General features: G+C 47.7%; 9 protein-coding genes; 7 read left to right on the top strand and 2 right to left on the bottom strand.

Moving 5' to 3' along the window:
• The first annotated feature begins 8,189 nt into the window (after positions 1 to 8,189).
• GSTUM_00005815001 (uncharacterized protein) lies at positions 8,190 to 11,819 on the top strand. XM_002837930.2 has 9 exons: positions 8,190 to 8,477; positions 8,607 to 8,679; positions 8,722 to 8,785; positions 8,988 to 9,325; positions 9,381 to 9,890; positions 9,943 to 10,135; positions 10,403 to 10,872; positions 10,925 to 11,140; positions 11,195 to 11,819. Exons 1-9 carry the CDS (start codon positions 8,280 to 8,282, stop codon positions 11,515 to 11,517), a joined length of 2,385 nt encoding a protein of 794 aa, XP_002837976.1. The 5' UTR covers positions 8,190 to 8,279; the 3' UTR covers positions 11,518 to 11,819.
• A 7,598-nt stretch (positions 11,820 to 19,417) lies between these two features.
• On the bottom strand, positions 19,418 to 20,931 carry GSTUM_00005813001 (uncharacterized protein). XM_002837929.2 has 5 exons: positions 20,835 to 20,931; positions 20,553 to 20,729; positions 19,966 to 20,369; positions 19,696 to 19,760; positions 19,418 to 19,484 (listed from the first exon to the last, which is right to left on the bottom strand). Exons 3-5 carry the CDS (start codon positions 20,125 to 20,127, stop codon positions 19,460 to 19,462), a joined length of 252 nt encoding a protein of 83 aa, XP_002837975.1. The 5' UTR covers positions 20,128 to 20,369; positions 20,553 to 20,729; positions 20,835 to 20,931; the 3' UTR covers positions 19,418 to 19,459.
• Positions 20,932 to 23,232: 2,301 nt separating this feature from the next.
• GSTUM_00005812001 (uncharacterized protein) lies at positions 23,233 to 24,483 on the top strand (the record flags this gene model as incomplete). XM_002837928.2 has 8 exons in its annotated part: positions 23,233 to 23,290; positions 23,352 to 23,382; positions 23,442 to 23,462; positions 23,536 to 23,551; positions 23,574 to 23,603; positions 23,659 to 23,730; positions 23,786 to 23,887; positions 23,953 to 24,483. 8 exons carry the CDS (start codon positions 23,233 to 23,235, stop codon positions 24,058 to 24,060), a joined length of 438 nt encoding a protein of 145 aa, XP_002837974.1. The 3' UTR covers positions 24,061 to 24,483.
• Positions 24,484 to 25,466: 983 nt separating this feature from the next.
• On the top strand, positions 25,467 to 26,892 carry GSTUM_00005811001 (uncharacterized protein). XM_002837927.2 has 4 exons: positions 25,467 to 25,647; positions 25,756 to 25,771; positions 25,835 to 25,927; positions 25,998 to 26,892. Exons 1-4 carry the CDS (start codon positions 25,599 to 25,601, stop codon positions 26,296 to 26,298), a joined length of 459 nt encoding a protein of 152 aa, XP_002837973.1. The 5' UTR covers positions 25,467 to 25,598; the 3' UTR covers positions 26,299 to 26,892.
• Positions 26,893 to 29,558: 2,666 nt separating this feature from the next.
• On the top strand, positions 29,559 to 32,943 carry GSTUM_00005810001 (uncharacterized protein; the record flags this gene model as incomplete). XM_002837926.2 has 4 exons in its annotated part: positions 29,559 to 29,967; positions 30,346 to 31,257; positions 31,360 to 31,740; positions 31,966 to 32,943. 4 exons carry the CDS (start codon positions 29,559 to 29,561, stop codon positions 32,685 to 32,687), a joined length of 2,424 nt encoding a protein of 807 aa, XP_002837972.1. The 3' UTR covers positions 32,688 to 32,943.
• A 23-nt stretch (positions 32,944 to 32,966) lies between these two features.
• GSTUM_00005809001 (uncharacterized protein) lies at positions 32,967 to 35,014 on the top strand (the record flags this gene model as incomplete). XM_002837925.2 has 6 exons in its annotated part: positions 32,967 to 33,844; positions 33,917 to 33,998; positions 34,072 to 34,144; positions 34,202 to 34,435; positions 34,497 to 34,778; positions 34,835 to 35,014. The coding sequence occupies exons 1-6, from the start codon at positions 33,778 to 33,780 to the stop codon at positions 35,012 to 35,014; spliced, it is 918 nt and encodes a 305-aa protein (XP_002837971.1). The 5' UTR covers positions 32,967 to 33,777.
• Positions 35,015 to 43,918: 8,904 nt separating this feature from the next.
• On the bottom strand, positions 43,919 to 44,512 carry GSTUM_00005808001 (uncharacterized protein). XM_002837924.2 has 1 exon: positions 43,919 to 44,512. Exon 1 carries the CDS (start codon positions 44,308 to 44,310, stop codon positions 44,038 to 44,040), a length of 273 nt encoding a protein of 90 aa, XP_002837970.1. The 5' UTR covers positions 44,311 to 44,512; the 3' UTR covers positions 43,919 to 44,037.
• Positions 44,513 to 44,534: 22 nt separating this feature from the next.
• GSTUM_00005807001 (uncharacterized protein) lies at positions 44,535 to 46,358 on the top strand (the record flags this gene model as incomplete). XM_002837923.2 has 1 exon in its annotated part: positions 44,535 to 46,358. One exon carries the CDS (start codon positions 44,535 to 44,537, stop codon positions 44,856 to 44,858), a length of 324 nt encoding a protein of 107 aa, XP_002837969.1. The 3' UTR covers positions 44,859 to 46,358.
• Positions 46,359 to 47,831: 1,473 nt separating this feature from the next.
• GSTUM_00005806001 (uncharacterized protein) lies at positions 47,832 to 51,250 on the top strand. XM_002837922.2 has 1 exon: positions 47,832 to 51,250. The coding sequence occupies exon 1, from the start codon at positions 48,232 to 48,234 to the stop codon at positions 50,833 to 50,835; it is 2,604 nt and encodes an 867-aa protein (XP_002837968.1). The 5' UTR covers positions 47,832 to 48,231; the 3' UTR covers positions 50,836 to 51,250.
• Positions 51,251 to 69,171: the final 17,921 nt, after the last annotated feature.

The following is a 69,171-nucleotide window of genomic DNA, read 5'->3' as shown; positions in this document are numbered from 1 at the left end:
GTGCAGACGAAGACTAATTGACCCCTGGCCATCCCCTCATGATCGACCTGCAAGGGACCAAGCTAACCAACGCAAATCAACGGGGGCAAGAAAAGAAAGTGAGAGGCCATCAACCACTCAAGCATGCAGTACAGGTATTCGAGTACGCGCAGAACGAGGCTGGGCAGTCATTCACGGTACCCCTGAATGAGAAGAAACGATCCTGATGGCCCACTACAAGTATAGTAGCGATAACGGCTCGTTAGGCGAGAAGCCACACAGAGGCGCTGAACGGACAAACTTCTACTCGTAGTGTGACAGACTGCCGCTGCTGCCTCTTCTCCAGATGAAGCTGTTGTTGCAGCCGAAGATTCGCACTTTCTGGCACTCGCTTATGATTCGTTCGAGTGAATACTGTACCTTTGTTCCTCCCCTCCCCTCCCCCCCCTATGGGACTATTAAAAAATTCCCCGCTCTGCTGCCCCTGACCTACTTTTGGAAGATTTTAGTCCGATGTGCTCGCGCACTGTATGGGAGTGGTAGTGGCATTGGTGCTCCGCGAAGAGTGAAATGTTCATCTCATTGAGCCAAATTTTCGGTTTCGGTTTTGCATGATTGTAAAAACTGTGCTCATCCCTCTCACTACGTAATGGTATATAGTAGAGAGGGTCGAGAGTTGATGAGAGGAGGCAGAGTAATCTCGCTAGATAGACAGACTCCCAATGCCATTAGCAAGGTAAGGAAGTCTAATTGCACTGCACTTTGCTCCTACTCGCACGATCCAAGACGTAAGGTGTACTGTACTCTAGTCGCATTCGACTTGCTCCACCGATAATTTAATTGTTTCAAGCTCGCTGTAAATTCAAAGGATGGGTGATAAAGCTCGCCAGCCAGAGCTAGTCTATTCCAATGGTGAGGGGAACTGCGGTAGACCTTCTTTCCGTCTCATCCGACGAACGAACCAAACTCTCCTCCTCCTCCTCACCCTACCGCGCGGTGGAAGAATGTGAAAAAATAAAACATAGAGCAATAGATAAATTTAAAAAATCCCGGTCCAGATCGCCCATCCGTTTCAAAAAAAATCGCCCACGAGAACGAACCTTGAATAGGTACGGTACGGTGCGAGTATCATACTGTACGAGTACCGGTAATAGCATCTATCCTGCCTACCGCTGTCTATCCCTTTGGTACCAACAGTGAACATGCCCTCACCTTGTCCTGTCTCGTTTCTGCTCGTACATCTCCGTACATAATTATACATTCCTTCTTGCCCAATTGCTCGCTCGCTGGCAGGGCGCATCCTAGAGCCGGCTCCCACAGTGCCGGGGTAGGAACTTACTGTATTGGGCCGTCTACAGTGGTTGAGTGGCACACTGATCAGGCGTGGGGAAAAATAGACAGTGAGAGAGCCGCCTTCTTGGCGGCTGCTGTGGGTTGTGGGAACCTTGCTGGTATGATACTCGAGTACACGAGTACAGTACACGATTTACACGCTGCAGCCAGTGTTCCGGCAGTGCAATTTTAGACAAGCATGCAGACAGAGAGGGAAAGAGGATACAAGTATCATACTGTAGAGAGGTACGGCCACGAGCAGAGTACAGTACAGCGCAGCGAATGCGATACTATACGAGCACCGCATCGATATCATAGTGTGGCAGTGCAGTGCAGTGCTATGCTACATCTCACCCCTCCACTTCCGGACGGCACCGAAGCCACCCACTTACGAAGCTTCCCGGGCGGTTAGGCACTATTGCTACACAACGCAGATCACTACTCCAAGTTGACTAACCACACTCAGCAGCCTGTTCTCCTCTTCCACTCCCACCTCTTTCGAAAGCGTGTATCACCATCACCCTCGACATCTTGAGACGGATGACTAAAGTACCGGTACTGTACCTGCTCACTCTACTCGCGATACGCGCCGGCAGCAGAACAGCGGGTTTTGACAGGAAGAACGAGATTACAGTACAGCAGCTCAGGTGCTCTGCCGCAGGGCATAGCATAACGTAGTCTACCCTCCTGGCATGACATGAGAGCCATGTAAACCTCTGCCTCTATGATAGCTTTACTAATAATTCCTTGCCGGTACGCTAGTTAAACGCTATTACATATGGTAGGTAATGGGGCAAGTTGCCCAGGAGAGGAAGTTGGATAAAAGAGCCTACCAGTAATGGTACTCGATGGATCGTTGGCTCCAGTTTACAATTCTCGGTACAATACTTGTCCCAGGCTAGGAGTATCCGAGAGCCGGGATTAAAGGAATGTATAGCAAAAAACCTGGGAGTATCTGAGCCCCAATGCAAATATACCGGTATCCCTCCCCTGTTTTTGGGTGGTCGTGTACTCGAGTACAGTACTTGAATCTGGGACAAGCACTTGCGCTTACAGGGTGGGGTGGGGCGCCGTAGTAAAGATTGTAGGGGCTCGAGGAGGAAGAGGTTAGAAAAGCTCTGCGCGATGGGGGGGGGGGGTATGAAATGATCGATAGAACATCTGCTTGAATAAAGATACCCACATCCCTCTTGTGTGATCCTGGGAGCAAAAGAAACGTGCCCCTCCCCCCCACCAGGTTTTCCATACAAAATTCCGATTTCCAATTCGCTACTAAAATAAACTACATTAAATACTCCTCCTCCAAACCTTGGTAATAGGAAGGGAATCAATGGGGAGTTTGGCATTATGAATTTTTCATCTTTGTTGACGGTCCTGAACACTAACACAGAGTCATGATGAAGTTGGCATGCCTTGTTGCTATGCAAAATTTCATACAAATTGGCTATGTTTTATATGGAAAGCCGGGAGACACGTTTCTTTTGTTGCCCAGTCCTTACGAGTACTTGTACAGCATCATACCGGTATTCTCCCTCCACAATCATTGCCTCCGGAATAACCCACACCCGCCCAGTACAGGCACAGCGTCATTCTCGCACACACTTCACTCCACTTTACGGTCATGTAGCGTAATACCGTGTAAATTTAAAACGCCACAGCAATCCAGCCTTTTCCTTCGCCGCTCATGAGATGGAGGCATATAACACAACCCTTCCTACCCCCATTACAACATCAAAGCCCCCCCCCCTTCGAACCTAAAATTCCCAGCTTAACGCCAATTATCACCTGCAGTACCACACAAGCTATGCCGCCGTAATCAAACCCAACCTAACCATACCCAATCATCACCCTCCTTCTCCACTTCCCCCCGCGAAAATCCGAAACGCGGACGTAAGGACCGTAGCACAAGCAGCTCGGGGTGTAGGGCGCGACTCGGTAGGGCATGTACTAGTACGAGTACTCATACCTTTGGCCCATCCCCCGATTGGTGTAGCTAATGTAACACCGCCCTGCTCTCGTAGACTTTCTCCGGACAATCGTGCTGTGGCGGGTAAGTTCCGACGCCCCTCGGTCGGCGGTCGTCATGCTTTCTCACTCTCATTTGACCCAACCTGGGGAAGTGGGGAGGTTGGTGCTCGCTCTTGCGGAGGTTGTTAAACCTCACCCTGGATGTACCGATCGGCAAGTCGGAGAAGAGCAGTGAGGCAAGCCTCACCTGGCCCTAGTAGGATACGGTGATGTACGGGTACTTGTGCTAGGTGGGAGCCGAGGGTCATCTGCCGGTGGAATAGCATGCGTGCCGGTGCGGTGGCCTGGGAGGATGGGTTTGACTTGGCATTTCATGCTTTCTCACTCGGATCGCAATCCGGATTTCGAGGTTGGTATTGGTGAAATTGAAGGAATACCGGTAGCATTGTGCCATAATATTATGATATTGTGGTGGTTTGGGGGGTAATGAGGAAGGATCGCATAAACTCATAGCACGCCATCTAGGTTTTCATGCCTTGCATTGATTAGACAGTCGGATGACAAATCTGTTGCATATATTACCCCCACTTTCGCAAAAATCTCTAAGTTAGTCAAAATCCGAATAACAAACTCCGACCGGAAATATATCTCTCTATCCACCCGCCTGAAGTCGCTTGCATCGATGGGAAAACTTGAAATCCGATCTCTTGTTCCCCTCGCCTTAGCCCGTCGCCAGGTAGTTTGCGCTTTCTGCACTTTCCATTTGTCCCCATATCTCCTCTGGATTGGTTCCTCCACCTATAATGTTTCTTAACACCCCGGAAGAGCAGGGTGTCGAGGATGGTAGTGAGTATAAAGGTTGTATTCCCCCTGCGATCTATTCGGTTCGTCAGCTTGGCCGTTTATCGGGGTAGCAGGGGCCAAAGGTAAGACATAAGTTACAGTTGAGCCTATCGTCCTCCCTGTATATAGACGGGGAGATGATAGATGACGACTATACCGCCATGTTTTATATGGCAGCACCTACGCTGCGGGTTCGGACTGAGCCTGGGTTGGTAGAATTCCGGGCGACGGGGGTGGCATCTGCTGACGAAAATATATCCTCGGACCGGTGCCGTCCAAATAGGAATACTGCCTACGTATGGGGCACCACTTAACAATACTGTGGTTGAATATTTCTACCAAGCGTTTGTGCTATCCAGTGAAAATGGTAGAATTAGGAGCATTGGGAAGCACTATAGGGCACTGGAAGATGGACTGAATGTTTTTTTCCGAGCGCTTTCCGGAAAGCTTGGTTAGAGCCGGGAGCCAGAATACTGTTCCAAATGTGCCAGCAATGCATAAGGCCTCAGTTCAGTGGTGGATATACAATTGTGAGGATATTGCTTTGGTCAATAGTGAAACCTCAGATCTCGGGATATCAAGGTGAGATAACTGGTCGGAGGATTCATCGGGATATAAGATATCACTCTGACCTATGCTAAAAGGTTATACCCAATACATTTGTTGTCCAAGATTATGTATGGCCAACTTACCACATGGAGCAGCCATAAATTATATTCCACAAGCCTTTTAATAAAACCATCCATTTCAATAACTGGGCGGGTATGCATGCAACCTGATATTCGGCGTACACATTAGTCGTTCTCATTTACTTTCTCGATGTACTATATCACCCGAGCTCTTGTAGGGTCGTCCCTCAAAGACCGATTGACGATGGTGGTTTTTTTCTTAGGAGTAAACCTGTACGATGCGTCTAGAATGTCACTCGTTAGGACGAGCATGGAGTCGAATTTCAGGTGATTTCATACCGGTCACCCAGTCCTCGAAACCAAGTTTTAGTTTGTGTTGGCGATGGTGACATATAAATCCAACCTATCAAACCAATAATATAGAGGTAGTGGTTTATTTTGTTACTCGAATTTTGGCCCTCAAATCGGGATTCACCATCAATCGCGAATCTAGTGGCACCATTAGCTCCTCCCCCCACACCACTGAGATATGGACAAGTTCTACAGATATCACCGCCCGCCCCACAACCCAAAGCTGTAGCGGAGGTAAAGGGTTCCAACAGCCAGAAGAGATTCCGCTACTCCAGTGGGTGCAGTTTCTGCCTGGAGATAGGAAAGTTGGACCGCAAGTTCCTCGAGTGATAATCCTAACCCTGGGGTTTCGTTTCCACTTGTGATGGAAAAATTACTCTCTCAGTGTAGCTAGTACAGACCAACTTCCTTGGATACAGTGGGGGTACAAATACAGTGAGTAAAAAAATCGTTGTTGGGGTGACTGGAAGCATCAGTACGATTATATTCCCAATTCAGAAATTCGTACGGTTGATACTGACATCCACCTTCAATCGCACTAGCTAGCCTACGTGTGATATAGAAAGATATTCCGCCGGTCAAGAGACTATTTATGGTAGTCTTCAAGTTAGGGAAGTCTACAACTACACCTAAGCCTGTGACCGCCTACCTAGGCGGAGACTGTGATGCCACAAGACCGTTTATATCGGCATCCATGAATGCGGCCCTATCATCTCGTTCGCCATCTACAAAGGCATTCCTGCGAACAAAAACTGGCATAAAATATAGCTTGTCAGATATTGTAATCTTTGTATCACATAATCAATTAGCTCAAAATACAATTTAGGAATCTCCAGTAAGGACAGGCTAACTGTTCGTATTTGGCCCAAGTCACCTGGGAAATTATCTATAAAGGTCTACTATTCAGAGTTTTAGCTTTGCGTTTCTTCGATTTCGGAAGTGCTTACTGATACTTTGTCTGTCAAGTTGTAGCACAATAAACATAATACAACACCAGATGGCAATTTTTTTTGTCAATCTTCCTAACCACTCTCCATCACCCTCCGACTACTCTGCCCTGTGGGCCAAACTAATGTAGTCTTTCGCAAAGGTAATGTGGCTGATAAAAGGGTGCAAGCATCGAGTCATCAAAAACCTGCTCCCAAACTCTGGATATTTCTTCGACAGGGGTCCCTTTATCGGACCGACTGCCAGTGCTTTCTACGAAACTTTTTGTTCCAGGCCCTGCAAGAGTGGGGCTTGCGGCCCCGACAAGGTATGAGTACGCACGTCGCTGCTCTTAAGTGGGAATGGCTTAGGTCTCTAGATCAGCTGGTGTGGTAAGGCTATCAAGATGCGAAGGGCACAACAAGACGTATCCGGTGGCTGAAGGGTGAGTCCGTGCCGGGAAAACTTACAGCAGAAGTTATTAGCATGGTATCACTTTGAGGCCTGAAAGTGGGACTCAAACGCTCGGGTCATCAGATAGGGGTATCGGTCGTATCATACAATCTGTGGGTCATGCAATGGTGTCATGTAAGTTAAGCATGGAGCTGCTCAAGAGCTTTTGTTTCAACTACTCTCATAAATATACCCGCGGAAATGTGGGGTCTATCTCGGGACTTCAGAAACCATTCATTCTCTTAAACGAGCTACTGGTTTACTACATTTGGAGCCTGATCGGCTCTCACTACAAGCCAATTGCAACTTTCGGGAGCATTTAAAAAGGAGATTAGCCCGAGTGCAAAGTAGCACCCAAGTTCTTACTGATTTTGAAAACATAAAAGTTACTGAACTTGCTCATTCAGCATAATAAAAGTGGACTTTACAGTCAATCCAGAAGGGCTCTCCATCTTATATGCCCAGGAAGTCGGAGCAAAGGCGCAGTAAAAGGGGTCGGAGGGCATTGACAAGGTCAGTGAAAAGACCCAACAAATATTTCAAAACAGGTCACTTATGGAAGACTGTAAAGAATACGACCAAGAGGCACAACCAGCAGAAACTCCTCGTATTGTGAGATTGGGCCTTTATCATAAACAGTTCTCATCAGATATAATAGGTCTTCTTGTATTGAACTGTTACTTGTGTTGAACCTTTAGGAACCCCCCCTTGTGAGTCGACTTCTTCGAAGGTGGCTCAGGATCTTTCCAAGTGGCGGGAGGCTGGGCACTGCTACTAGGATAATACAGTAAATTCCATTAAAGGTTACTTTCGATTCACCCCTTGTACGCCGAGGAGACGGCAACAATACCGGCATCACACAGTGTCATATCGACTTATCTGGCCAATTCGAGAAGCGGTCTCTACAGTACTCGTAAGAGCTTGTTCTCTGCAACTGGCTAGGCCTATCGGACCTTCCAACGGGACTGCATATCCACACACAGGTATCTATCCCAAGTTAGACACCGAATCTCCAGTTATTTCTCGCGGCACCCTACTTTTGCTCCGTTACGAATATTCAAGCTTTCCGTAGTCCCGGGTCCAGGGTTCCTATCTTAGGGACCAATACTCGAGCACGGTATGATAGTTATCCACTTGATATACCTGTATTGTGTGGTATATGTACCCCATATCGGAGTATTTGGTAGGCGGGTTTAGGTTGAATTGTGAGCGAGTGGAGGAGAAAACCATAGCCATTGGTATCTCATCGACAGTAAAGAGGGAGCTTTCTCTCCAGAACCGACTATCAATACGTGAGCACTCATCAGCTCACTGCCCCTTACAAGCGATTACCATTGCACAATTGCCTCTCTTGGGGTATCTATCGTCAATTCGCGGTCACTGCTCGCGTGAACAAGTTGAAGTTGAATATAGTACCAGACAGAAATCGATTAGTTATGGTAGTCAATTAGGGAACGGAAATAATACTCAATATCTCATAAGTCTAGGGTCGCCACAGTACCCAACTTCAGCCCGACCGCGCGAGTAAGTTAGCGTGTGCCGTAGTTTACCAAATGGTCAACAAGAATTGAGGCGAATCACAGGACTATTCGAAGGTGCGTGGGCGGTCTCGACTACCCTCGCACGGTTCCACCACCAAGCTTAGTAACCAGAGATCAACGCCCTGCGAACTTTTGAGGATCGAGCCTTCTTCCGCCGACCTTTCCCCAAGCACTAAAATCGCATCTGCAAGAACCCGACCTTGCCCCGTCGGATCCTCTCCAGCCCGTTTCCATTTGGCCTATCGCTCCAACAACAATGAATCAGGACAAAGACTCTCAAGATAATTCCACCGATACCGGGCATCATCAACTACAGCATCAGATTCAATTTAGTCCGCCCCCCTCGCAGCTAGGCGGAGGCGAATCAAATGGTGGAGGTGGGGGCTCAGGTAGTGGTTCCAAGAGGAAAAGGGTTTCTTTGGCTTGCAATGCCTGTAGAACGAGGAAGTCCAAGGTGTGAAAAATATTTGTTTTGGTTTCTGACATAGGATGGTTCCGTTTTTCTTGTGGGAGAGCCGGTTAATGTGAATCGCAATCCGGGAGGTTTGAATGAGAAGCTTACGCACAAGACTGCTTTACCTAGTGCGATGGAGTTCGACCAAAATGTTCAATGTGTAGAGGCAAGTTGATCACTTTTATCTGCCTTTTTATCGGGGGTGGTTGCTCAGGAAAGTTATATTAACAATCACGATATTTAGACCTGGATTTCGATTGTGTTTATCAGCAGAGCGCTTCTTCTTCGAATACAATCATCGGAAAAGAGTATAAATGCCCTTTTGGTGATGCGAAATCTTGTTCCAGCCTGCGGTAAAAAGAGGAATTGGAAAATTGGGGTTGGGAACATGGAAATTGATTGGCTTGAGCCACTCAGCGCTCCAATCGGAACTCCAGAATTCCATGTCTCGTTTTCCGATTTTCTTTCACCGCAGGCTGTGGTTTGCGAGTTCTAATTTAAATCCCATAGTTACATTGGCCGCCTCGAGACTCGGTTGCTCGCCGTCGAAAACCTCCTAGCAGCGCAAGCCTCCGAGTCTCGACTTCGCAACTCACCTACACTCACGGCCCCGAACCACGACCTTAATGACGACGCACAGAACCGGCGCAGTGCTAGCGCTGACGGTCCACCTTCAAAGCGCACCCGTATTGAGGGGTCGAACACACCGAACCTAGACGCAAATAACGGGGAAACTTTCGTGAACCTTAAACTAGGACAGTTGGAAGATGAATCCAGTGCCCAAGATACGGTTCTTGACGGGATGGGTGCCCTGAACCTGGGGGATGAAGAGGATTATGGTTATTTTGGTAACCGCAACTACCCGATACACCTTTCAGTTGTTCTAAACATTTCGTTATTCAGGTCCGTCGTCAAATATAGCTTTTATCGGGCATGTCACCCGCGCCCTAGCAACATCCGTGAGCGTGACTACAACTTTCACGAAAGAGTTTCGCCGCACAGATCCTACTCTAGACTCATCCTCTCGTTTCATCTCTCCTCGTAACTCGCCGGCCCCATCGACTGGGGGTGAACTCGATATTCGGGCAGGGAATGTCAAGATATATGTCCTGCCGCCTCAAAAGCGTGTATTACACTATGTAACATTGTATTTCCAAAACACTAATATCCTATTTCCATATTTGCATCAGCCCAGCTTCCTAGAAACCTACGAGGAGGCTTTAAGGGATGGATTTTCGAAGGTTCGGCGAACATGGCTAGCCTTGTTGAACTTAGTTATGGCGATGGGCAGTAGAGCTAGCACAGAGACGGACATTAGCGCTGAAGAGAAATATAAGACTGCCGAGGTGTTTTATCAAAGAGGGTTCGGTTTATGTGATGGTCATTTTCTTAGACTTGCAAGTTTAGATTCGGGTGAGGCGTCAGAAATAGTCTCTGGTTGGCCAACGGAACTGATAGTGAATAGTGCACTTGCTGCTGATGATGAGCCATTATCTTCAGAGCACACGGAAGCCGAATCAGTGTTGGACTACACACGGGTTGGCTGTACGAATAGCATTACAACTAGGGTTGCATTCAAATCAGGCCTTGCAACGGTTCCCGCCCCTGGAGAGGGAGCTGAGAAAAAGAGCCTGGTATGGTTGTGTTTTGCTAGATAGGTAAGCAGGCTGAATGGTAAGATTTCGGCTCGATACCACCACTGACTGGCTCACAGAACCTTATGCATGACTTTTGGCCGGCCTTCCGCAATAGCAACGTACGCAGAGAAGCTGGACCTACCATTGGACGTTGAAGATGATGTGTTCAAGACAAACATGTCACCTGTTCCAGTTCAGCCGTCTACTCCTACATCAGTCACCTTCTTTATTCTCTCTATGTGAGGACACCTCTTCATTCGACCCCGCATTGGCTAATTAGAAGCTTAGAAAGCTATATACCCTCCTAGGTATGATAATTGACACGCTATACGGGGGAAATCTCGGTGGCGGAGATCAAGTAGAACCGACGTTTGCCTATGTAGCTCGTGTTGCAGAGATAGAAGAAAAGCTCTCTACCTGGCGACAACAACTCCCAGCAGCACTCGGTATCGTATCTTCCTCAGATATCCCAAGTGGCGGCGGTCCACCGAGCAAGTTTTGGCGACAGAGTATCATACTGTCGCTTCGTTACTACAACACCCGAGCGCTGCTCCATAGGCAATTTGTTGTCAAAGGACTGAGTGAGATTTGGGGAGGCGGGCCAAGCACTAACAAGTTCGAGGGTGATTTCTTTTGGAACTTTGGATGGGCTAGCATCAAGGTGTGTGCAGAGAGCGCGATTGAGACGGTAGAAATCATACACAAAGTGAAGTATCGCAGCGATCTTCTTGGTTTTTGGTGGTTTACGCTTTACTACAGTACTTCTATCACAACCGTTCGTTTAGGGAAGAGTCTGACATCATGAAACAGCATTCAATGCGAGCTTGGTTCTTGTATCAAAAGTCCTTATTGTCGGTCAAGTACGCCAATTAGCGCTCCGACCGGACTTCGTTCCAGAAACCGCCAGTCTGCTCAAGCATCTAGAGATGGCCATGGAAACTATTGAGGTGCTAGCAGCTGGCAATAGAATTGCAAACCGCTGCCGCCTTTTCCTCAAGAACCTCATGCGCTACGTTGCGCCCCTTGGTTTGTCCTGCTCTCCTGCTCGCTCCGACAAACCGCTAATCTTCACCACTGAAGCGACCTCCTCCCCCCGCATAGTAACATCAATACCTCAGCCCGCCCAACTCCCCGATCGTCCTAGCACTGACACGCCAGAATCCTCCACCGTGCAGAATGAGCCACCGCAGGACCCGTACCAGGGTTCGATTGAGGATCTGCAGAAATCGCCATTTCGCACACAGTTAGGGGAGTTTATGCTAGAGAGTGATTTCACATATTTGAATTCCATCCTGCCGCCGCTGGCCATGGGCGACATGAGCGGCATGGAGAACGGCCAGTCATCTTCTAGCGGATACGTTCCTAACGGCAGCGACTACGCGCACATGAGTTTTGGGGCTTGAACGGGGTTCCTCAATACCGCTCCTTTCCCTCCCACCTTGTACCTTCTCCACTCTCCTTATATTTTCGAGCCTTGCTAGTTTCTGCTGCCGCCGAGTTTAAGGGCGTTCCCAGACAGGATACCCATAACGTGTATTGTAGCTATCATGAGGGAATCAAGATTGAGCTTTGGATGCTTTGGCGTGTACATGTGCCAAAGTTTTCAACGTTAGAGTTGGACATCAGCGAGCTCTGCTGGTCTAGTTGTATGATATGATATGATATGATATGATTATCGCTTAGGGAAATACCCTGAGTGCCTTAACTGGCTTGCGAGAGGTCCCCGGCCCAAACCCGGGGTCGAGCCCTATGCTTTCTGCGGGTGGGTGGTTGGGACAGGCAATCCGTGCCGGTCGGAAGGACGCCTGTTCGTCGTTGACTCGTTGTGCGATTTGAACATCTATTATTCCCGCATACGGAGAACGAAGAAATGTAAACATTATCTAGAGAAGGGGGGGGGGTGAGGGAGTGTTATAATTGAGGGATATGGCAAAGTTCCGTAGAAAGTCAATCTCCCCCTCCGGATTAAACTACTCAGCCTCGAGAATTGGCGAGTGATACGGTATGCAGTTGATATCCCTCCTCCTTCCCCACCTATGTAGGCCTTCGCGAACGTTCATGGAACAGCTTCTGATCCGAAGTTATCGTATTCTACCCTGTTGTTATCAACACCCCATTCCCCTTGGCCGTAATGCTTCCTTCAACCCTAGGATAGACCCCACTCCTCTCCCTGAGCATGTGATACCCAATCCCACATCATACCCCAAAAACATCTAGAACGTAACTAGTCACTACTCATCACTCGTTGACCAATGGCCACCGGATATGATACCCTCCCGGGTCCTCTGACCATCTTGCGGCTGCGCCGATATCATATATAATCACTCGACAAGCGAGGGCCAGATGTTTGAGCACCAGGAGCAAGCCATCATCACTGTCACCACAATCGTAACCATCAGTAGCAACAACAGCAGCACACAGTACCGGTATGTGAATCGCGATAAGCCGGATTCGAAAGGAATATGTAACTCATATATATTGCGCTCAAAGGAATAACTAGATTACTGATTCGTATGTGCTTCCTTCACCCCTTCCTTCCTCCCCGAAAAGAGAAAGAGAAAGAAAAAAACAGCCATATATACCCACCACATTCCTTCATCGGTTCACCCAGTCAAACAAAAGCCCAACCCAAGCCTAGCAAAAAAAAAGGGACAAAGGAAGAGAAAATCGTACACCCCGCCGTCCAATCCGACATAACGCCAAACATACAACCTCCGACCCCCCCCCCAAGTTTATCCACAGTATTATGGAAGGCGAAAAAAGGAGAAGAAAAAAAAGGTGGCTTATATCGACCTCCGAATAGACCTCCTCTCGCCTTTTCCGTCTGTGCCACGAAGTTTTTTGGTTCCGGCGGCCTAGTGCTTGTTAAGTTAGCGTTACGCCCAAATAACCTCGCCCCCGCGCGAGGAAGTGAGAATACCTTAACCCCTCTCCTCCCAGTTAGCGTTCCTTCGACCTTCAATAGCGCGCCCTCAAGTTTATCTGAAAGACGTGGCTTGCGCTTGTGGTGGCGGGGCTTCTTGGCCACGCCAGCGCCCGTGCGGTGGCTTGGAGTTTTTTTCGTGGTCGGCGCGGACTTGGGGGCCTTCATTCGGCTTGTCTTCAGGGTTGTTGGGGTGGTGGTAGTTTTGTGGGGAGTTTTGGTTTTGGAGCGGGTGGTGTGGGCACTCGAGCGGGTGTTGTAGGCCATTTCTTTTTTTTTTCTTCTTTTTTTTTTCTTTTTCTCTTTTTTTTTCTTTTTTCCCGGCTTGGTCTTGGTAGTTTTATCGCTGGCGAGAGGTTTTTGTGGTATGGTAGTTTTAGTTAAGGCGGTATTTGGGTGGGGTATGGAGGAGGGGTGTGGCGATGGGACAAAATGAGTGGGAAGGGGAGAAGTTTTCGAGAAAGTGTGTGTGTGGAGGGGAGAGGGATTTGGAGCCCTTTTATATCTGAATTTCGGGACTTTTCGCAAGGGATAGGGTAGTGTAGTGGAGTAAGTGGTGGAGATATATCGCGATGCGTTAACTTAGTGGACAGTGTAGGGTAACTTACTTGTACCACTTGTGACTATCAAACGGATATTTTAGGAAGAAAGTGCGGGCGGTTTTGGTGGAAATGGCCCCGGTCGCAAATCGCCTCGACATCGGGAACTGCGATCGAAATGCTGCCTTCAAACGTCATCCCTGTTGACTGACCAAGCAGCCAAGTCATGCTCGAGAATGTGTAAGTTAAGACTCCTCCCCCTACAAAGTGACTAGACTACTCGAGTACTGTACTCGTACTGGTATATCGCAACTCAGACGAGAGAACCTTCTCAAAAGGAATGATGGGAAGAAAAATGGCATTTACTGAATACCGGTAGGGTTGTCCCCCAGAAGAAATGATTGGTTGTTTTTTTTCTTCTTCCCCTTCAACACCTTGCAGTGTGTGACGGTGTTCCAGAGGCAAGGATGAAGACAAAATCATGTGTGTCTGCTATGATACATTGCTTGTTTGTACTGAGCTTGTTTTTCTTTGTTATCCTCTTGAGCCCCAGACAGACAGCTGAGTGTGATGCCCCCCCGTCTCATGAGGAGTTGGTGGATCGCTTTTCCAGTTGCAGATAGGACGGCAATCTCTACCGTCCTCAACTTACATTATTACCGTAGAATACGGTGCACTACCTAACTTATCATATTATCATATCGCTCAGTCCTCGAGCGAGTTTGCCGGTGCCGCACTTTATCTCTAATCCCCCCCCCGTATCCATCTCGCCCGTCTTGAGCCCAACGTGGAGAGATCAATACTGACACATCACTGTTCTCCCCCCGCCATTCACTTTGCCAACTTGCCCATGTATGCATGATACGGTACCTACCCGGCCAGGAATCCGGATTCACGGCTGAGAAGGCGCCGGAAGGACCCCGCCAACTTGGTCAAGCTTGGAATTCTCCAACGCTCTACGTTTGATCATTTCTACTTTTTCCCTGTGCACAATACTGTACGAGTACTAGTACGAGTACCTCCTGCCCTTCCTCACTTCCTCCCTCACTCCCCAGTTACGGCACGGCGCTCGTATCCTACAGTGGGGCACCAACCCGATTGCTCCCGCGAAAGCAGCCCCCTAGGTTACACGTACCAAACAAGAAATATCTATCATACCTGAACATTCGCCCCCGAATTTAGTGCGGGTGCTCAGGCCCGCACAGACAATCTGCTATACAAAATTTTACAAAATCCCTGTGTTTAGGTGCTACTTGCTGGATACCGGTACCTGTATTCCCGGGTCATCTTCTAACCTATACCCTACTATTCACACTTCTTCACCATTGCGGTATTCCAAGGAAGAATTTTTTTTTTTTTTTGTGGACCCTGCGGAATGAATCTTAGTGGATTAAGGGCGGAAATAGGTCGCCTGAGGTATGCATAGAAGAAAAAAACTGCACAACGTCACGGTAGATCACTCGAGGCCAGCTCACGCATCCTGACTTGTGGATGCATTCGGCATTTTGCCGCATGACTTGGCGCAAATGAAAAGAACATGCACAGGTTCACAAATCTGTCCCCTCCTCTCTTTTCTTCGCTTTTTGCGATGACACTTGTTGAGTTCGACTACCGTACGGTAGTTAGAACTCGAAACGAGAACACGGATGCCGGGCGGTGAGCTTTAGCCTTTCCCAGGTTGCCCCTTGCCTAGCCGGTGTTTTGGACCTTTCGGTAGGGGAGGGGCTCTTTTATCCATTAAATCCCCCCACAGCAACTCTGGGAAGTAGAAGACACGGTTAGTCAAACCGCGAGATGCTCTGAGGAAGAGGAAGAGAATGAACGAACTACAAAGCTAGCTTTTATCGCCTCCAACTTCTAAGAATGGCTTTTGACGATTCGGGAACCATGCGCACCGTAGCCCAACTATGAGACGATCGCATCCAGGCTGCGAGTCGCGTTAGTCAAATCGCGACTTGTGGGGAGGAGGCGCCGGAACTGATCCTAATCCCACGAGCGCCGACGTAAGCGCCAGCTTCCAAAATCATCACCAGCTGTAGCGACCATTCGATGACCAACAACTGTTTTTCCTCCAAATAACTTGAGTTGAGTTTCGGGGCTAGAGTTGACACTGGTTTCAGGAATCGATGAGCGAATGCCACCTACGTGGGATGCTTCATCAGCACCGCTCCCAGCCTTTGTCGAGGCAACAAGTTCGTGGTGTTTTTCGCATCCCTAACCACCACTTGGGGGTCTTCTGTGGAGGGAGACAAACGCAAGTTTTCGAAACGATGGCGGGTTCTCTATGATGTGTCCCCGCACGTAACGCGAACCCTTGGGACTCCACTGAATTCGCTTCGATTCTGTATGATAGAGTGGCTATCTTGCTGGTCTCATGGGCACACAAAGGCCGAGGTCCAAAACCCCAGAGGAGGGGGATGGTTTTTACCATCACGCCGAACATGCATGCTAAATGCTCCTGGTGGCATTAGGAATGGCTCACCGAGCTTGCGTGTAAGGGGTGTTCCTGCGCTGTCTTGGTTCAAGGAAATCCCGTGATGCAATTCTGATTGAGCCTCAATTATCCCAGCCTTCCCATTGTCTCCGCGTTCGGCCCCAGGGCAAAGGCTGCGCTCTGACTTTTCCACTAATACTCCACTGCATTGGCCACCATATCAGGAAATCTCTCTCGGAGTGTCCGCCTTAAAACTGGTGGTAGAGAATTTGGATGAGATTTATAGAAGGTCTCAGATATTTATTTCGCTTAGGGGTGCCGGTGTCGGAGCATGCGTAACTGGCAATCCAGTGGAAGATATAAGTGAGAGATTGATGGCAGCCAGAAAATTCCATGTAAGGATCCGGGGACTGAGTGAGGTGCTTCCCTGGGAATCCACAAGGTCTTGTGTTAGAAAACCCTGCCCGTACGAATGGTGAAAGCAAGGGCTATGGCTGTGGCCTCTGGGATTGCGCCAAGCCCAAAATCCCCATCTTTCGGGAAGCTACGGATGACAAAACTTTTTTACATCACAAGAGAGCTGGGGAATTGGTATCGTGCCTATAAATAAAAACCTGACTAAAGAAAAATATATGATACGTTATCAAAGTGCTTAAATCGGAGAAACAGATTGTGTTCATACCCTCTCGTCCAGCCCGTTCATATGTCCCTCCAGCCCTCCTGGGTTTCCAGATTGTAACATGCTGTAAACCGTTTTACTTTCTCTGCTCTTGCCCCCTTGTTTCTGCGGTTTCTGTGTGTAGAAAGTCCGGAGTCTCCTCTTCCTGGAGGTGTCTCCCAATACCCAGATATAGATCTCCCCCCAACCGGTAAGTTTTGCCAAGGTTTCAGGGCGTAGAAGAGAAGGAGATCCCAATATAGTGCCTCTTTCTTCCATAGAAGGGCTTTTATTGCTATAATTCATGTATTCGGCTTATGGAGATGTTTATGGTTCTGGCGGTGAGTGACCAACCTCAGGTTTTATGACCAACTTCACGACAGATCAACCAACGGAAGAAAATCCCCCAATCTCCCCCCTAAAACCTCTTCAGGGCTTGTGGTAGTGTTTCTTTTTATCGTCCAAACGCTGAGCACGCCATACAGGGCCAAACATTTTAACTCAGACCCATTACACCGATCTTTGGCTATGATTAGTGGCTCTATGGATATGGCCCCAGGTGACTCTACGTAAGATGCGGTGCAAAGGCAATCAATTCTGAACACCCCTCTAATAGGATTGAAAAATCAGGTTTGCCGTCTCACGCGCAAGGTCTCCACTTTCCCCACGCTATAGAAAGCTTCGAAAAATCTTGGGAACAGTTGGATACTTGGATACGAGGCTGGACACTCTATTGCCATGTCGGAACCTGCCCTCCAGTGGAGGACCAATTTGAGCAGAGAGAGATTGGCAGAGCTCTGCGTCACAAGTGTCCTCTGTGGAGCTTCCAAGAGGGAGTGCTGCTGCTCCGAAATGTGTGGGTGGCACAACTCCCTTGCATATAGGGGTATCCCCTGCGGAAATAGTAGTGTGGGTTTGTCTTTGGAATCGCAAACCATGAAATTGGAGATAAACTGGTGGGCGGATGGCAGGAATCCAGAAGCCCCCCCTTCACCAAGGCATGGGCAGTTCAGACACCACAACCGAATGCAAACGCTAGGGCTGCCAGGAAAAGTATCATATATAAAATATTCTAGTTTCTAATTCACCAGTCTGTACGTGAGAGGGTTCAGGAATCAATCAATAGTTAGTGTACCAGCAACCACAGTGATTTCCACATCAATAGTGATGGAGTAACATTGCTCACGTCGTGTTGAGAAGAGAGAGGTATAGTGAGGTGGGGCGTCTACTTGGATGGCGGAAATCTGAGATACCCCTCTCTCAACACTTCCCAGGTGCTGAACCCCTCGTATTCTACAAATTGTCAGTGCTGCTTAGCTTGGTATAGATCCGAAAGCTGCAAGTTGGCAAGTAATAGTTTTATCCACATAGCTCTATACAAAACATTGGGTCGCATTCTGTATTGTAACACTCTTATCCTCACAATGAATCATACAATTGTTCATACAGTGACAGGCAGCTGTTTCACCTATTATACTAGGGGTGCTCCCACCCACACCTCCGCCGTCTCTCTGCCCTTTTGTGAACTTCACCATCGCTTGCATCTTACATACAGCGCCTACATAGAAACCCACTTACCCAGACATCAACCTCGATACTTCAATTCCAATTCCCGCACTTGTATACGAACAGGTCACCAGAGCCAAACAACACAACCTCCACTTGCAGCGCAAACACTTTGGACCCCACCGAAGAATGCCAACTTATAGGAGAGGATACTAACACCGTTAAAAAAAGGGATTGTGGCGCATCAGAGATAGAAGCATGGCCACGAACCCATCTACCCAAAAATAGGCGATAACTCCAACGAGTGATGATTTATGACAACAATCACACCTACTAAAAAGCAGTTAATGACCCTAGGCAAGTTGCTCAAGCCACCAACCAACAGTTGTACCGATTCCCACAAACCAAGTATTATGCGTTCCCCCCCACGATCCTTTTGGGCAACCCCCTCCTTTCTTCCCACTCACCCCCCTCATTCCCATCCCCATTCCCCTCCACCCACCGTCCTAGATTATCCCTGATCCGCCATTGCAACACACAACACCTCTCATAATCCAAATCTATCATCTCCACCCCCTACCTCTCAAAACCTCATCCTCATCATCCTGCACTGTCCCTTTCTTCCCCATCACAACGCGTAATCCTAAACTGCAGCCTAGCGCCGGCGCAAACATCGCATTGCACAAGCGCAATGTAGAGCGTGATTTCATCAAACATATGCAGACCGAGCTTTCCGAAGGTAGACATTTCTGCGTGCTGAATTGGGCCACCAAGGTGAATGCAAAGGTTGTGAGTGGGAGAGGGTGCGGCCGGTCGGGGTTATTAGGGCTGCCCGATATATGGGAGTAATAACAACCTGGGTTGGGGGGGGGGAGGGGCGAGGGAAGGGGATACCGTAGACCGCGTCTTCTAAGGGAACCTGTTTAAAATCTTCCGGGGATATAGCTATGCCGGCTTGGTCATCCATTGGGATGGGGCTGGCGTCAAGGGGGGGCTATGGGGGGCCGCTTGAGTTACGATCGGTGTGGTTCAGGCTTCTGTGGGGAAAGGCGCACTGCACTCGACCTGTAAGTCACAGTGGGATTTACAGTCATTTAGCTAGAGACTAGTAAGAAATTCGGATTATAAGGATACCCGTACTATATAAGACATGTTTTGAACGGACGCAAAAGTATCAAATGCAGGCACGGTAGTGAGATATATATCCATGACAATTAGAGTCAACTGGGACCCAAATAGAGCAAAGTATTATCATAATTTTATTTTTAAATCTACATGAACTTCATCAGTGAGGGTTTAATTTAAGTATTCTGTCGAGGTGTTAGCTCTCCCTCTTCGTGCAAAGAACAAGGCTAGTGGTGAAAGGAAAACCAAAATTAATATCAGATAGAGCTAATAAAATATTGACTTCAACGAACCGGCTGATTCAAGGCCATACTCTCGGGTAATACATGCGTTTAAATCATCACTAGAATTAAAGGGGAAATAACGATATACAGTAAGAATTAAAAAATAGCTCACCTGTTAGCGTTTATCGTTAGGCTAGGTCGTAGAAGTAGCCGTGGAAGGGTGACAGTGTCGCCGAGCTAAAATTTAGAGTCAGTAAATATTGCAAACCCGAGGTGATAGAATTGTAATGCAAAAAATAGTGCGTAGATGGTCAGACTGTTCGAGCTCGAAATGTCGTTTATACTTCATCTCCTCACGTTGTACGAAGGATTCTGAAAGTGAAGAAGAATGGATCATCACTCCACACAGTTCATTGGGCCAAAAAGGAAATTCAATGCTTACCAGAATGACCCTTCTACACTGCAGGCAAATCCCCCCCCGTGTCCCAAAATAACCCCCGGAAAGAAATAAGAAATGTAGAGCACCAATAACCACCGCATCCACTATTGAACAAGGAGAAGTTTTCTCAAGCAGTGCACACCAATCCCCATACCCGCGGCGCATCGATTTGAATGATTGACTTGATGACACCGACGCATATGGGGGGTAATCTCCCTCTTTTCCAGGAACCCTAGAGTTGTGAAGCAACAATAGGGGCAGATTTTAGAGGTTTGTGGCCAGAGCGAACTGGCACAGAAAAGCAATATCGATGCAGTCTAGACTTCGTGCAGGGACCAAGACCCGAAGCATCAGTGAAGCGTTGTAGGTCTCAACCAATAGGAGAATTGATGCCGCAGAGAACGAACCTATTTGAAGGATAGCCATTAGCAAGAGCAAACCCAACCGCCAAACTCAACAAATAGCAAGGATAAACAAGTCAGATATCGAAAGTATGAGTTAGGTCTTCATTGGGTTCAGACAATGTAGATAAGTACTAAGTAGATCATCATTCGGGCAAGCAAGAGCGAAGAAACTCCCAAGAAACTTACTCTGCAGGACTATTACCCTAGCCACTAGAGGTTGGGCCGGCCGAACCCAATTATTCCCTGTGCAAAACTAACTCGATACCTTCGAACAAGTCAGTATGGTACCGCTCGGTGAAAACTGGTTTCTGTGCCAATAGCGAAATAACAAAATGTCAGGAACCATAACGCATTAAACTGTTGCTTCATCGATTAACTCAGAAGTTATCGTTTATATTGTTTTGGGTAATCATCATCGAAAGGAAAGACGAAACAGGAAGTCAAGGGAAGGGCAATTAACAAACCCACAGATTGCTCGTGTCATGCGGAGGAGGCATCCAGGATTGTGCCCATTAACACCGCACCAATAGAATACCGGAGAGCATCGCCATCAGTTTGTTGCCGCTGATGGAGTTGGGTGGGAAACGATCAATGTGGGAATCGCAAATTCTTTTATAGGCCCAGTGGATGAAAACCCTAAGCCCTGTCTTGGCATTCTCCTCGCCTACAATTCCCTTGGCGTCATACCCTAGAGCTGCTCCGAGTGAGATGATATGAATTCTGGAGGTGTTCCTCCTATAAGGAAAAAAATAGATAATTATTATGATAGGAGGATATTTGCACTCTAACCAATTTATGGCATTACATACCTTTAGGAATTCTCAGAAAGGAAGATGTCCTTAACTTGGTTCCCAATGGCTCAATACAAGCCAACTCTTTCTAGACTCCCATCGAGCTACGCATTTCTCAAGAAGCCCCAGAGCGCATCCATAAAAGACAATCTCCGAAGATGGCGACCACGATTTACTAGATCCTCTTTCAAAGGATAAACGGAGGACCCCTAGCGAATTGCACCATTGAATGTATATGCTGTCAGGGGCAGCCGGGCCAACCAAAGGTTTCAAAAGGGAGAGAACATCTGACGATCCCATTCTAGAACATAGGCTGATTATGTGTAATTTCTAAATAGGCCTAAATCTTAATGCATTGTGCACCTTCTCACTCGCTTGCCACAGTCCCCATACCTGCTCAGTCCAGCAGGGTACTTTAAAAGTATGATCTCCTATAAAGTATAATATGCCTTCTCCCTTTCGGTCTTTTAGTCCTTAGTCGGGGAACGGGAATACGATACGTAGTTCGTCTTGCTCAATCTGATCGAATTTAGCACCAGAATGGAGTGCATAGAAGGTTGTCTCCCCATCACCCGCATACAGAGTCACGGTGGGCATTAATAGTAAGTTTGAGTGTGGTACTGGATGGATATAATATTGCCGCCCCCCTCCTTCAGCCCCTCTAGGATAATAGATAGCTTCGCCTATGCTTTATTTCTAGCTATCATACGATACGATGAATGGCAGCCAGATCCGCAGCAGCCCCTCTATATGGCCTGTTCTACTCGAGTACTCGGGCGCTCCTCTTTCGCCGCGTTTGTGGGGCTTGTTGGTGTACGGGGCCGTACATTACCTCCCCAGAGAAATCCACAAACAGCCAACCACCAGTTCCGAAATTCTTCTATAGTTGGTGAGAGAGAAGGTTTTAGTCAAGACACATTCCGTGTTCACGCTGCGGTGAATCCGATAACACAGTCCGGAGCACTTCAGTTCACTCTGGCACATCCGTAGTGAATAAGTCGCTTCCCTATTGTCGCTCGTTTCCCGCTAATCCACGATATTACGGGGCTTCTGAGGGATTTCGTCACAGGCGAAACCTGCACTTGTTGGTGTTGTCAGTCTCGTCAATATTTGTCTCCGGCCTTCATGGAATGCTGAAAGAAACAAACTCCAAACCTCCTTAGAGATTGTAAGGCGAGACTGTCCACAGTTCAAATCATGAGCAGATGAATCAAAAATAAACAACCGAATAAACAGATAACCAAAAAACGTGCGGATGGCCCTTCCTCTCACTTGGGTATCTCGTGTTGGATGGGGGGGGCAAGCTGTGGATTGGATTGAAGGAAGCTCCATACGAAAAATATATTACTAGTCTATTTGGCGCCTAAAACAGGAAGACAGTAATGTCATTTGAAAAGAAAAAAGGGGGAAAATTCCATGGACCCTAATTGCTCCTACATGCCTTTTTTTTTCACCTGTGATCTCAGTACCGTCTAGCTCCAGACAACCAGAGCCTACTTTTCCAGCTAACTTGATCCAAATTTTCTAGATTGGGAAAAGAGTCTTCTCGAGAAAGTGCTTGTATCATATTCGAGTACAATACGTGTTCTTCCGGTGCAATGATTTAACTGAGAAATGGCAACCGATCTATGATTTTGTTTTCACCTAAGCTCATTACCATAGTCTAAGTTGGAATCGCATCTTTAACGGCCCTCTGCAATGTGACTTCAAACTCGTTGGTGGAATAAAAGTAAGAAAAAAGTCCACAAAGGGATCCCTTACAAAATTACTAGAGGGATTACTTTTTGGAATTCTTCTCGAATGTTGAAAATTCAGTATGCCCGGATTTTCCAAGAGCCTTTTTGGTGATGGGCAAAAAGAGAAATCGTCAAGGTTAGGGTTACAAAAATTACTGGTATGATATCATAATATTATCATACATTTTCGTCGCGGGTTCGGTGAAGACTATTCGAGTGCCGTTCCGGTACTCATAGACTATTAGTTAGTCGACGATACCCGATTCCAGATTCTGTTTTTTTCTCGAGGAAAGAGCCTTTGAACCAGGAATAGTCTTGGCGCCAATCCTGCCTCCCACTATGACCCCTCATTTGGTTTCCTTTCCTCCTCCTCCCCCCACCTCATCTGAAAAACAGCGTACCCTACTTGGTCATAACATTTTTTTGCTCCCCTCCTCAAAAGCTGCCTTCAACTTAAGGATACGAATTAACAAAATTTTCGCATCATGGGTAGGTTCTTTCCCGTGGATCTGAAGTGGGGGGAATTAAAGCTAATAGCAGAGTTGTAGCCGATTTCCTTACTGTTGCGAGTATAAGCCTCCAAATCCCTATTCTAACGATAAATGCCTTCATGACACTTTTGCTGACAGCGTTGACGTACAGAGGAGTTTGCTGCCTGGTACTATAAAACGCTTGACGAGGGGGATAGATCCGGGCTCGGTATCGTCTATGTTAGCTTTTCCCCTTATGCACCCTGTTTCCCTTACGGGAACTAACACAGACTAGAGAGACCACTCCATGATGACTTTTGAGACCAACCAAGTCCAAGGGCTTGAAAATATTAAGGAGAAGCTTGGGGTAGGGCTAATATCCCTCCCCAAACGCGTCATGAATGTCTGACTTAGTGGAATAGTCTCTACCTTTTAGGAAACTGGTGCATCAGATCACTACTCTCGATGCTCACCCCAGTGCACAATCTGGCAGCATAATCGTTCTGATCACCGGGCAGTTGTTGGTTAGTCGCCTTATTGTTTCTTTAGCTGACGTCCTAAATACTCATGAATAATGGTGGACTCTTAGATCGATGACGGCGAACATCCTCAAAAGTACTCTCAGTGTTTCCATCTCATACCCGACGCCGGCACCTACTATGTTCTCAACGATATATTCAGACTTATTTATGGTTAAGCTCGGGGCGATGCTTTTTTCTTCAAAATCATAAATGTTTCGTCTTATTCTCTTCGTGTCGTTCCGCTTTTTTCCCCGTTAAGATACCCTTTCCCTATGAACTTCTTCTACTCCCTGATTTCCGGGGAATAGGCGTCGTGAGGGAATGCTGGGAACAAAATTTCCTTGATATTTCCGTAGGTCTTCCCTACCTAGCCCACTACGGCCTCACTATCGTTCGACGTTGCGTCACCGGTGGGGAACTCAGCTTGATAGAAACTTTGATTTCCTATTTCTCTCCTTTACCCTTTTCCTATCCCCTCGCCCCTGATAGACTGCCTTTCTAGAACCTTAGACAGGGAGCAGGCGAGGGTTCGAGCCGGAAGGAAAGGGGGAGGGGGAAAGTAACTCTAGGTGGTGGGAATAAATTTTTGTCCGTTTCAAGAACTGTGTGCTCGAGCGTATTGTGCTTGGGTATCATAGTGCCATAGTAAGGGCAGCCTGCTGGGATAGATTTGACATAGGGCGCGGCGCATACCGTAGTCCGCCGGAGACATTCGCTATTTCCAAATCAAAGTGCCACGCACAGTGTCTGCGTTGAGTGGGAGAAGCCCTTTGGAGTAAAACTGCTTGAGGCGGAACCCTAGAGCACGATACTATACTCTGATGTGGAGTGCCTGTGGAGGTAAATGGAAGGAACAAGCCAATAGTAATGATAGCGCTGCCTGAGAAGATGAAAGAAGTCCCAGCTGTGAGGAGGCAGTAGCTACGTGGCTACGCAAAGCTTGAGCCCATACTTGCAGTTCGAAATTCAATACCTCCATCCACTTGGCCAAAATACATAGAATGAAGTGAAATACTGAGATAGACTGAGTATTTACCGTTTATGTAGCTCGGAGCCCATATCTGGGGCTCCTCTCATATTTTGGAGGAGCAGTTTCCAGTCAAGCAAAGGGTCAGAAAGGGTCAAGTCACAGGGTTAGAATTGCTTGCCGTAGCATACTTGCACTCGTACTTTATAATGGCGGACCTGCCCAAATACATAGTCTCCGCTGATTGGCTTGTATTCGTACAAGTACAGTAAAAGTACTTGTACAATAAGCTATTATTACTAAGATTCGACCAATCGGCAGCGAATGTATTTGGACGGAATGTGAAATACTTGTATTCAAGTGTTCCACGATTGTAAGAGTATTCGCCGCGAACAAAAGGGGATCCTGGATAAGTCCGCAAAGGGATATCCGCCAAGACCTTTAGCCACAGTCTTACCGTTTACAGACCTCACTACGGAAGAAGTGAGAGGCTTACGGGAGCTCAGCCCAACACCGAAGGGAACACGAGGCACAATCATCAACGCAGGCCGGACCGACTTTAAACAAACATACGTACTCCACCACCCGTCACCCGTCACCCGTCACCCGTCACCCACCACCGCTCCTTCTCCTCCTTCCCTCGACCACCCAACCGCCCGTTACGAACGACTTTACGATAACGACCACTACGAACTAAACTTATAGACTTTTACCCGCTAAGATCGAAATAGAAACAAAACTGCGACGATGGGGATCGTGGAGAGTATCGGCTCAGAGTTCAAAACCAGGAACTTCAGTGAGTTACCGTGTCCCTCATGGCTGGTTGAATACGATGGGATCAGATGAGATGGGGTCGGATGGGAAGATTGATGGGGCTGACTGGAAATCTGTGTGTGATGCGCAGGTATATACGGTCAATGGTTAGAATCTTCCCGCGAGTAGAGCACGCAGGCAGGAGATGGTTCGCTGATCGAGTCAAATAGGACGGGCATCATAGCAATTCTACTTTGTATCGCCGTCGGCATTGCAAATGTTTTCCATGCTTCTCTCCTCATTATCTTCTCGGTCATTTGCTTGTCTGTTGCCCTAGTACTATTTACCCCCCCTTACCATTCCGGTTTGCTGACAAGCTTCTATCGTTTGCAGAGTTTCTGGTCTTCTGCTTATCTTCATCGAAATCCCACTTCTTCTGCGCATTTGCCCAACTTCAAAGAAATTCGACGACTTTGTGCGTAAATTCCATTCAAACTATGGACGTGCCGGTATCTACTTGATTATGGCTACTGTCCAGTGGGTCAGCATCGTTATCGATGCGTCTAGTTTGATTGCCGCAGCGGTAGTCTTGACCTTTGCTGGTTGTTTCTACGGTTTGGCTGGTCTTAAGGGACAAGAGTTCATGGGAAGCAAGACATTGGGTGGGGCTGGTGTCGCACAGATGATCGTCTAAAGGAAGCCAGCAGGGTGCTTTATGTAGAGGAGGCACGCTGGGCAGGCGATAAGGCACCAGGAAGGGTGTCGTATGAAATGTCAGGGGATGAGCGGATGTTCTTTTCATGAGTGTGGATGGGATTCGTTTTCTACTCTCTTTTTTCTTTTTTTCTTTTTTTGGTGATGGGACATGGATTTCTCTTTTCTTTCCTTTTTCTCTTGCTTCCCTTGCCCGCTCTTCGAATTACTCGATGGTGCGTTTTAATGAATTAGCGGATAGCTTTTGTCTGCTTCTTTTCGCATCTTTTCCTCGTTACCCGATCTGGCGTTCCCCATGCCATTGATAGTGGGGATGGAGCTATCATATCCCTAAAAGGATGAAAGGAAGGGCGTTCCTTTTCATCCCAAGGCGAGGGTCTCGAAAAGAAGAAAAAAGGTTAGGATAACCTCTGGCCGTGGGAGCTTCCTGCGTTGTATGTTTCTGGGCCATCTTGATGAGTTTTTCAATATTTCCTCCTCTTTGTTCTCTTCGGCCGGGCAGGCCTTTTTCCTCAATGTAAGCTACCGTATGTTATTGTACTTTTTTCTTTTAGCCCTGCCGAAAGCGCCATTATGTATTACGGCCCCAGATAGAAATTTTGGATGGAGAGCTCTGCACCCAGGCACGGTAGGCTATGTCTCAATATTTCTCTCGTGATAGATGCAAGTATTCTCTCCTGTCATATTGTGAGGGACCCATCCGCAGCGGTTGGAAATTCATTCTAGCTTATTAATAGCAAGTTCACTTGCCTCATTGCAATACAAGTTCGTTCATAGCTGTTAACTGTTTTTGCTGAAGAAAGTAATAGGTAATCAACATGTTCCAGACATTTCCCAGCTACCATCTAGTCTAAAGTTGACCGACTCCTTAACCCCAATATCTCCATGAAAACTTGAGATATTCCGATTTTATCACTATTAATAAGAAGAGGATTATCCACTCTGTCACCTAACTGAGCTGCAACTCCCATCTAAGCGGTGGTTGAAAATACTTTGGGGGGTTGAAGTTAAGCAATATTTTGTTCGCAAAAGAACACCGGCAACGGATGTCCTTTACCATAAGCTGGCGGGCTAAGAGTATGATAACCCACAAGTCAAAAAGGGGTCCGGGAATCACTCAAGCTTCTAAGGCTCCTTCCAGAAGTAAAACAATCGCCTTGTTAGCAACAATAATATGCCGCTCCCAGCCGATGGATGAGCAGTGCGTGCACACCACTCGGATCCAGAAGCCCTCTTTCGATCCTACTCACTGTTGTTGGTCAAGTGTGAGATCCCTGCTGGGCCACTGGAATAATGACTTGATCGGGGTTCAAGATCCATTTGGTTGGATGAGGGAATATTCTCATCAGCGTGTCCTCATTCGTAGGTAAGGAACTGTTTGCTGTGCTGCACCGCTGTACCGTACTGTACTCGAGAACCACCTTCTGCGATGCCGGCAGGTGAGTGATGGGGGGCATCATGATGGCAATCTTTCTCATATTCCTTTTTATTCTCCTCCATGGCATGGGGGAGGGGGATTGGACGCACTCTGCGGGGTGAGAATGATGATGTGGAAGAGGGGTACTTAATTTTCTGACGTCTGTGAAACACGCCCGGGTCTGCACAGCACCAAGACCAGATTAGATGAGACATGTGGAGAAGTACGATCTTGGCGCAAAAAGTCATGAGCAGTCAGTCCGGCACTTTACGCCGAAAACGAGCAACGTCAAGAATTCTCTTCTATCACATCCATTTGTTCTGATAAGGGATCAAGTTCTATCAATAGACTTGGACAGCAAAATACCAGTATCAAAGTGTAAGAACTCATATTAAACGGGGTTGTAATTGAGTTGGGCAAGAAGGAAATGGTGAATGGCTCAACATTTCTTGCTACCGGTACTAGCTGAGTGAAACGGATGGGTGCATCTACAGTACAGTACCTAAAATGTATAGAGTTACAACATAACATACTAGAATAGAATGGCTTTCCAGAGATGTAAGACTGGACGATTTGTGGTTTGAACTTCCATGTATATAACTCTGATACCGGTGCTCACTTCAATCTTTGTCAGGATATTTAATTAAACTCTTTACTCTCTGCCTTTTTTCCACCCTTTGATCTCCAGCACTACCGGTGTCTATATTAGGGGTGGACCGTATTATCTATCATACTCGTAGATCAGCTGAAACTTCTCATTTATACTTGTTTCCTCGCTAGAGATGGCGTTCCTCGTTTTAGCCTCTATCTCTTTTATCTCTTTTATCCTCTCCCTTTTCCCTCCCAACAGTATCAATCCTTTCATAGCCACAGCTAGCTGCGTACTGTACCACGCCGCTATCATACCGGTGGGGAAACTAGCTATCAACCCCTTTTTTATCCTTCTTTATCCACACCCTCCCCCGGGTTCCTTCGTCCCTGGCAGTGGATTCGATGAAAGGCAATTGAGTGCAGGCGTATTGGATCAGGATGAAAATAGCCTATCTACCTCGCATAGAGATCACAAAAGGTTTGCCTCACTCCCTCCCCTCCTGTCAACCCGGCACTCGAGTTACGATAGGTTACCGTAGACAGCGTCATGCCTTGCACAACAACACATGCACTTATTTTTTAGTGGTAGCCGCCCAAGGCTCCAGTGGAAAAAAATGCACTCGGAGGTTACAGACCATGTACCGCTGCCCCAGTGCTGGTGCTCGCACTGTACGACTAAGGCCCTTTCCTTTCCCTTTCTGCAAAAATGCTTCATCGCTTTTTTTGCATTCCCTTGTACCGTGTGAGATCAATGTACAAAAATGGTAAAATAGAGTGGAAAAAAAATGGCGCTGTCCTCATGACTTTTGTGATTATCCCTCCCGGGGATGGCACAACCTTGGCCTGGGCTTAGTTTTCCTCCGCTGCACCTAGATTCCTCTTACATACCTGGTCTTACTCGAGTACTTAAATGACCAGTTCCTGTTCTTTTTTTCTACCCCGCAGACATTATCCCCCGTCTCTTTTCTCTCCAGATTTCGTGGTCTTTTTCCTTCTTGCTCCCTTCCTCGCTTCCTTGTTGTGAAAGAGGCAAAGCTTAGCTTCCCTTAAAAAGGTTCGGCCTTGTCGGTCTAAATAAACCATCGAGAGGTTAAGCTCGCAAAGTTTTCCTTCTCCCTCTAGCCATCTTTGCTTTCATTCCTGAATTCCCTCTTTTTTTGTTTAGAAAAAGCTGCTCTGGAAAAAACTCCCTCCTGTCATACGTGTTTTATACGCAAAACGATCCCGTCATCATGAGTGCTCCGCCTTCAATTCCACCTAGACCCTCGAGGTCAACAGTCCCCTCTATCCCACCTCGCCCGAGTTCAAAGCCACGCTCAAAATCACCTCTTGAGCAAGAGGGACCTGCGCTGACTACTATTCCACCCACCACTGAGCTTCACGCCCCTGTCGCAAGGCCGCCAGCACCAAAGCCAACGGAGTCCGGCTCAGGCATAACTACGAGCATCACTTTGAAGAACGATTCGGGAATCCCGCAAATTGGAAGGAGAGTACCTATGTATCCCAATGCAGGAGATGTACAGGCTCCCAGCCCGGCCGTGACGCCAGGTGCGGGGAGGAGAAGTCATGTTTATAGAGAGGAGTGGGAGATGGATGAGGGAGCCTATGGGCATGGGACACCGAAGGGGATTAATCCGTATAGTAAGCTATTTCCACCTTTCCCCCTTCCTTACACTTTTTTTCTTTTGCTATCGCTTTCGTCGTGAAGTATGAGGTGAATTTTTACCCTTTTTTGTCGCATTGATTTTTTCTTCACTTGTGTTCCTGAACAAAAAGAAACAAAGAAGGCGGAGGTAGGAGGGGAGGGGGGGGAAATGAAAATAATAATAATAATCTCCGTTTCGACAACTGGATTTAATGTTGATTATCCCTAAATTGCTTCCCCCCTTCCGTTGTTGTGAGCGCATCACAGCCAGTCGTGTTTTTAACCGTTAATCGTTAATGTCTCTGCTTGTGCTTTACGTTTTAGCACATTGTCCAATGGGAGCGTTGCTGATTATGTTTTTTGTGCATGTGTAGCCAGGAGCTCCACCGATCTCAACCAGTCGGTTGCGCAGAGTCCTGATTTAGGTGATGCCAACGATGCATCTACTCCAGTTCCCGACGAAGAAATTGGCTATCTAGCCAGCGAGCAGTATGCTCGCGTTATCTCGCCGCAGCTAACGGGTACCTCCGCCACTGGGCATTCGCCCACCTTACGTCGCAGAGATTCGGAAGATGCCCCCGTATCGTTGTACGGCATTGTCACAAATTCTTCTACCAGCATTGATGAAAAGGACAAGGAAATAAGCATTCATTTGGACGCACTCCCGCATCACGGCGGTGTGTATCATCACCACCACCATCATGATTCTAGAGCCGGAACTAGACCTGGCTCTGCTTTGGGTATGATGGGTGAGGACGAAGAGGAGGAAGAGCGTGAACATCCTATCTTGGCTTCCGATGAGGTTCAGAAGCGCGGTGGGGAGTTTATGCTGCCGGCTATCTCCCCTCCCCTCCCGCCTAGAAGGCCCGGCTCCATGCCCAACACTCGGCCTCATAGTGTGGCCCCTACGGGGCCGGGTTCGGTTGCCGATGAGGACGAGGATGGTGATATCGAGCCTGCGGATTTACCGAGTAATACTGGGTTCGAATTACGGGAATCATTGATCGCATTACAACCCGGGGAGGAGACCGAACCATTGTTCCCCGAAGATGAAGATGAGGATGCGGAAGAATGTGTCACGGGAACTGTTGATAAAACCAAAGAAAAGTTGAAACATCCGGATTTGCCGCCTTCTGTGAGCTCTGGCCATCGATTTCCTAGTAAGGATATCTGGGAGGAGGCCCCGGACCACGCACAACTCCAGGCTATCGTATCATCTCCGCCTATTGCAGATCCTGAAACACGTGACGGCCATAGAGAGGAGGGAGAGCCCGCCGAGCGAGCTAGTAGCACTCCGGAATATGTTCAGGGACAACCCCACGACCATTACGAGCCTGGTGATGAGAAGGAGTTCGAGCAGCGACATAGAGACGCAAAGAAGAAAGTAGGGGATTACAGGCACGAAGTGCAATCAGAAGGTCCTGATGAGCACCTAGACAGACTTTTAAAGAGGGGCAAAAAGAGTGAAGAGTCGGTTGGTTCTGGAGATAGAAATGGGGTCAAACGATTCCCAAGTAATGATATCTGGGAGGACGTCCCGCCGAGTTTGCAACTCAGCGCTACTGTCACTCCATCCAATGATCCCCAGGAAGAGAATACAAATGAGCATGAGAGTAGAGCTACAACTACAGGAACAACTCGACTGGAAGACAAGATCGCTTCCATTCCGGAGGAGGAGGACAATACAAGGCCTACAACTGGAGCACCCATTGAAGGGCCAAGTGCACCCAAACCAGATTTTCCAGCTAGACCTCAGGTTCCTTCCACCCGTCCTTCAAGGAAAGTACCTTCACAAACCGGCGATTCAATTCCTACATCGAGTGCCAACCTAGAAAACGCGCCAATTAGCCCCGATAAGAAAGCACCGCCAGGCCTTCCCGACCGTCCTAAGCCAAAGGTTCTCGCACGGCCTAACAGACCAGCAACTGCCATGACTCACTCCCCGTCAGTCGAGTCCCCTTTAGTATCATCAAGTGGGTCAGGTGGTGGTGTAGCACCCGGCAACCCACCGCCAGTTAGCTCAAAGCCGAAGCCTGCTATTCCTCCTAGGACAGGAGGGATTGGTGGAAAAATTGCTGCTCTGAAAGCCGGCTTCATGAACGACCTCGATCAACGGCTGAAGCTAGGTCCTCAAGCTCCGAAGCAGGAGGAGAATCCTGTAGGCGAGGAAGATAAGCCAATGGAGGTCCTGAGTGATGTGCGAAAGAGCAGGGCCAGAGGGCCAAGAGGAAGGAAGTTGCCAACCGCCAAGGAGGCCGAAACCAAGACTGAGACCAAGGCCGACCCCGCAGCATTCAAGATGGAGATTGTTGGTGTTTGGACTGTATGGAGTATGAATGAGGAAGGGGTCAACGTGGGCGAAGAGTCAACGATTAGCTCCGCAGGCGAGTCAGAAACAGGAACCAAACCCGAACCAATGGCCGAAGACAAGAAGGAGGAGATGGCAACAACTCCTTCGGCAACAACTCTCCCCGGGGCCACCGGCACTGGCCGACAAACGGTCCCTGCGGTGAGTAAGGACTTTGATACCACTGCTGCCCCCCCTAGCCCGAAAGCAGAAGAGAAGGAGGAAAAGGACACGATCCCAACAACTATCGCCGGCGACCAGCACCCTGAGGATGCTATCGGGACTGGCGAGGCCGGAGATGAGAGAGCTGACGAAGCGAAACAAGAGGGTGTTAGAAACACAGCGGGCGATCAGAAGGTTGAGGTTTAGCGCGTTGGCTGCATGAGTCTTTTCCGTTGCTGGTTCTTATTTCTTGCTTTCTTGATTCCATTCTGCCAAATTTCCCTACTCTGCTCTACTCCGCTCCACACTACAGTAGAGAAACAAGTCGCAGTCGATCATTGCTTGTCTTATTGCTGTTTTCTATTCCTTTATTCTCTCTTTTATTTCACGCGGGATATCTGTGGGTGTAGAGAACACGGGGTTGGTATACGGAATTGTACTCTCGCTTTCTGGGGGTAGGTGGCAGTTGGCCTTTCGGTCACAGTAGCTTGTAGTTGTGTTCTAGTAGTCCCCCACCCCCCCGAAGTGACGTATTATATGATGTGACACTGGGACGGGCTTAATCTATCATCTACCAGTATTGCCATTCGCAGGAGGGTTAAACTAGGTCGATTGGTTGGTAGGCGGGTGGTAAGGGTAGTTGATCCATCAGTGGATCTTCTGGGCCACCGCATTCCTTACAATGGGTGGTTGTGCTCGGGTAGGAGTTGGAGGACTGGTAGTCAGGGATAAGTCAGTTTCCCTTGTTAGTCTAGCGTTTGAAGTGAAAAGGATGTTGATGTCGCTCCCTGCCACTAGTGATGGCCGTGGTGCCGAGTCGTTTCCTTGTCCCAGCTACGCCGTAGTCTAATGTGTTACTCTGGGCTAACTCAATCCGCTTCACCTACTCTACTCGAGGGGGCGATTGTATAATAAATTTTAAAAAATTGCAGTGACATCCTCAGCTCCCGATGGTGAAGGGCAGCTCACCCATTCTACTGTCTGTTGATTTGTCCTTATAAATCCATCTTGGCACACTTCCCCAACTTCTGTTCCTCTGGCTGCCGCAAGGGCGAAACGCATGGAAGTCTAAGCTCTCGATAGACCGCCCCCCAACCCCCATCGTTTCCAAAGTACGGTAGCGTACCGGTAGGGTAACGCAACACGCAACCTGCAATGGAGCCTCAGAACCCCCCAACCCAACTTTCTCAACACCCACTCTTTAGATTTCCATACTCGATTATGATATACATTTCTTGATTGCCAGAGAACGAGGAGAGATTCCGTATCATACCACCGTCCATTACAACTAGCAGCAATGTTATCTCGCAGATTGACTTCGCACCATCTGCGCCCGCGGGCATCGCAGCTCGCGCAATTAATTTGTACGTGCCCTCTTGCTAAATGGAAATAGGGAGAGAAGGGAGAGTGAGCTAATGATGGTGATGGGGATTAAGCGAACGCGTGCTCGAGTAGTATATCTGGTGTTCGTGCTCGGGCGAAGGTACTCGAATATGTTCGGGAGAGGGGTGGAAATACGTTTGTCTGCCCATCTATCCTTGAGTCCCGCCTGGGCCCTCCGTGGAATACTAATGAATGAGAGCGAAATTAGAACATATGAAGCCGCGATGGCACTGATCGAGTGTGTCGCTTCAGGCGGTGATGTTGCCGTTCAGGCTGTTGAGGTAAGTCCCTCCGATTCCTCTCCTTCCTTCCCTTCGCTATGCTTAAGAAAGTGTTAGCTCCTCCGCTACTGCTCCTACTCCGACGTTCCATTCTTAGCAACCCTCTCACAGCCTCCGCTTCTGCAACCACTTTTGATCCTCCTTGAGGAGCGAGCTCTACACGCGTGCCTAGTCGAACTCTTCGCAACTCTTGAAGCTGCTGGCATAGGACTTCCGTACCTTTCCACGGTTAGGAAAGTATGCAATAACCTCCGTGCTAAGGGATACGAGCTTTCGGGTGTTCTTTACATGGTTTGTTTTTTTACCACCTACACCTCTAGGGCGACCAAAAGTGTTAACAATGGGCCGACAGAAAATGTATTCAAAATCCGAACTCCGACGCCGCCAGGAACTAGCTTACTCCGCACGATTACAAGCATGTCTGCGCCGTGGCTCGAAAGAAGACCTCAGAGAAGCGAACGGGTTGGTTAAGATCCTTGCAGGAGATCCTGAAGTTGGGGGATTGCAGCAAGAGGGGGAGGAGATGCTCGTGTGGAAGGAGATGATTGCCGGTGTCCGGGAGCAGGTTTCCACATTGGGGGGAGCACTAGAAGGGAAGGTTAAGAGAGAGGTTAGGTACGACGGGTTTGTGAATGTTTGTATCACCTTCCTAATTACTCTGCTTGCTTACGTAGGCTAATTGGTGGGTAGAAACTTGCTCATCTGTTACAGGCCGAGAGGAGGAAGATTGATGAAATCGAGGCGGACGGGAATTTGACTGAGAGCCTGCGAGCAGTTAGGAGGGAGATTGAGGAGGTATTGCAAAAGCATAGAGATCTTGTAGTTGGCGGGGAGAGGCGGGTCGTAGAGGGGGTTTTGGTTGCAGTTTAGGCTATCATACCTATTTCCTTTCTTCTTCCCCTTCTTTTCTTCATCGTCGACATAACATAATTGTCTGATGGGGGTTTTCTTTTTCTTTTGCGGGTGTTAGTATCTTATGGCGTTGAGGTATTTGCTTTAGAAAGTGTGATGGGGTGCTTTGAGACCTCGCCATGTACTATACATGCTTCGTATTATTATCTTTTCTGTTCTGGATGAGATTGTCTGAGCTTGGGCGTTGTGATATCTGCTTGCGATGCGATGGACTGTTTGTCTGGTGATTGGAGTCTTCGCTCGTACCCTTGAACCCGCGCGCCGGGTGCCCCCGCGTGATAATTCACGACCACTCACACCTTCCACAATGCGCTCAAGCTCCAGGGGCACGATATTATGTGAGCTAAACTGCCCCCGGCAGGCATCCTGCTCTAGCTAGGCATGCTCTGCTACGATACTAAAGTGGCATGATGTCATAAGTTAGTAGGCAAAGGTGTGTGGAGTCTGAGGGTTATCAAACTGACTGCTAGTCGATTGGAGGCATTGTGGCTCTTAAGCAGGAGTGTGGTGTATGTGGATCGAGTGGTGTGGCGGAATTTTGTTAGGAGCTGGTGCTGGATGCGGTGGTGCTTGGGACGGGGACAGGGTGGGTGGAAGTTGTTCGTGTGGGATGGGACCATTTGGTGTTTTGGGGAGGAGATAGACGACAGCGTAATAATATTATCATGTTGTTCGGGATGGTAATTTTTTTTGTTCTAGGAGAGAGGGGTTGGATGGGGGATTGGGTTTGAGTGTGGTGCTGGGCCCGGTATGATATATAGGCGACCAGAAGAAGGTGGCTCTGAGTGTTGGAATCTGGCTAGGCATATTGTCTGCCTCGAGAAGGAGACCTTGAAATAAGATGAGATGCCCTACGCCTCGTCGATATCGTCTTTAGGTATCTAGTTGTTGCTTATTGTTATAAAGTATTTATGATACTCTGGGGGGCTCTGGGGAGAGCGAGAGGAAGCTTAGGTTTTCACCTCTTGTTTCGATACCTTTCTAAATACGAATAGAAACTGGTAGGATGCTAGAGAAGTGTTCAGGAATACTGCAGCGACACATGGGATATAAGTTATACATAATAATATTATGTTTTATAATAATAATTATCATGCTATGTTTTTTTTTTTTTGCGCTGGGTTATCGTAATGGCCTATCAAGCAGGATCGTGACGAACCCCATCCCCCTTCACGGCCAAACTTGCACCGAATGATATCCCATGAACCAGGAAATTGTCCTCCAAAACTGCTGCATCCGGAGTCGAGGGCGGTGAGGCTTTTGTTTTTAGGTCCGCTTATTAGTTGGTTTTCCAAAATAAACCTATTGACTCCCGCGGATTTCCGAGCTCAAGCATCCATCAATTCCATCCATTGGCCCATTCGTCATTCAGTCCCTACGTCCATCCCTAAGTCCATTCACCCACCACACCCTTCCATCCTCCCTCCCCCTACCTCCCCACCAAAACAACGCCACACTTCCATAGAAGCAGACAACTGCACCAGAAAAAAAAAAACCCCCCGCAACACGAGAATACCTCACGAAAGAAATGTCGGCTGAGATCCCCACCAGAATCATCATCCCTCGTCCCAACCACCCCCACCACACCCTCACAGACCAAGCCACCCCCACCAGTGATCCATACAACGGGAGGAGCATCCATGGCCTCCCACACCCTGTCCCCTCGCTTGCATCCCCCGAACCGCGAGTTACCGGATCCCAACGCAGGGAGGATTACCTCGCCAGTCAACCTCAACCTCGTCGACAGATCATTGCAAAGCATTTACAGGACTTCAGAGACTTCCTGGAAAAGTCGCGTAAGGAGGGTGGCCGGACGGATGCTTATTTCGAGATTGGCAGAGCAGCAAATAGGGACTTTCGCCCCCTGTCCAAGGGCGAGAGGTCGAGATTGAGGAAGCGCAGGAGGATGTTTAAGACGGCGGAGGTCACAGTCCCCATGTGGAAGTCTTTGGCGCACAGGATGTTTGGGTGCTGGAAATTTCACTAAATTTTTTTTTTTTGCATATCTCTCATTTTTTTTTTGCTTTCACCTTTTCCTTTCTTAGGAATGTTGGATAGAGTGCTGGGTTACGCTTTGAAGTTGTGGGAAATGATTGGAATACTTGTTGCTAGGCGGCTACATATACATACCTTTTGAAAACATCATAATATGAGCAATTAGTTATACCCGCTGGATTCCCCTCATTTGATTTCGCTGCCCCTTGCTGTTTTGAAATTTGTACTTAGGAACGTCTGAATCCTTTACCGGGCTCCTCCAGGTTGAAAATTTTACGGGCGAAGTGTATTGTAGCCTGTGACTTGCGCTATTCATTTCTCACGGGTGCTTATTGGGTGGGTGTTCTTTGGCAACAGTATGTGCGTTTGGGGGCTGTGAAATTGGGATCGAGGGAGGGAATGATTGTTCACCTCCAACAACTTTTTATCCTTCTTCCTCCATTGGTTGCCCTCAACCATTCTGAGGACCTGTGGAGTTTCAGTTCATGATTGCAAAACACAAAGCAAGTATAAATATCTAATCTCCACCTTTCCTTTTTCTACTGGAGCGCACTTTCAGTAAACCCCTTTACACCATATCGTACTCCACACCCACCTGTGGTACGGGAGAGAGTAGTCTCTGATGATAACGCTCTCCCACACTGCCGGAATCGCGATCGAGTTCTTAAATAGTGCGGTCTAGAGCTTGGCACTTGACACCTTACTACAGGGCAGGATATCCCCCGACCTTACCCGTAGTGAGGCAGCCCTCAATCTCCCAGCCCCCCTAGTAGCGACGCTGGCACGGCAGCCCAAATACCCAACGATGCAAAAGGAAACTCTAAGAGCGAAAAAAGGCGTTGGAACCGGTAATCGTATTCGTCATTGGGAGAGTGTGATATGCATAGGGATAGTTTTCCCTACTGATACTGTACGCAACTGATGAGATCCACCCTGCCACCATCATTTGCAAAAGAGCTTTTCGCTGGGTCAATGATAGTTACCGCGCCCGAAGACTGCTTGCTCGCTCATGTTGAAGGGGGAGTTGATGGAGACTCCCAAGTAGCAGTTTACAAAAGGGGTAGAAGATATGGCAATCATACTCGTCGGGTATCACATCAGGAGCATGTGTGTAATATATCATGAGCCACCAGAGATATTATACCCTCCACAAGCTGCTTTTGCACACTCGACCACTCGTATTGTCCCAGCCATTGAGCGATAGGCTAATCACCAACGGAATAGTTCTTTAAACGCCTGAAGTTCAGCAATTTTAGTGTTTGAACGCTAGGATAGGGCGTGCTGGGGATGCACAAGACTCATGTGTTAAAAGAAATCAATGTATTGTCACAGCGGACAACATCCATAGCAGGAAGGCACCCATGCACCTCAATTGTATATACGAAAAGAATATGAACAAAATAAATGAAAGAAAAGAAAAGAAGATGGTTTCATTATAGGTAGAGCGCCGCACCACTCTGCGCATTGGTGTTATAGGGATTAAGGTTTAATTAATATCATCACGGATAATCACTCGCTTTCATCCAGAGGTCGGCCTGTGGTTGTGTTTTAAGGCACACCACTCTATCGCGGAACTTCCACAACACTTTTCTACCGTTTTTGGTAGTTTTTGAAGCTTAGGGTTCCAAATTTTAGGCGTCGATGGATGGATAGAGTGAACTACCGTAGCTTATTCCGCACGACTGAATGGGGTAGGGTGGGGTGGTGGTGCAGTAGGCTAACGTTGTGGTGCGGGGGTCCTTAAAAGGGACGACACAATGAGCTCAAGTCCCGAAAGCTGCTTTCGGAACTTGTCCCGGGCGCGAGATGGCGTTGCTCGGGAATAAGGACATAGAGGCGCGGTATAAATCACTGGAAAGGCCTTCCTTTAAGCTACCCTGTGAGCTGGAGAAGAAAATGCTAACTAACAGGCAGTCTAAGGAGCTGGGATCGAGATATGGACACCTGTTCTCAAAAGCCCCACGCAAACTTCTTCTATATCTTTATCTACACCTTGCAATTGGCGCTCAGGACATCCTATCCCTACGTTAAGGAACTACGACGCATCTCCCCATCTCTCAACTGACTATCCCAACGACTGCACACTAGAACGGTATCTTAGGATAGGATCATCCCCTAAACTCGCATCCGTGGGCTCGGGGCGCAATTAGGAATACGAGTTATCATACCGCCCTGTAATTGATCACTCCTTCACCGGTCCGCCCAAATGACCTGCTCGTGCCCAAACCCCGACAAGGCGAACAAGCATGCAAGCAATATGATACTCTAGTAGGAATATATAGAGAAGTCTAGAACAGACGGCCGCGCGAACCTACCCCACAGCGCAATATCTACAACATCATAATGGTAACGGTAGAACCCCAACTCATCGCCCAAATATCATATATCCCTCGCTCCCAAAGCACGCGATTCCCAACCGGCCCGCGCATGCTCGAGTACAATACCGTACTTGTAATAGCATCACGCCCCAACCACAACCTCGTCAGCGGCTCCAAACCCCGCATGAACCATCATACTCGAGTTGCTTGAGTAATCTTCATAATATTATCACATCATAGCAAAAACCCCACGCACGCCCCACAGACCGTCGAGTCTCAATTTCGCACGCGAAAAATTTGGTTTCACGCGCGTGCGAGCGCTCCAACAAGGCGACATCAAAGTGGTTAACCACGGAAGGGTAATTTCATTAACAACGCGGTCTACAGTTTACACTTCACACTTCACACTACACACTACACACTGCAACCCTCCACTCCCCCCCTCCCCCTACCATTTCCTCCCCTTTCCATCCCTCCCCGGCTCCCCGGTACCCTCCCCCCACCACCACCACGACCGCACATCAAGAATCCTTAACCTTTGTCATACGAGGATCAGTATCGGTTCCCGGTGCGCCCCTAATCAGGCTCCTGTCCATACCCCTCGTCAGGTCTTCCTGCCTGGGGCAGACGTCGGGCTCTGCGAGGCTCCAGTCGAAGGTTAGCCTGTTGACCACGATTATTATCAGCCAGGTGTAGGCTACGCTGACAATCACTGCTACCAAGAGCATTATTGGGGTGCTCTTCAAATGTTTCATTATTTCCATCTTTCTTCTTCTTCTCCTTCTCCCAAGCACGATGATTGTCGGTTCCGGGCTCTGCGAGGGGGGGGGTGTTCTTGAAAGAGTGGTTTTGTTGGAAATACTTTTGAAGGGTGAGGAGCGTGGGGTGGAGGAGGAGGAGGAGGTTATAAGCATTTCGGAGTGGTTATTGGTCGGTCCGATACGGTACTGGGATGTTCATGCAACATGGGTGAGGATTTGTGATGGAAGGGAAACGGGTGAAGTTTGGTGAGGTACCATAGGGCGATATTGGCGTAGGGCTAGCATGGGATCCCGCTCACGGAAAGATATCGTTTGTTAAGCTCAACGCACGAGAGAAACCCTCCTTAAGTCAAAACACCATCAAAACAAAAAGGAAAACAACCTGCAGGAAGCCAAAACCCCTCGCTCATGCAAATAAACTAAATTACGGTAATTAACCCGCACAGAAGCGTATGATACCGTATCTTATAGTTAGTATGGCACACTAAGACGAACTACTATCTTCCCCCAAACTAACCCACTAACTACTCGTACACTCCAATAACCTACGAGTACAGTACCAAAAAAAACGCCCAGAGCGACAATCACCGCACTCTCTAAAATCGGAAAAAAATCAAATATCGAAAAAATATCAGAAAAAGAAAAAAGGTCCGTTTTCACTCCATGCAATTGCGTTATTATCCAGGACTCACTCCTCCAATAACAAACCTCCATTCCTTCCCCAGTCGAATATCAAACCCATCCAAACAGAAAAATTCCGAACCCAACCAACCAGCCAACCACTCAAACCAGGAAGCAAACCGGAAGCAAGTAGGCAACCAAGCTTCTAATTCGTCACGAGTGCGATAGGTCGGGATCCCACGCCCGCCCAGATCATCTGGTAAGGCATGATACGTTAACTCATCATAACTTAAGTCAGCAATCGAAAAAGAAGAAAGGAAAAACAGGCGTGGCGGTGTTATTTCCTCAGGTGGCGAACGCGGATATGGAAATCTGCGGCGCAGTAGGTAAGCGAATGACGTGTATCATGAGTCGTCACTCGGGAATTGTGTGGCGGGGTAGGTGTGGTAGGGTAGGGTGTTTTTCGGTTTCTGGGGTTCAATTGCTTTCCTCTTTTCTTCACCTCTGGTCTCAGGAGGGGAGTAGGGTGCCGGTAGGAAGGGAGGGAGGAGTGGAGAAATAAAGGGAGGGTGTATAGATGAAAGAGAGATAGAAGGAGTGGGTGAAGGAAGGGAGGAAGGGAGGGAGGAAGGAAAGGGGTATTCCAGTGCCTAACTGACAACTCACACGTTCATGGCGTGATGGGGATCAAAAGTTTGCGTAATGGCCCTTCCAGGGTGTATATGCCAGCTTTCCATACGGCTGTCTATCTGTCCGTTAGCCAGCCCGTGCGTCAAGTTGTCGTCAAGTCCGTCAAGTCCGTCTGCCTGTCCTTCTGTTGAATAGCTTGCTGGCCCCGCGTGCTCGGTAAGGGAGGGTATTTGCATGCCGCGGGCAATAATCGCGAGAGCGGTGAGGGATCTAGAGAGTGGGCTTACCGGCGCCATATATCAAGACACCCCGACAGGGCACCAATGATCCGTGATAGTCTTGTATGCTGCTAGAGATCTGAGACATGCTCTAGTCGGTGTCATGATTACATTGTTAATGCGCGGCAGGCATGAGTGATATTTCGGATTGGCAGCGGGAAGGAGGAAGGGGAGAGGATATTCGTGTGATCTGCAGCTCGCATCATACGAGCACCAGGGCGCGGGTGCGGTATCGTATCGAAAGGTTCGATGTCGTTGTTTGTGACAATCACTGGCCGGTACAAAAGTGTTGTGGCATGCGATGTTTCGTCAGTACGCCCTGGGGGCGCGGAAATGGCAATAGTCTAGTGAATCCCCGTTTAGAAAGATGCTAACTTACGATGTAGTAGTGTATCGCCAGGATGGCTGGGCTAGTTCCTGACTAGTCCGTTGCTGAAACACTGCCTACTAATAAGCTGTGTCGTATATCAAACGTACACTATGTCCCTCCTACCATAGCTCATGTGTAAAGGCCCAATATCAAACGTCGCGCCATAGAGCCATCACTACTTCCTCCCCTCCCCTCCCACTCCTTAACCCCTACCCCTCCGAATCAAAACCTGGGTTACTGAAAAATTTTCCATGCAGCTAGAACAATCCATCATTACATTGCTTAATACCGTTCTGCACTTTATTATTACATGGTAGCACCACATTAGCTCCTGGACCAATCGTAGCAGATGTAAAGATAGGTGCCTGCAGCAAGGTAGATGCACGCAACTTGATATCGTTAGGCATTGGCATATTCGACATATTTAGGCATAGACTACAGCAGGGTCAGTGGTGAGGTACTCGTAGGTTAGGTTAGGTTATGGTGGCACTAGAACTGAGACATGCACATGATTCGGCGACAAAGTATAGAAGGTTCAGCTTGACCCAGAAGCGATGAGATACTCTACTGAGTGCTTTTGTCGCTAGGTCGAGCATTTCGCTGCCGACTGAACTAACATACACTTTGCAAAAACATCAGAAACCTTAGATATGTCTTATTTCACGCTCCGTGAGCACAAAACCCACCAGCGCGCCTAACAGAAAAGGGGATCTAGAACAATGCGATACAGGCATAATCCAGGTCGAACAACTCTCTGACGCTCAAAGCACCGTTCCAAGTATGACCTCTTGCTGAAGCGCCTATCAACTTATGACACCACTTCCCCTTATCACCCAGTACACTGTCAAGTTACTCCCCGCCACCTGGACACCCATCCATCACACATACTCACTCGAAGCACCTCCACAATCGTGGCTTGCATGTTGTTCCGACCGCCACATATATCCTTCGTGTGCCATCACGAAGATAACCAACCAACCAACTAACCCGCCCAATAGCCCCCAACCCCTGGCTGAAAAAAAAAAAAAAAAAAAAATCCGAAACTCCACAAAAACCTTTACAGTACCGCCAACCCAATAACAACCAAATCCCTAATAACCCAACCCCACAGTACAAATCCTCCACCGATCGGACAGATAATGGGAACGAGGTTCAGAGGTTAGCTTACCACTGGCTCGCTACCGAACTCCAGTACCAGCCGTCGCATCAAAACAGAACCGCTAGAGTGACCAGGTGGAGCTCATCTGAAAGCAGCAAATCTCAATACACGCCACAGAATCGCGCATTTTTGATTCAGACTTAGGATCGGTATATTCTGGCTCATAGCACCATTGGTAAAATAGCCATTTCAATGTCACGAGGTGTTCATAGATAGCGAGCTGAATTACTTCGTGATAAGATATCCTATGAGCCTCTTCGATCTATTATACCATATCTCGTCCGGGGAGCTGAGCGTATGTGTGGCAGAACGAGGGAAAAGAGAGAAGGGAAGAAGGAAAGAAAAAAGAAAAAAAGAAAAAAGAAAAAGAGAACAGGAATCAAGTGTCTACTGACACGGTCGTCGGCGAGCCAACCTTATTCTGACTTCCTATCGTTATGCGATCATGCGATCGGGTGTGATAGATAGGATATCATACTTCTGTTGTTGAGGTTGTGGTTGGGATTGGGTCGTTCGATCATGCTGGGGCTGTTGTGAGCCAATGGTTTGGGATGTGGGGTGATAAGGCACCATACTAAGTTACCGGTAAATTTAGTAGCGGCAGACTAACGAGTAGGTACGGTAGGCGCGAGAGTTGGTATTATAGATGATAAATTGCTGAGAATGTGGGAATTTATATGACAGCTTAATTCAATACGGTATGGGGGTATCCTATTTTCTGCTTTCTTGGTAAAGTTGTGGATTAAATTACATTTGTAGAGGTATGATATTTAACGATTGGGATGATAGGCTGGAAGAGACCGGCAAAACACGTTAACAAAAGCTCACTCGAATACCGCCACCCTGATGTCACAAAGAGCTAAGATACCCCGCGTCTCCCTCTCCAAGCCAAGCGTCATCCTCCCTGACCCAAACATCATCTTCACACCCCCACCCTTTGATGTGAACCCTTACCTCCCTCCCACCATCACCGCCACTCATCTCCCTAGAGCATCTAATCTCCTTGACCTCCTCATCCCACCTGACCAGTGATACCTCGGGGTGCCAAAGCGGCATCTTGGACCCGGTCGGGATGTCCAGTTGCCAGGTGGTAGGACTGAACGGGTGGGTGCGAAGCAGCATAAACGGGCCATCAGTGGGGTGCTGTCTGTCCTGGGCATCGAAGAAGTCTGATGACGGGCGGCGCCGGAGGACTAGGGTCCCTGGGGCGAATCTGAGGCTTGGTTTTGAGGGTGGTAGTGAGGAGAGGGGAGTGGGTAGAGCGGGGGGAGGCGGAGTTGGAGAGGCTTCGGATTTGATGGATGGTAATACTGGTGGTAATTGTGGGGAGGGGGAAGGGTGGAAGGATGACGAGGGTGGGACAGCTGGAGAAGGGGAAGGGGAAGGCGGGCGGGAATAGCGTGGGGAGTAAGAACTCTTCGGGAGGGGTTTTGGGGAAAGAAGAAGCTCCCCGGGCGGATACTTCCCCGTACGGCGATGGTACTCCAACCATTGCAGGAAAAGCGCATACTCCTCCGCTGATCCCTCACACCCGGGCGTATCCTGCAGTCCTGTTGGGATGGTTGCAGAAAAATGGAGGAGAGAGGAGGGTGAAAAGGAAGCCAAACGTTGGCCCAAAAAAATATTGGCGGGAGCCAGCCACAGGAAGAATGCCGCCAGGACAAAGGTGAGAAGATAGACACTTCCGCAATTGTAGCCGCAATCGGTTTGTTTGGTGTGCTCCATCTTGGCAGTTAGGTTCGTGTTTGCTCAAATTGGTTGTTTGGGTTTTTTGGTGGGTTGGTTAGTGGGGGTCCTCGTGATGGAATGCAGCGAGGAAGGCGGGCACTACGATATTACGCGCGCACGATCGGTACGCTAGGGCACCGTATAGGGCAGTACGACACCGAGATGCTGCACGCTCCCGCCGACAAACGGAGCGCATAAAAAATCACTCGAACAGGAATCACGTTTGAAACGAGTGACTTGAGCTTGCTGGACCACTACCCGCAACCCCCTCCGCACGCACCCCACCGCCACGGAGGGACAACCGCTCTGGAATGGTCATGACAACGGGCCCGAGGTAGTCACGGCAAACGATACCGAAAGCAGATACCCGGCTCATCTCCAGGCCTCTCGCGCCCGTCTTGCGAGTTGCCTCCAATGCAAACGGAGGAGAGGGATGGGAAGGGGAATACCGGTAGTGTTGCCGGTAGGCCTAACAGCGGGGCCAAGGGGGCGAAGGGGGGAGGTGCGGGAATAACAGATCCTGCTGTGTGTGGGACTCACCCGAGTTTGGGGAGCGCCGATTGAAGGCATGCGGATGCTCGGAGGAGCAACAGCAAGGGACGGAGGAGGAGGGGGCGGCGATGAATTGCATATGTATAGCCCAGGGCTATAATAAAACAAACGGAGCGCCGCAACAAACTAGACTAGACGGCTAGGGCACGCTAAAACGCGTTACAATCAAAAAGTAATAATGTATTAGCACAGTACTCGTACAGTACTCGTACAGTACTCGAGTACTGCATGCGGAAATCAAGGTGAAACCAATACAGGCCCTGCGTGAGTGGTGAGGGGTTCCCAGAAAGAAGGAAAAATCACCTTATAGCATAATTAGCACGAGGGGTGGGGGACAATGGGGGGAGGATGCGACAATTGAATTCCGTTCCAGTCCAAACGCACCCCGCTATGCACCACCTCCCACGCGCGATTTACCCGTTTCCTTTCGATTTACAATAAGGCGGACAATGATGTCGGTGGAGTGGGCCTCGGAAAGAAGCGATTGGCCCGGATGGTTGGGTGGATAAGAAATTATTGTACCGCAGTCTAACCGGAGCGTACAAGAGCAGAGTAATATAATCAATGCGGTGCATGATAGGGCATCTTCATCGTGGCGAAGTTGCATGTGTAGGTGATATCAGCTTTCCTCCTCCTCCTGGAGGGGGAGGTGCAGTGAAGTGGCGGAAATATCATAGTAGGGTGAGGTGGGAGGTAATGTATCATAGGGATACTGGTGCGCCTTTGGTTTCTTACTGATGTCATTGATTGGTGGGAGGAGGCGGAGGAGGAAGAGGAAGAAGAGATGAGGGGGATGGCGAGGTTTGCGAATCTAGATAGCGGGGTGATGGACACCCGTCAATCGAACTGTTTGTATGGACCACACAGATAATGGGAATTTGTTTGTTTTGCGATGCGACGAATGATACATGTGTTGGGGGCAGAGAAGGATAGATTCTCCGGCACGTGAGGGTGATGACACAGATGAGGCTCCCGAGCGGGTGGGCAAGGGGAGGGCGAGAGGAGGGAGAGGAGAGGGGAGAGAATGGTGTGGCATCCTCCTTGCATCTGTGCATCGCCTTATCTTTATGGGAACAAACGCACAGCACAACAACGCCCAGCCAAATTGCCAACGTGTCGTGCACAAGCGTCGCCGCCGGAAGAAGGAAGGAAAGAAGAGGAGAAAACAAATACTGTGAATGAATAGATGAATAGATGAATACGGTACCGGTAGACGAATGAATTATTGGATAAATGAATGAATAAATGGGTGGACGAAAAAAGGAGCTCCTATTCTTGGACCTTTCGCTGTATTGTACTAGTACGATGTACAGACAGTGCTCTGCTGGAAGCTGTAACTTGGAATGCAACACTGGTACTTACACAACCAGGGTCGAGGTCAGGGGCAACAACAGGCACTGTACGGGTACCATACGGTACTTGTACAGCACTGGTACTGGTACCATGCATAGGATTTCAGTTTTCCAAGAGTGAGAGAACCATACTCGAGTACAGAATCTGGACCACGCTCGGCTTCCCTTCCCATTGCTACAGTTGCTGTGCTGTTCCGTAGCCCATTGGTGCCATGATGGAGCGTACCGGGGCCCGGGGAAGGTAGGGGGCCATAAGGAAGTTTGAGAGCCTTGAGGAAGAAGAGGGAACCTTTGCCATCTGCGAACACAAGGGAGGAAGGACAAGGGATCACCGCTGCCACGAATCCGACAATGCTGTGACAGTGTGATGCTCCCTCACCTGCTTCCCAAATACGGAGGTCTAGACGACTTTTTCCCTGTTGGCCGTGCCCTGAAGTGTGGCCGAGCAGGGTAATAATGGTCCGTGTTGCTCACACTCAACACCAAACACTGAGACACAAGTGCCGGTATCATACGTAGAATAGTATGGTAAGAAAGCTGTGGAAGGATCTTCTTCGAGGTGCCAGGCTCCAAGAGCGAACCGCCTACTGCCAGCTGCCTCAGCCACTGCTCAAGCCTTATCCTCACGGTTGCACAGTATCGTACTCTTTCTCATACCCATCATCACTCCTGTAAGCCAGCCTACTCCTTTTCCCCCTTCTCCCTTTTTATATCATCTCTTCTGCTCTCCTGAATGTCCATTCATTTTCACTCCTGGTCCCCTCTCTGCCACTGTTCACCATCAAACACTGTACCGGTACCCTCTGCTCACACACCATAGAACCCGGACGTGCTTTTCCCCAAGTTTGGGCCACCTGAAAGCGAGCGAAAAAGTGTGAGTGGCAACCGCGGCCCGTAATTCGCTACGACGATAGCCACCCTCACATTTTCAGTGAACGGGGGTATGTTGGCTTCCTCATCCACCCACTCCTGCTCCTTCTCCTGCCTCCATGACTCCCCTCTCCCCTCTCCTCTTTCCCTACGGTAGCTCTCTCTTCGAGTATACTCCCCCACCATCTTCCCCTCTCATATCCATCCTCCATACACCACTTTGCCCTCCATTGCAATTAGGCCCGAATACTTGTTCCCCTCTCACTCGCAACCGACTAATCCTCCTGTCATAATTTTGCTAGGGAAAAACATTCCTACCGTGTCGAATCAAACAGCCCGCCTTTTTTTATCCAGCTCTCCCCCCCAGTAAAATTGTGGCAAGCCGCATTTCCTCACAGCCATACCTCTTCACATTGGTCATTCCGCAACGCATTGGCCATTCCACCATTCCCGCGCCGGAGGGTTACCATAGACTTCCTCCGCAATCCGATATCTAACCTGCATACATCTTTGCAAGGGCTAAACTACATTTTTACAGAAAATGTTGCAAAACTCCCTTCACACTTCATCTCCCCTCTCCCCTCTTTCCTCCCCAATATCTCCTCCCCCCACCGCCGAGCCCACCGCCCCCCATCAAGACTTCTCATCCAGCAGCTCCAACCCGCCACATTTGTCAACCCGCCAAAGGCTTCCATCGTCTTATAAGCCGCCCTACACCCGTCCTCGATCCGCCGAACCAGTAGGCTTTCGCTCGCCCGTATTGGTCTCGCAGGGCTTTGGCACTCTACCAACACTGCCGGCGACAAACTCTATCCCGACGACACTTTCAAGTGCTGATATTGGGGAAGAGGAAGAGGAAGATCTTGGACACGAGGGTGTTTCTCTATCTGCGGCCGACCAGAGCCCATCAGCCCCAAGCAGGTCACCTCCACCACCCCCCAGAATTGACATCACTCCAGCGCATTCGGAGCGAGCAGATATGCCTTTTAAGCTTCCACAACAGCAGAAGCGCGAGGGCCCAAGCCCTAGACACAAACCTACCCCGGCTCCCGTCCCGCGATACCAGGCTCTCGAAACGCCGGTGCCATCCACTCTATCCCGGGCAATGAACAAGGATGGCATAGTACGCCCGGCGAGCGCTAACGCAAATCCCATACCAGCATTTTCGCTCCCGCCTTCCCCTCCGCTAACGAGACGGTCAACGGTTGTTCAGTCCGTTCGCTCATCGGCCCCTAAATACGCCCCTTCACTCCCTCCACTGCAGCCGTCGAGGAGCCTGGCACCCGGACAGGATGGCACTCTTCTTGGAAGGCCTTCAACATCCTCATCATCATCCACTGTTTCCGTGAGAGAAGTGACAAAGCTGGGCAAAGCCCTGGGACGACAGCCCATAGACTATCTCATCCCATATGGCGCTTTGGATGTCCCAGTTTCGGATAATTTTCATCCCTACCAGGATCCCCACTCGCTCACCAATTCCCCCAAAACCGAGCTCCCCGTCGCCGACGTCTTTGGCAACTTGAACTATCTGTTGGAATCCTACCTCGGTATCCTCTCCAACGGGGGCAGTATGGCGGTCGGTACTGGTTATCGAAGCGTTGCTCGGAAGTTGCTCCAGCAGGTCGGCGGCGTATTCAATCGGGAAGTCGGCGTGGAAGGGATCGACTGGTCCGACATATTGGAGTACATTCGCGGTGACGAGCAGAAGCCCTGTCTCTGTGTTCTTCCGGTCAAGGGCCTTATCCAGCGAAATATTGATACTGCGACAATTCTAAGTGGTGCCGAACCGGCTTCCGAAGTGGGCCTTCAAGCGCCTCAACAAACCAAGGAGCTCGCCGAGTCGGTTGTAGCTGGCGTAAGGGAGAAGTCTGGAACGGGTAAAGTGCAGGAATGGCTGGAGGAAGTAGAAAAGGTCTTGCGGCAACAGCCTCCTCCATCTCCAACAGTATCCACGGTCCCCGAGGAAGTAGAGCACGAGTATGAGGACGAGGTGGTCACTCAGATTATCGAAGGGATTCTGCCGACCCCCGCTCAAATCGAGGTCTTTAGATCTTATCTTACCGACCATGCCTATCTTGCATCAACCAGGGCGGCGCTCATGCGACTATATCCTCAGCATCCAGCAGTATCAATCACAAAACCAATCGTAGCGCTATATCTCCTCTTGCACGTCGAACTTCATCCCATGCTGGCGGCTATTGGGGGACTCTCCGATGCTGAGATGGAATTGATAAATTCTGGTCGTTTTGATGGATTTCTTGACGGAAGCACTAATGCTGTGCCCAGGGACGAAGAGGAAGAGCTCGGCTGTATTACGGATCTCCACAAGAAACTTGCTCGTGTCATGTACACTCTTGACGACGAGCTGGCGGAGCTTCACAACCGCGCACTCATTGTGCGACAAGCACTCAAAGAACGCATAGACGCCATCGCGACGAGGATGAAGAAGAAAGCACCCGAGAGCGAATACGGCGGTGACAATACCGTTGTCGATGGCGGCGAGGATGTAGCCGTGGGAGGCGAAGATGAGCAAGACGATCTCCTGTCACCACTTGTGCCCGTGGAAGAGTGGGATGGTGGCAAAAGTATCCTGCTCAGTCCAGACGACTCGGCGAGCAATGTTCATTTTAGTCGAAGACGGCGAGAAGCTCGGCAAGAGATGGAGGAGAGCGAGAAGAAACGAGCAGAGAAGAAGGAACGGAAGGAGATCAAGCGCCGTGAGGAGGAGCGGCGGGCCGGCAGACATGAGCCTCAAGAGGATTGCGCGGCAAGCACTACAGTTTCCAAGAGACGAAAGGAGAAGAAGGGAGAGAGGAGGGATAGAAGGTCAGGTGAGGGCACTGAGAGTGGAAGTAGCACGAAGCGTGGACGAAGTAGGAGGAGAGGTGAGGGCGAGGAACAAGACGGGGAGAGGGAGAAGAAAGAACATAAAGAGAGGAAAGACGAGCACCGGGAAAGGAAAGAAGAGAGGGAAAGCAGAAGGGAGGAAAGGGAAAGTAGAAGGGAAGAGAAAGAACGTGAGTTGAGGGAGAAGGATAAGAAAGACAAGAGCTGGTCACGAGCTCTCGGCGGTATCAATATCAAGTGGGGCGAGAAGGCGGGGGATATGGGAGCAGTGGCCCCGGAAAAGGAGAGAAAGGGATAGGAAGTAGAAGGGAGTTATAGGAGAGGGCAAACGATTGGCTTGCGAGTCAGTGGCTTCACCTGTATAGATGGTGGGAGGCGTTTTTGTACCTTTTTTGTTATGGTTTTGGTTTCATATCCTGGTGTTTTTTGGTTTCCGATTTTGTTGATTATAAGGAAAAAGTACATTTTGTATGCCGGCACAGTTTACTATACCATTATTTTCTTTCCTATTTCCTTTGAGGTGCAGCTTCTGGCTTGTGGATCATGTCTTGACGGTATTAGTGATTGTCTCTAGTCTTTCCTCGGTGCACTATTTCTTTTGTCGCGAGTGGCATGGGGGATCGAAATGCGGAATCTATGGAGATGGGTGAGGGGGAGCTGTACCAACCTTTGTATCAGTAGCTTCAAGCTCTCTCTACTCTGTTATCATTAAATTTTATCACAACTCCAAGGATATGGAGGCGGGAAAGGGATTGACCAACCCTTTATATATGCGTTTCCCAAAAGATAAACCGCTCACACCGCTTGCAGTCGGCTATCTTGATAGAGTATTGGCAGCGAGCCTATATCTGCCCCGAAGTTTGATTTGACGTAAATAGGCTCATATTGAAGGGTGGGTCCTATATTATCGTGTTGAGCGACGATCGGTGTACCCAAGATTGCTTTTGACCACTAGAGAGGAAGACCCGAATACTGCACATCCAGCAGAATACCGTAGTGACTGGAGTGTTTACAGGTGCGGCTCGCTTGTCCAGTTGTCAAAGCCCAGATATGATGGTTTCTCCACACCTCTCTCGATACCCGGATGGTCAAATTTCTCTCGATGGTACTCAATTGTATCGGAGTTTTCTCACTAATTTTTTCTTTTTTCTTTTTTTCTTTCGGGAGGTACCGGTATTGGTCGAGGATGGAAACTTTGATCACCCATCGAAGGGGAGGAATCGCCTCCATCACTGGAACCGCGCGCTTCAGGAAGTGACTGTCGGACGGAGCGGACGGGCTGGCAGAAAGCTCGTGCGAGTGGAATACATACCAAATCCATATTCCATAGAGATGCGGCGGGGATAGCAGGAGGGGGGGGCTTCTTGGTTCGGAGAGGACAGTTATTGCCATAACTTTATATCCCAGGGTTTAGAATCTCGTACCCGCGTGAATGTTTGAGCACGCTTGTATGAGTTGGTACGGCCTTTTAGTCTACTTCTGGATTTGGTTCACCATAGCACTCAGCTGCATGTGTGTGATTCCAGTGCACTCTGAGGCGATGAGGGGACGGATGGGTGGAATTGGAATGGAGAAGGTCTCGCCTTGCCTTGCGGGTGGGAATAAATTCAACTAGCCCGATACTCGAGTACCGTTATCGTGCTACATGATACCGTAGGAACTTGTGCGTTAGATCTCACAAAACCTTAACCTTGTAGAAACGCTTTGTGGCGGGTGGGTAGTTAGTAGGACAGTACTCGGGTACCGGTACGTCACGGTATCCTCCTCCGGCAGGTGTTCGTAACGTCTCGAAACCAGTAAATCAATCATTTCCAATCGATTCCGGTAACTCACGAATCTTGATCACCTAATGCTATCGGAAGTTTGGGCTTCCACTGGGGCAACTGGTCAGGCCTAACTCGCCTCAACACGGCCCAAGGGGGTTTAGTCTGGGTTCACTCAACGAACCCATTGCGCTCACACAACGAAAGAAGGACATGAGAACTGGGAAGGGATGAAAAATTTTATAAGCATAGAAAGTACTCTATTAGTTTTTGTTGTCAGAAGCTTATGGAATGAGGGGGAACAAGGGTCAAACGAGCTTGGTCTGTAACTAAAGGGTATGGGATGCAAAAGACTACCTGACTTATGATACCGCCCATACAATCCAGGTGAAAAAGGGAAAAGAAAAATCAATAAAAGAAAGAAAAAAAGAAGGCGTGGCAAGGGATAAAAGGAAGGTAAAAGGAAGGGGCATCTGTGCTCACGATCCACTATCCCGCCTGCCCGCCCCTACCTATCCTCAAACCTCCTCTTCCGCCCCCTCTTCCCACTCACTGGGCTCTCAAAACCCCCGTTGGCGATGCGTATCAATTCAAAGTACCCGTCCGACAATCGCTCCTCCTCATGGGATTCCGCAAGGGCAAGGGAGAAGGCGCATAAATGTTTTGCGATGATGTGGGTTATGTGCGGGGGTCGGGTGGCGAGGTAGTGTGCTCTGCTCTCCGAGGAGGCTGTTGGGGATGGTGGTGGTGGTGAGAGGGAAGGGTTCATGTATGGGTATGATATTTGGCGGCGGCGTTTTGGGGGACGGAGGGTTACGTTTTGGGGGAAGGATTCGCGCATTTTTCTGATCTGCTTGGGGTGTCGCGTTGATGAGGTGAGGGAGAAAGGGTTGTGTGATGGCGGGTGGATGGAATCGAATGTGGAGGTGCTTTTGTCCGCTACCGTTGGGTTTCAAAGAGAGTGTCTTTGAAAACCCTTCTGGAATTGGGTTGAAAACTGGGCTCTCGTCTTCGTGACTTGGCATCCTGAATACGATATGACATTAATATCTTCCGCGGTTGGTTGGTCGGTCGGTTTGGCTGGCAATATATATCGTTCGATGCTAGGGTTGGCTTAAGAGTGTAGGGAGATGGAAAGGGAGATGGAATGGAACTTGTGGCGCCCGACTTGAAGGTTGAACGCAAGGCCCTGGGAGAGGTTATCATGTATCATAAATATCATATCATATCATAAGTTAGTACTCTTCTCTTATGCAGCGATCGATGTGCGGGTGGCTGGTCGTGTTCGGGCGACATCTGTTTACATTGTACTGTACTCTTTAACACACTCTTGGTCCTGATTTGCCCACTGCGAAATCTATCTCTCACCACTATTGAGATAGCTGTGGCTGTTCTTTTTCCTACTAAGTGATATTGTCATTAGAGATCAGTGTGATCAATGCTTATAGTTTCTCTTCTCTGGAGGATGTATAAGCTCCGATAACACATTCAGTATTTGGGGACAATTGACTGCCTATCTTGTGCTCCAGTAAACTAGCCTCTGTAAGGCCGAATATGATCAGCTACTGTCAGCGAATAGTGACCAACGCTAGATTTTTTAAATATCTATTTCTCTAAGATATACCTCTGGGACATGCTGGTTGCTGATACTCAAGTAGTGCAGAGGCCGTGGGTGGATATGGCTATTATAATAATAAGGTCGTAAATCCGGTTTTCAAAATTGCTATTATCCGCGCCAAGCAGGAATGCCTCATTCTAAGTAGTAACATTAGGTATCATAATATATAGATAGACATTTTGCGGTAGGCATGAGACTTACCCGGCTCATTCAAACACATCCCCTAGCATCGCTGAGCCCCGTATCATAGGGTGTGAGCATGATATCGGCAAACTTGGGTCATCCTTCGCCACGACTTGTTCCCCTCCCCCAATTCTTCAACAAACGGCAACATCATAATATTATAGGATTATTAAATCTTTTCTTTTCCCTTTTATATTATTCCGAATCATATAAAGCACACATTTGTATAATACAGAGTATTTCAAATTTAGATAGAACCTGGGCTTCCACAAGCACCGCATCCCTTGGCGTCTTGTCTCATTGCGCAGTTTCGTAAATTTAGGGGCCAAGGGATAGTCACAAACCATCACCCGCACTCAGATATCCCACAGCGGCACAAAATCCTACAAAGACTAGGTAAAGCAATAAAGAACAGAAACAGTTGGTTCTCAAGGGAATCCCGTAGACAATTCCCTTTTATCCCAACTTTGAAACGATCGCGGTCAACGAAGTCAACTAATTCTGCCCTTCCCAGGGGATCTTCGACTTGATCCCCCCGTCCTCGCCATCGCCGTCACCATGTCCACCACTAGGAGCGCCCCCCTCTTAACACTAAGCCGGCTCATTTTCAGATGTGTATACACGAAGAACAATGAATACAACTCTTCTCCTCACTGCCCGCAATAGACTCGGGGAAAGCATAGATTCTAGCTAAAAGGCCTTAGCCGGGGAATGCGGGAACTGGAGACCAATTCACAGATCGGAGAAGGGTCTTTCGCCCAAAAGCTGCAAGAAATATGTTAAAAACACCCGCGCTCTCTGTGTTTCCTTGCAAAGGCAACCTGCCCCCCTGTTTATAGGATCATCAACCTGTGCTAGCCCCTTATGAGTAGGTTGTTTGATTATTCTCGCCTTGATAATTCACTTCACTATGCCGCCCGCAGCATTTCCATTTTGGTTGCAAGTCACAAGTAGTGCTATGACCACTACAACCTCTGTGTGTCGACTACAGCCTAGCAGAACCCTAGCCAAGAGCGCAGTCCAAGCAAACCTAGCACCGACCCCAAGCAGCATCTGGGGAGTGATTCTATGATATAAAGCTCATGAATGCTGAGCCCCCCAATAAAACAAGTGGCCTAGGATGCCCTTTAGAGAGTGGATAGAGGGTCTTCCAAGAATTACGTACAACTACACCGGCCAAGAGTGATCGAAAGACCTATAACAACCAAGAACTTGGGTTTTTGAGATAAGCTGATAAAGATAGCAGAAGTCAAGATGGCAGTAACTTTAGAAGTTAAAGCCATATTTTGCAGAAAGAGTTGAGCATGTAATCCGACATCCTCTTTCCGGGCTAAAAGTAGCCCTCCTGAATCTCCCTCAAAATATGTACCACTTTTTTAGGACAAACTTAACGGAAAACTTGATTGGGGCTTCAAGACCAATTGGACGGCTTCTGATCAACCTGGATCGTATCAGAGGTTGGTTTGCCCTCCTAAAATTCAAACTTTGTAAGTACTCCCACTGCCCCAGCTCCATTGCCCGCAGGGTATCTCTTCTAGATGTAGTAAGCCTAGGGAACGAAGCCTTCCTCCGAGTTTCCCGCGAGACCAGCATTTCCAGCCAGTTCTCGACTCTTGGCTCTTTTCACAAGCGCGTCGAGACGCAATTCCCAAAGTATGGACAGTGCGGTAAGCAGGACTCCTCCCTAAACCAATACCAAGCGCCATTGCCAAATTTTGAGGACCAGGGGGCTTGAAATCGATAAACCAGACCAAAGAGTCCATAGAGATATCCCTATAATGTCAAGCTTTTCTGAAATGTGGAGTAGATTTCGTGCAATCATTTTTGATTGTATTGTATACGGGCAACAGCTTAAGTTGCGGAACATGTGCCGGTGGAATCAAGGGAATAGGGGTTTGTGTGATGCAGTTGAACTGGGTGCCACACAACACTTATTGTTAGCACTTAGCTACAGGTATAGCGGGTTCGCACCTGGGGATTCAACTAAGTTCCACCCTTCTCCCACCTCATTCATTCAGCCTTCCCTACGATTGGACACCACTATGGTTTGGATGAGTCCGCTACTTTAGGAATGAAGCCCCCGAATTTTGTATTTTTGAGGAAGACATATTCTATTAATACAACAGCCGCAGCTAGCTGCATACAAATAGAGGAGTAGGGGTGCCCCATAGTGGACTGGGCGACTCCGGCATTCAGTGTACTATAACCCAACTAGAATTTTTACTTACACGGTGGCGCGTCTGATAATTTCCCCACTAAACGGAAACACCAACCCCCGAGTCTATACCCCCAGCTACAGATTGCCCGCCACCGGGGAGCACTCATGTCCGGAGTCATCACATTATGGCAATAAGAACCCCGGATTTTCCGAAAGAAAAAATGACGAGCCCAACTGCAAGGTCGACTCATTTGATACCGTATCAACTTGCCCTCATCAGCCCACTAAGTGTACCTACTTGTTGAAGTTTCTAGATGGATGTCGATTAATCAGGGTAGATTGTGGAAGTTGTGGGAGCCTGATGGAGAGTTTAGAAGTTCAATAGATCAGTGTGGAGATTCGGAGATTGACAGAGTGGATTCTCTATACTTGCCTTTCTTTTGTTGTTACAGGAGTGCGCAGAGGAAAGGGCAGCATGCATGGAGAGTTAGTGATAGATGTGGCGATCCATGGAAGGATCAGGATTCATTGTTTATGCTTTACTTATACAGCTGTCTTTGCTGTTAGTTTAGAGAGTAGAGAGACGAATAAAGTTGTTTTACCTTACCTTCCACTTTTGTCCATGTACTGCTACCGTCCCCCACATGGTCACTTAGTTTTCCATCCACTGTTATCCCTATTAAGACTATTAAGAATATTAAAAATGCATAAGGGAGGGAGTACTCATTCAGAACAAATTATATATATACTTATGGGGCAATATCCCGACCACATCTGCGATAATTAAAGAGGTGTTAGGCAAACATGATTTGATTTGAAATCATGATTTGAAATCACAGAGTATTTGGCATTGTGATTTGAAATCATGATTTAAAAGTGCTATTTAATTAAGGGTTTGCAAATGTGATTTGGATAATTGATATTTAGGGCTACATGTACTATGTTAACAACTTAGATAAGTCAAGTTTTTTTGTCCACTTAAAGGAAGAGTTAATGATTAGAGAGACAATATGTGTTTCAAAGATAAAGAATAATAAAAAAGTTAATCAGTAATGAAAATAGAATTAGAATAAAAAGTCTATAATCCTCTTTCACTCAGAATTATAATATGAACTTTTACAATAATATATTAGAGACTATTACTTTATTATTATTATTTAATCTCTCTTTATTCTCTTTTAAAATATAATATATTATTATTATATATTAAAAATACAAAAGCAAGATACAAGAACATCATAAAAAATCTAGGTTGAATGTGAGATTATGATTTAATCAAGAGGAGTTTGGCAGGATATGTTCTCAAATTACAATTTTGGAAAATCAAGATTTTAGGACTTAAATGTGTATTTTCAAATCATGTTTACTAAATACCTCCTAAGCTTGTCTGTGCCAATTCGTATATGAGGGGAGATAAATTAAGAGTACAATCTTTCAGAGCCTAGATAAGTATTCTGCAACTACACTCAGCAGCATTAGATATTGTAATGAACCTAGATAGAAAAAAACACAAGATCAAGGAGCCTATAGGAATTAGAAAATAGGCGATGATAAAGGAAGATAATCAAATAGTATGATCAAACATGTGGTATACTAGTGGTTAACTGTTAGGTGGAGACAATCTGTATAGACTCAGACTCATCTAGGCTAATCGAGATTTGTTTGTAGAGAGAGATTTGTCTAGGAAGTCTGAAAAGATTGCTTATTTCGTTTATGACAACTAAGAGTGAAGTAGAGTAGAATAGAATTATGTGAATAATATTATATTGTTAAGGTCTATTCTCTGTTACTTGATGATGTCTAAAAGCCTGGAAGGTACTTCAATATTAATATTCCATGTCTGAGTGTTTGTGAAGTACATCTAATTTTTTTTTTTTTTTTTTTTTTATAATCTTATTTATTTATCCGTTTTAATGAAAGTAAGGCCGGGGGTCATATTAGCTTTCACCATGTAGACCCGCACCTCCACCCCGCCTTGATATCAAGTAGCCAGAAGAAAAACCGTGACTCCAGAAAGGCTAACACCAGCAGCCAGGTGCCCAACCCTAAGGTCCCATGACTTGAGCGCGGAGGGGTCTCTCCTAGAGCCACCAATACCCAACCAGTCCTCGGTTTAAAAAACTCCCCCGCAAGTCTCCCGCATGGCTATCTCCAAACGGTAAAAACAGAAAGCCCAGAAAGCCATCCTTCAAAGCAAGGAAAAACCCCCATCCCGACAGTACACCCCCCACCGAGCAGAAGAAAACCTAAACCAGAGTAACCCCAAACCAAAGGCTGAAACCAATCCCTCGCCTACACCAACCAGATACCAACCCAACCCGTGCCCCTCGCTTGGGACAAACCAATGGCCAGGCCTCGCCCATGAAGTCGAAAAAATGAATAGGTACACCGTATAGGTGACATAAACATATGTCTTGGGCATATAGTCCACAGTTGCAAGCAGAAGAAACCGAAAGGAAAGAGCGCCCGCTGTAAGCAGGAGGTATTGGCAGAACAAGAGCCCCAAGCCGTCCGTCCAGGAGGGCCAAAGGGGCTGCCTGAAGCAGCAAAAGAGGGAGAGGTAGTAGGGTACCAGCCGACAGTAGTAGGGTACCAGCCGACGCGTCCGAAGAGAAAAAGGGAGGAAGGGCCAAAAGCTCCAGTGCTGACCCAACCAACTAAAACCTATCGCCGTATTACCGCGTCTCTCATGTAGTCCCTTGTTCTTTGAGAGATAGCGTCACTTAGTAGAAGGGATCCCACCGGCGGTAGGAAGGTAGAAGCGCGAGGTGAGGAAGGCAACCAGACTTGAACCGAGCGACTAGGAGGGTATGGCCAAATCTCACCGCGAGACACACCCCGAAGTTACTAGCTGAGGCGTTCCCTAATGGGGATCGTGCAAGTGGGGAGAAGGACATCCACCACTGCCAGCGCCGTCTGGAAATGAAGAGAGGAAGCTGACCGTGCCAAAGCTAAGCGAGCCCTTATTAGCAAGACAGGACTACTGGGTGAGTCCAGATAACTCCCCCATCAAGCAGACAAGAGACAAGCGAGGCCAAAGCGGGAGAGGATGGAAGAGTTAACAGCGCCCCTAGGCAGGAACTATTGAGGAGGAAGAGGGGAGTGGGGGGGCCCACGATAGTTGACGTGGTGTTGCCAAACTATGTGGGAGGAAAATAGGAGTGACGGAGCGTGGTATATCTATTTCTCATACATATTATGTACCTCTTTTACTATAAGTCAGGGGAAGGGGTTTCTGCCAGGGGGGGTTTCCATAACTACTGTATTGGTCCATAACAACCACCCACCTCCCTTGTTCAATTTGAATTATTTATATCAGAACCACCTATTTCTATACAACCTTCAGTGCTGGACCCTTCAGAATTGGTCTCCAAAACTGAATCCTCGGCCTCAACCCTCCTAGCCTCTATTTGAGTGCGCCTTATAGTCTGAATTATTTTAAACTTCAAATTTGGATCCTCTTGGACCTTCTCCCGCTTGGTCCTTTTTACTGAGACCAGTTCTTCCTCCAGGTCCTCAATTTTGCACTTGGTGATTGCCAATTTGGCTTGGTTTTAATCCAGTGCCTTACCAACCTTTTGGAGGAATACCTTCTCTGCCAGTATAGCCTTAACTGAGTGTGCAAATTGTGTGGCCTGTTCTGTGAACTCGCTCTACTTCCACAGGGTAGACCATGGTATCTGGGAGGGGGCAAAGTCTTCTACAAGTGGGTTATTGAGTGTCTCCCGCTCTGGAGTAGGTGCAGCAGAGGCACCAGTCTGGGGATTGTTGGAATTTGGAAGGAGGAGGCGGCTCATTAGAGGCTTGTTCAGGTTGACCAGCTACAGGCTAGTTGCTGACTATCCTGCTCTCCCAGTTCTTGCTGTGAGTGTTTCCTGCCTAGCTTTCCAATAACAGGCAAGTAAGGCATGTTTGCCAGCTACTGTAGAATCATCTAGGTATTGAGAAAGCATGTCATCAAGGTAGTTCTGATAAGTATGCGTAAGAGGAGAAAAAACTGATAAATCTAAGGGCTGGAGTACATGAGAGGTATGTGCTGGTAGGTAAATGATGTGAATGTTGTTTGAGTAGACTGCCCACATGAGGTCATTGGTTATGTGGCTGCTGTGAATGTCGATAACAAGAAGTCTCTTATCTCGAGGGTTGGCTGGTTGAGTTAAAGAAATAAAGATCTTTCGAAGCCAGTGTAGGCTAGTTTCGTCATTAGTCCAGCCCTTGTTGGTTGCTTTAAACTTCCAGGACTCCAGGTGCTTCAAATGCTCTAGAAACCATTATTGTTGAACTATCTGACCTTTGAAAATGATGAGGGGAGATAGGAACCTCCCTGTAGCTGACACACACTCAATAAATGAGATCCAGGTACCATACCATTGCTGTTTCTTTTGCAAAGCCTTGTGATCTCTGGCTCTGACTACCAGGCTATTAGTCCCACTGCCTTCCATAATGCCAGCCTCATCCTTATTGTAGCGATTTCCCTGCTTAATCTCCTTGATCTCAGGTATCTAGAAGTGGTCGAACCAAGGTCTTATAACTTCCTTCCTGGCACAGCCCAACCAGATGGGATCCACTTGCCTGGCCCTCTGCATCTTTAAACCTGAATGGCTGTTCAGGAAAGTGTGGCACCACTCCCTGCCAAGTGGCTAGTCGTTACCAGACTTGATAGTGATCCGGTGGCCTAAAGCCTTAATCTGTACTTGTGTTGGTAGATGACCTAGAGCAGCCTGGAGAAAGCACCATTTGGCTAGATGGTCCTCCTGAACTACTGAAAGCCATTGTTGACATTAGTGGGCGAACATGTGAGGCAGAGCACCCTTGAGGCGGTCACAGAGTGTAGTGTAGGGTACAGCCCAATCATCAGAGGTAGCTTTGACTTGGCCAGTTTGTAGCACCTGTGTACAAGCATTGCGCAAGTCATTTTTATTGTATGTGTGAACTATGGTAATGAGGATCACAGAACTGAAGAGTGTGGGGAAAATACGTCAGAATTGAATACGTTGCACTGAAATATATCAAGGGGATTGGGTGGCTTCTATGGGGGATATGGATAATATGGAAACCCCCCCTGGCGGAAACTACCCTCCCGACTTAACTTGTAATATCAGGTATTTTCCAGTAGCACGAGTACAAGGAGACCCTGAAAACCATCACATTTGCTTCGGTAATTACTATTTTGCTAATAGGAAACTGTACTGTTTTTAATAGTAATTATCCAATCTTTGGAGTTATTAGACTTATAGTGTAATGATCCCTCTCTGGGTAGTTAGTTCTTGGTGATGGGGAACGATACTTCTCTCTCTGTCTTCTTCTTTCTTCGTCTTACAATAGCTGTAGGCCTCTGCCTACGTTACCGATAGTACAAGACCTTTGTCTTCTATTGGGAACGCCTATTGTAAGCTTTCTCTAACTTTTCCTTGTGAATAACTTTCCTCAGTGTAACAATAATATTGCAATAAAGATAAATATTGTAAAGATGTTTTATATTCATTAAAGTAATAAGTAGGAAAAGTACTTAGAACAAAGTGTGAAGAACCTATCTTCCTCGGCTGCATTGGCCTCCTTATATAGTATTCTTCCCGCCTGTAGTCCTGTGACCTAAAGTGGTCACATGTGCGAAACCAAATCATAACAAACTAGTCATGTGACCAAAGTGATCACATGCTGAAAACCCATGACCTCATAGCGAGGTCATGCACAAAACTCATAAACCAATCATAAAACAATAAACCAATCATATGACTCGACTGAGTTATATGTGCGAAACCCAGGACCTCATAATGAGGTCATGTGCGAAACATAAATCATCTGTGCAAGGCTTACCCGCAAGGCATACTCACAAGGCATACTCGCCAGGCACACGTCCCATGACTCATACTTGAGCCATGTGCGAAAGCATCACAAATCCCACACATAATAACTCATAAAACCCGAATGAGTTATATGCGTAAAACAATAACATACCTGTGACTCATACCCATGTGTCACGTGAAAACCTTTTTCATGCTAAGCCATGTTCGTGACATTAGCTCCACTCCTCCTAAGCCTGAGTCCCATCAGGCTTTTTCTCCAAGTTTCAATAGTTCCCATCCTGCCGCGTGCATGGTCCTTCTCAGCTTGTGGAACTTTTTGTCTGCCGTCCTCCATCTGACCCTTACCGATTCTAGGGTCAGATTCGCCATTTCGATCGTATGCCACTGATTGTCGTTCAGCTGTCTTAGCTCCGCGATCGTTTTATCGTTTGCCGAAATTGTGGCCTTGGCTTGGCCAAGTTGTTCTCGGAGTCCCCGGATCTGCCTGGGTAGGCTCCTAATGTCTGGTTCCGTATCTGCTGAGGAGTTTTGGGCACCTCCTTCCCTGAGCTGCGTCCTTGCAGCCTATGCCTTTCTGGTATCTTCTCCTTCCAACTCTTTCCTGCTTCCATTCTTCTGTGGGTAGAATCCCGCAGATACTTTCTGTGCCCTGTGCATCCTGCACCCATTTCTGAAGCATTGTTGCCAATGCTTCAGGACATGGTCCGGATGTGGATCACGCTTTCAACATTCCCTTGGGAACCATCCTGAGCCTTCTTTGTCGCCAAAATGTATTTGGCAACCGTCATCGTAGCATACCGTCCATGACTTGGCGTTATGCTGTGCTTGTTGTTCCCTTCCCTTGAGCTCTTCATTGGTTGCCCCCATGAATGAGTATTTTGGGCTGGTGGGTGTGGTTTGGCGGGGGCTATTGCCCCAGCCCTCGTGTTGTGGCAACGGCGCGGGAGCCTTTCCCTCGCCTTTTTCTTGGTTGAACGTGATTGTTACCTGGGCCGGGCTTGCCTGGGTATCGCTGGTGGAAGGTTGAGATGGCATCTTGTACATGTTCGAAGTTGTGTGCGAAATACCAAGTTTTATCGTATTCGGGCGAATACCCTGTCCACTTGGCTCGGTATTGGAGGTGGCCGTGGTAGAAGTGGGAATCGACTATTTTGTTGAGCTCATATTCTGGTTCTCCGTCTACCTCGATCGGAGGGGGAGGAATAAGTGTTTGTGAAGGAAACTTATTGTCATTGTGTGATTCGAGTAGTGAGATGTGGAATGTGTTGTGTATTCGCATTGAGGGGAGAAGGTCGAGTTTATAAGCTAGACTGCTCACTTTTTCCAGTATCCGGAATGGTCCTATTTTCTTGTAGTCCAATTTCTTTGATAGTCTCGTTGTATGAATATTGCATCGTATTAGCCATACCATAGCTCCTGGTTGTATGTTTGGATCTGGTCTTCGGTGCTTATCATATTGTTCCTTCTGTCGTTGTTCTGCTTGACTCATTTCATATTGTAATGTTTTGTGCAGTTTCCCCATATCGGTTTCGTCCGGTATCACATCATTAATCATATGATATGTGGTCTGACTTTGTGGATGTTGTCTGTAATTTGCGAAGAAGGATGTCGTGCCGCTTGTTTCTTGCTTTCCATTGTTTTATGCGAATTCAGCCAAAGATAACAGCTTGTACTAATCATCTTGTTGATAATTGACATAGGTTCTTAAATATTGTTCGAGTATCGCATTGACCTGTTCCGTTTGTCCATCTGTTTGTGGGTGGAACACTGAGCTCATTCTGTTTTGTATTCCCATTTCTCCGGTTACTTTCTTCCATAGTCCCGATGTGAATAGTGTTCATCGATCGGTAATGATATTCTGTGGGAGGCCGTGAAGTCGGAAAACTTCTCCAAAGAATGTTTGTATAAAATCCCTCGTGTTGATATCTTTTCTAACCGGAATGAAATGACTCATTTTGGTCAGGTGATCCACGACGACCAGGATGCTATCGTAATTTTCTGATGTCGGTAGGTCCGTGATGAAATCCATAGTAATTGTTTCCCATGGTTGTTCGGGAACTTCGTTTGATCTTAATAGTCCATATAGTGCGTGTTTAACCGCTTTCGTCCTTTAGCATATGTCGCAGTTTTTGATATATTGTTTGACATCTTTGCGCAGTCCTGGCCAATAGAATGACCTCGTGATGAATTCCGTAGTTTTAGCCGTTCCCCCGTGTCCTGCTGTTCGAATATCATGGTGTTGTCGTATGATGTCTGTCCTTATCCCTTCTTCTTCTGGGATGCATTGTTTTCCATCGTACCACATATTTCCGTCCTTCCATTGGCATAAACCTAGAGCAATTACTTTCATCTCCTTTTTTCCTTCCTTCAAGGCATCTCTTATTGCCTAAATTGTTCTGTCTTTCTTGTTTGCATTCTCAATTCCTCTTTCCTCCATTGATGTGAATTGGATAACCTCCATTGCCTCGAAGTAGGTTTTTGGTAATAGTGTTCGTGTCTTTTGTCTGATTCTTTTGTCTTCTTTTATTTGTGGTTTGTCGCTTGCAATCCTTGTGAGAGCATCTGGCTTTCCACTCTCTTTGCCGGGTCGGTATTCGATTTTGAAGTTGTATTTGCTGAGGTGTTCCATCCATCTTATCTGGCGGTTGTTCAGTTCTTTCGTAGTCATGAACGGGACCAAGTTCTGGTAGTCGATTAGGACTCGAACTGGATGGTCGTTGTTTAAAATGTATCTCCTCCATTCTTTTAATGCTTGAACTATCGCTAATAGTTCTTTGTTGGCAACATCGTAGTTGCATTCTGCGGGGGCCATTGTCTTGGATTGGTAAGACACTGGTCTACATTTTCTCTCATTGCATTGTTGCGATAGTATGCCTGAGCATACATATTTTGAGGCATCCGTTTCGATCAGTGTTCTTCGGTTTGGGTTGAAATGAACCAGTATGGGTGCTGATGTTAGATGCGTTCGTATTGCATCTTATGCTTTTTGTTCAGTTTCTCCCCATTCCCATTTCTTGTCTTTCTTTGTTAGGTTATAGAGTGGTTTTGCAAGCCTGCTAAATCCCTCTATAAACCTTCGATAAAAGTTGCAGAATCCCATAAAGCATTGAATATCTGTCTTGTTTGGTATGGCCCAATCCCATATCGCAGCTGTTTTGACAGGGTCGACCTTGAACCTACGTCGATTGATGATAAATCCGAGGTATTCTGTTTCTTCCTTATGGAATTCGCATTTTGTTGGTTTGATCTTCATTCCTGATCCTTATATTGCAGCCATGATATTGCTGATATCTTTTTGGTGTTGTTGTATATTTTCCGAGTATATGAGTACATCGTCCAAGTATATGATGCAACATATATCGCGATACTTATTAAGTACTTTGTTGATCCATCTCTGGAATGAAGCCGGTGCATTGGTTAGCCCGAAGGGTATAATCAAGTATTCGAACATTTTGTACCTTGAGGCAAATGTAGTCTTCCATTCATCTCCTGCCTTGATGCGTATATTGTGGTATGCATCCTTAATGTCGAATTTGGAGAAGTATTTTGCTGACCGCAGTCTGTCCAGTACTTCTCCAATCAAGGGTAGTGGATATCGGTCTTTCTTGGTAACCGAATTGAGGGCTCTGTAGTCCACCCAGAGTCTCATTTTTCCGTCTTTCTTTTTGACAAATAGTATTGGGGATCCTCCTGATGTGAAAGAGTCCCTGATCCATCCTTGCTTTAAGTTTTGCTCGATGTACTTCCTAAGTTCTTTGAGCTCTGCTTCTCCTAGTGGGCATAACTTCTTGTAGGGAAACTCTTTTGTCTTTCCTGTTTCTTCATCTTTGTCCAGCTGAATTTCGTGATCGATTTCTGGTCTTCGAGGTGGTAGATTTGTAGCTTCCTCTTCTTGGAATAGATTCATAAATTGGTGATATTCTTTTGGAACCAATTCTTTCCATCCCTTTTTGCTTTGGTATTTCTTGTCCTGGATGGCTAGCTCCGTGCTGATATTGATTTTCGCTAGAACTGCTTTTTCGTCTTCGTATGTCCATTTGAGAATTTCCGTTGTATCTCCCCTTCGATAGTACCTTCCAAAAGCTTGTACTGTGATCTCTTTGATCTTGATTCTATTTGTCGTATCGGGCTGGTTTTTGCCCAAGCTTCCAAATCCCTTTTCTCCTCTTGTGGTTTCTTCCAGTGGATCTACTTCGTGCAGATCCTCATTGTTGATCTTTTCGATTATCACCTGCGTGATTTGATCCCCTTTCTGGACTTGGTAGTCCTCTTGAGCTAGGTTAGCCAGGACCACTTTGATTTCACCTGTATAGTCGACATCGATCACCCCTGCCATGGTCATGTGCCAATATTTGACCGCGAGACTACCGCCTGGTGATATTTGTCCATAGGTGCCTTCTGGAAGTCCAATGGCTATTCCTATTGTTATCGTTGCCTGCCCGTTGGCAGGTATCTTGATTCCTTCGTTGGCATATAGGTCGTGTCCTGCTGCCCCTTTAGAACCCTTGGTAGGCACTCTTGCCTCTTGGTCCAGCTTGTGTATCTGGACTCTCTTATCTTGCCGCATCTCGGCGAACTTTGCATGCAAAGTTTCTTCTTCTGCCTCTCGTATTGGTGTCGAGTAGACCACTGGCGAACTGTTGAGACATTGTGTTGCACATAGTTCGCTTGTAAAGGTCATGTTGTTCTCGTTCCAATCGATCGTTGGATTATCTTTTCGTAACCAGGGCATACCTAGGAATATCTCATGGTTCTTTAGATCTGCTACTTGAAAGGGTGCCGTTTTCCTATGGCTGTCAATGTCCATAGGTACTGTGGCTGTATGGGTTATAGGACCCATAGTGCTTCGCTTTCTATCTGCTAAGTAGACTTGTCTCGCTTTCTTTGCTTGTTTGGTGTGGAGGCCGTATTTGTCGCATATTTCTTTGTCGATGAAGTCTTCGGTAGCCCCGGAGTCGAGCATTGCATATATTGTCGTTTCTTTGTTTTCTTCGTTGTATATTTTCGTTTTGATCATCACATAATCTCTGTCTTCTTCTCCACTTTGTGTGTGTAGTGCCTTGTAGCAGTTTGCTAACTTGATTGGTTTTCCAGGTCCACATCTTGGGTCTCCCAGACCACCGTTTACTGGGGACCCTCGTCATGTTCTGCCAGTGAATCTTCTGCTATCATTTCGCGAATGTTGCTCCTTTTTTGGTTTTGGAAACGATTATTTCCAGCAGCTCTATTTCCTTGGTATCAGTTGTCTGGTCGGCTTCTGCATTCTCGTATCCGATGTCCTCTCTTTCCGCACCTCAGGTAGAGTTTCCTGTTCATTCTTCTTACGTATTCTTCCTTAGAAAGGTTCAGAGCAGGTCCTGCTCTTGATTTGTCTAACTCCACTGGCTCGCCGGGTGGTAATGCTCGACTTTCTCCACGAGCTGCTTGCGGTTTGAAGGTCCCGTCCACATTCCTGGATGATTGGACCACTCTGTGCGCTATAGTGTTTTCTCAGTTTCACCCAACCATGTTCAATTTGCTTTCCTTATCGATCGCCCATCGTGCAAATCGTTCTGCTATCATATATCGCAGGTCGGAGATTCCCCCTGCTTCTCGGAGTCTCTCGCTGCAGTTTCTCAGGAGGATGATGTAGAGAGTAGCATCATCGAACTCCGCCTCGTATTCTAATAGTCGGCATTTATTCCAGTATGCCGAGAATGTTTCTTTTCCTTGTTGGAGGTTTTCCAGCTTTCATCTTGCTGTTTCTTTGGCATTGAGATATTCGAATTGTTCAAAGAGTGTTGCCTTGAACTCTTCATATGTGACCCATTCCCTCTGCTTTCTTCCATCTTGGAAAGGCATGATCCATTGTCCCGCAAGTCCTCTGAGTAGAGATTCCACGTATGGAATCTTGATCTCATCATGGTGATCTCCATATCTTTTAACAGCAAAATATCCTTCGCATTGCGCTAAGAATATTTGTTGCTTGTCATCAGCTCCTTGATATGTGTCGGGTTCCTTTTGCTTTCGGTCTTTAGACATTTCCTTGTCCGGTATTACGTGTGGCTGCAAGAAATGCCTGAAACTGATTTTCAGTTATTCTGAGTAAGCTGGTTCCTGGTGCCGGAGCGGCTGGGGCTGGTGGTCCAGGTACTGCTGATTCCGACATTCTCTCGGGTCGTGAAGTTCCTGCCGGAGAGCTATTAACTGGTGATTTTTTCTCTGAGGTTATTGGGCTTGCTGCTCTTGAGGGTTCTGCTGAGACGTGATCTAAGGCATCGCTGAATCCTCCTAGGTTAAGGTTTTGATCATCGATGTCTATATCTCCTTCCCTGTGTGGATTGAAGAATGCTGTCTTGTATCGTTTAGCATCGCACTAGGTGACTCTTTGTAATGTAATGATCCCTCTCTGAGTAGTTAGTTCTTGGTGACGGGGAACGATACTTCTCTCTCTGTCTTCTTCTTTCTTCATCTCACGATAGCTCTAGGCCTCTGCCTACATTACCGATAGTACAAGACCTTTGTCTTCTATCGGGAATGCCTATCGTAAGCTTTCTCTAACTCTCCCTTGTGAATAACTTTCCTCGGCGTAACAATAATGTGGCAATAAAGATAAATATCGTAAAGATGTTTTATATTCGTTAAAGTAATAAGTAGGAAAAGTACTTAGAACACTGCGTGAAGAACCTATCTTCCTCGGCCGCATCGGCCTTCTTATATAGTATTCTTCCCGCCTGTAGTCCTGTGACCTAAAGTGGTCACATGTGCGAAACCAAATCATAACAAACTAGTCCTGTGACCAAAGTGATCACATGCTGAAAACCCATGACCTCATAGCGAGGTCATATGCAAAACTCATAAACCAATCATAAAACAATAAACCAATCATATGACTCGACTGAGTCATATGTGCGAAACCCATGACCTCATAATGAGGTCATGTGCGAAACATAAATCATCTGCGCAAGGCTTACCTGCAAGGCACACTCGCAAGGCATACTCACCAGGCACATGTCCCATGACTCATACTTGAGCCATGTGCGAAAGCATCACAAATCCCACATGTAATAACTCATATAACCGGAATGAGTTATATGAGCAAAACAATAACATACCTGTAACTCAT

Source organism: Tuber melanosporum (assembly GCF_000151645.1).
Source record: "Tuber melanosporum whole genome shotgun sequence assembly, scaffold_21, strain Mel28".
Lineage (NCBI taxonomy): Eukaryota > Fungi > Ascomycota > Pezizomycetes > Pezizales > Tuberaceae > Tuber > Tuber melanosporum.
Note: the sequence above shows the minus strand (reverse complement) of the source record. Positions and strands in the feature narration are given on the sequence as shown.

Excerpts from the sequence above, each read along its gene's own strand:
- GSTUM_00005815001 (XM_002837930.2), top strand. The coding sequence starts at position 8,280 with ATGAATCAGGACAAAGACTCTCAAGATAATTCCACCGATACCGGGCAT. Across the intron at positions 9,891-9,942 it reads ACTTGCAAGTTTAGATTCGG|TGCACTTGCTGCTGATGATG; the intron begins GTGAGGCGTCAG and ends GATAGTGAATAG. Across the intron at positions 11,141-11,194 it reads GCGCTACGTTGCGCCCCTTG|CGACCTCCTCCCCCCGCATA; the intron begins GTTTGTCCTGCT and ends TCACCACTGAAG.
- GSTUM_00005813001 (XM_002837929.2), bottom strand. The coding sequence starts at position 20,127 with ATGCGCCGCGGGTATGGGGATTGGTGTGCACTGCTTGAGAAAACTTCT. Across the intron at positions 19,761-19,965 it reads AGTGTAGAAGGGTCATTCTG|CTCGGCGACACTGTCACCCT; the intron begins GTAAGCATTGAA and ends TCTAAATTTTAG. Across the intron at positions 19,485-19,695 it reads CTAACGATAAACGCTAACAG|AATACTTAAATTAAACCCTC; the intron begins GTGAGCTATTTT and ends ACACCTCGACAG.
- GSTUM_00005811001 (XM_002837927.2), top strand. The coding sequence starts at position 25,599 with ATGGGGATCGTGGAGAGTATCGGCTCAGAGTTCAAAACCAGGAACTTC. Across the intron at positions 25,928-25,997 it reads ATCTTCTCGGTCATTTGCTT|AGTTTCTGGTCTTCTGCTTA; the intron begins GTCTGTTGCCCT and ends TATCGTTTGCAG.
- GSTUM_00005808001 (XM_002837924.2), bottom strand. The coding sequence starts at position 44,310 with ATGCTGCTTCGCACCCACCCGTTCAGTCCTACCACCTGGCAACTGGAC.
- GSTUM_00005806001 (XM_002837922.2), top strand. The coding sequence starts at position 48,232 with ATGTTGCAAAACTCCCTTCACACTTCATCTCCCCTCTCCCCTCTTTCC.